The sequence below is a fragment of the Panthera onca genome, chromosome B1, assembly GCF_046562875.1.
Source record: "Panthera onca isolate mPanOnc1 chromosome B1, mPanOnc1 haplotype 2, whole genome shotgun sequence".
In the NCBI taxonomy this organism is placed as follows: domain Eukaryota; kingdom Metazoa; phylum Chordata; class Mammalia; order Carnivora; family Felidae; genus Panthera; species Panthera onca.
In genome coordinates, this window is record NC_138342.1 from 13,245,707 (window position 1) to 13,317,795 (window position 72,089).

At 41.7% G+C, this 72,089-nt stretch overlaps 1 long non-coding RNA gene across 2 annotated transcripts; it reads right to left on the reverse strand.

Annotated features, from left to right (window-relative positions):
* Positions 1-1,041: 1,041 nt before the first annotated feature.
* LOC132693352 (uncharacterized) lies at positions 1,042-48,621 on the reverse strand. 2 transcript variants are annotated; one of them, XR_009616753.3, is made up of 3 exons: positions 47,742-48,621; positions 25,563-25,739; positions 1,042-1,133 (listed from the first exon to the last, which is right to left on the reverse strand). It is a non-coding gene; the product is annotated as an uncharacterized LOC132693352 (long non-coding RNA). The 2 variants fall into 2 exon arrangements; XR_009616752.3 differs by lacking the exon at positions 1,042-1,133 and adding an exon at positions 24,288-25,149.
* Between the last annotated feature and the right edge of the window lie 23,468 nt (positions 48,622-72,089).

Below are 72,089 nucleotides of genomic sequence, written 5' to 3' on the forward strand. Positions count from 1 at the left end.
ACGGGCTCCAGAACCAGTGTCTTACACAGCCATCCTGGGGATGGGCTGGTGTCAGATTGGAGACAATCGAGAGTTATAATGTCAGAGTCCAGGCCAGTGCTGACTCAGAGAATCCTTGGCTGATGCAACTCTGAGGTGGCTGAAAGGTCCTTTCCCACTCACTGCTGGAGCATCTTGTCCACATTCTGTTACACTGCTGGGACGGGAGCCCAGAGACAGCATTTTGGGGAGAGATTCCCCTTTCCTCCTGGAGATGCCCTATCACCGGATGAAATGGCCTGGTGCCCAGAGCGGCACAGGAGATTCAGGAAGAAAAGTATGACCCCTAGAGGGCACATAACAGGGCATAGTCTTCTGTTTTCAAGATCAAGGCTACATGACAGCTACAAAAGCAATGAGAAGAGAAAACAGGGGCTGAGGATGGGTTTATGAGATTGCCAAGTTTCCCCTTCAAGAACAATTTTGGGGCAGGATGGGATCTTTTGAACTATGTAAACCCTAAAATTCTTGGATAATTCAGGGTAGTAAAGGAGGAGGTATTGGCTGTTCTATTAATCTGGATATGTGGGTGCTGTAGAGAGCTTTAATCTTAAAAACCAAAGTGATAGAAGCCTTATGCCAGCTCCCGCACCCCGTAGGGGAAAGACATTGTATTATTGTTCTGAGGAAGCTACAAGGACATAGGCCTGGAAGAAATGATACTATGGGCTTTGTACACAGCTCCCCAGGGATTGAAAGTCCACTCAGGGACTTTCACTGTATCAGGCCCACTGAGGTCTTCATTTGGGGCGGGGTTTTGATACCCTCGTGTGGACTAACCCAGATGTCTTTGTACTGTCAAAGAATCTAGACACTGCATGGAGCCATGCGGTCTCTAGCTCCATGGCTGCCTGTTGGAACTTGAAGTTCACATGCAGCTTTGCCAATAACAGGATACAACAGAGCATGCTCAGAGCAGTGGGGCTGAGCGGGCTGTGAAGGAAAGATGGTCTCCATTCGATCTGGAAGCTGATAACGTTCTCCCACCTATGCTAATCTTACCTTGGCACCTACTGCACCACTTGCTGTATATCTGAAGGTTCATCTTCCTCAAATCCTTTGCTCAAATGTAAAATATGTGTGACAATATTCATCTGCAAGAAGGAAAATCATAAAGAACTTAACGCTCAGATTCTGCTCTACACACAGCTGTGCTATTAATTTTGGCATTTCGGCTTTATTCATGAACCACTTGACACCCCACACAGCAGGATGTTTAGGGTGACTATGATGAAATTCATACAAAGGAAACTATTTAAATATCTGTCTAATTCATATAGATTAATTTAGTTCAAGTATAATTTAGGGCCTTTTTGAATTTGCATTACCAAGTTATTATTTTCTTGGTAAAATAAATTTTCCTTCTCACTCTTCTCTAACTGTACACAGAAATAGACAAGAGATGGTCATCTGGAACTTCCATTGCCATCCATGGAAAATTCTAGAAGCTATTATTTAATCAACTAGTTCCATGTGAGTGGCTTATTGAATAAAGGAGGAATTACTTTGGGGGGAGATATTTTGGAACGTAAAGAGCTTAAATCTGAATGGGGAGCATGAGTGAGGAAAAACATGACCCTAGCGTGTTGAGCATATCGGTGTTAGACTGAGGTCAGCATGTCATTTGTGACTCTACTGAGCAAAGGATATGAGCAAAAAAGAACTGGCTTTCATTTTATCTATTATGTGCCAGCTATTGCACATATTTTAAATACATTATTTTTTTGAGGTTATGTTTCAAGCTAATATGTATATTGCCTCACTTATCTTATTAAACATAATAATAGTATTGGCATCATAGAATCGTAAGGTAATGTATGTGGCCAACCTTTGGTCAGATTCATCTTTGGTCTAATAGACTGTGGATCAGAATGGGTATATATGGTGGAGACGCATTGCTAGAGACACCTCTGTGTGCACAGGGAGTGAAGAGAGGGCATTTCTAGAGGAAAGAGAATATGGTGAACTCTACAAAGACTCCAAAAAGTGCCTTCTAGAGTAAATCTGTACATGGCTCTCTAGTCCTTAGTTTCCTCCTCTGTAAAATTGGGGTAATAGTAGGACCTTCTTCTTAGGATCGCCGTGAGGATGAAGTGAGAAATATAAAATATTTTAGATAATGATTATGCATAATCAGCTCTTTCCAGGCACATGTCGACCAGCTCACTCTTTTTTTCAGTGAAGGTTCTGAGACACCACTTCTTTTAAAAAGCTCTCTATAACTCCCAAACTCTAGATTAGTTTCCTCAATAGGTGTTCCCATTTGAATCTTGTTCTTACCCAACAGGGTGCTTATCACACTCTAATATAATTATATATTATATTATATTATATTATATTATATTATATTATAATTATAATATAATATAATATAATTATAGTTGGTGCAATATGTATATTGCAATTATCTGCCCCCAGAGTGAGTATCTGAGTACCTTAAGGTCAAGGAATAAGTTGTACACACTATTTTATCCCCAGAGCCCAGAACAGTACTTAGTTGACACTATGAACTTAACATTTCTTTAATAAATAAAGTTGAACCCTTAGCATCATTATGTCATCAACTTGCTATCATTATTTTATAGATGAGGAAACTGAGTCCAGAAAAATATTAAGTAACTTACTCTGGTTTACCCCTTGAGTAAATGAGAGGGAGCAGGATTTGCATCCAAGACTCTTGAGTCCAAAGACCATGCTTTCCCACTAGGTATGAGGCCTCATTAGGCCAAGATCTGTTGAGAATTTCTTTCTATGTGCTGGGTATATCACTATATAGTTCCATTTCATCTGGTTTAGACTTTGGAACAATCTTTGATGCAAGTGTGTACGTTTGCCACGTGAAGAAACTGTGGCTTACATGCCCAAGGTCATGTGGCAGCACTAAGATCCAGTCTTCCACATCCAGAGAAACCATTTGTGATCATAAGTCAGGCATCCAGCGAGCCCCAACAGCCACACCAGCAAACCCCAACAGTCAGATCCAACATGAAAGACCACAAGGCCTAAATGGATCAAACTTCTCCCCCTGAAACATTCTGACAGGCTTTGTTGATTTCTGGATTTTGCCTTCCTGTCCTGTCCCCCAGCAGCAGCACCATGCTGCTCCAGTGGGCTATTTATAGACCACCTGAAATATACTTCAGAATAGCTCATATGTATCCGTTGCAAAGTATTGTGGGAGTAATTCCTTTCTCAATGCCCAGGGAAAATTGAGGGGGTAAAAGAGAATAAAATAGTTGGGGAGGTGGGGGGAAAGAAGTATACTGCTTAGGGTGTTTGAAATCTGTTTATAGATTGGCATTTTTCTCTTTCCTCTTTTTAACATCTCCATCAAGTCTCTGAATGTTTATTAAAACGTTTGGCAAAAGGGAATATCTTATTTAAATAATGCTCTTTAGGTAATATGCTGTTTTGTAAGCATCACACAAGCTTTCTTCCTACTGTCTTCTTCACATGGTTAAAGGAAAGGAAGATTCAGGATCATAGTTTGAAAAATAATAAAGAGCTAGGTTGCATTTCCTCGGCGGTCAGTTCCTATTATGCCAGCCATCTTCTCTTTGGCTGGTAAAATGCAATTGGAAGTTGTAAAATAATTAACCCAAAACGACAATAACCATACTATTGTCTATCAAAAACCTCCTTGGTTAAGAATAAAATAGTGACTCTAGCTCTTAAATACTGATCCAGTATAAAAGGCTAACCTAGAATCTAAATCATCATTTCTTCAGCATCTTGTCAAGCATTGGAAAGAATAATATAAAAAAGAAACCACCAAATTCTGCCTTCAAATTGTCCCTCAAAAAGAAAAGACAGCCAAGATACACACCAAACTCTTACAATGCCATAGCCCACCAACAGCAGGGCAGGGGAAAGGATTCCAAAGGAGGGTCCAGGAGACCTGGTGTTTTGGTCAGTTCAGGCTGCTACGATAAATACTGCAGACCACAGGACTTAAACAACAAACATGGATTTATAACAGTTCTAGAAGCTGGAAGTCTGAGATCGGTGTGCCAGCATGGGCAGGTTCTGGTAAGAACTCTTCCTGGTTTGCAAATAGTCATCTTCCTCACAAGGCATAGAGAGTAACCATGTCTCTTCTGACTTTTCTTTTAAGGGCGCTAATCTCTTTCATGAGGGCTCCACCCGCATGACCTAATTAGTTCCCAAAGGCCCTGCTTCCAAATAATGTCACACTGGGGACTAGGCTTCAATGTGTGGATTGTGGAGGAACACAAGAATTCAATCCATAGCAGCTGGGTTCTAGAACCATCTTGGATGCCAACTTGCTCTTTCACACCCCTCTCTGGGCCATCATTTCCTCACCTGCAGACGACCTCTTCTCTCTCTTAGAGAAAACTAAAGCTCTGAATGCCACAGGCAGATGGCCGGCAGTATGAACGAGAAGTGTGGACACTGAGGAAGAAAGGCAGGGGCTTCTCAATGCACGCAGGGGAAGTCTCTGGGGCAAATGGGACTTAAGATGAATGGAAACTCACTCCCCTGGGAAGGAGGACCAGTGTGCCTACAAAGAGAGCAAGGTACAGATCAGGAAGGAGAGCTCCAGATGGTGATAAAAAGAGTAAAAACTGTCAAAAGGAGGTTCAAAGACAGCAATAGGGTCAGAAGGAGGGTTCAGGGAAAATCAAAGAAGCTTTTGGCTCCTTCCCCTAATTCACCCTCTACAAAGGTGGCACAAATTTTTTTCTACCACCCGGTAAGATGGTATCACTTCCTCGAACAGAATCTCTCAATGACTACCTATTGCCTTCACTATTAAAACAAAACGAAACAAAAAAACTGACTACCCTTCTTACACACAATTTCTTACCCTTGATTTCAAAATTCAATCATCTCTAAAACCCAGTTTCCTCCTATATATTTGGCAGAATAAGTTGATCTAAACTAACATAAGGCTCTTTGTGTTCTTTCTTTCTTGGGTGTGACTATTAATTGTCAGCAAAGATTGTCCATAGTGATGGTAAGAAAAGAGGGTTATAGTACAATGCATAGAAGGATCTAGAGCTTTGAGTCTAAGAAAGAAAAAATGATATAACTGCATTAGAACTGGCATTCACAAAAAAAAAAAAAAAAGCTGGTTGAGGGTTCCATGGCATCACAGAGCTGAAGTTGATGAGACTATGACTTCCTTTAGAGTAAAGGCAATATATGACGATGTTCTATAAAATGTAGGGGCACCTGGGTGGCTCAGTCAGTTAAGTGTCTGACTTCAGCTCAGGTCATGATCTCACAGTTCATGGGTTTGAGCCCCACATGGGGCTCTGTGCTGACAGCTCAGAGCCTGGAGCCTGCTTCGGATTCTGTGTCTCCCTCTGTCTCTGCCCTTCCCCCACTCATGCTCTCTCCCACACTCTCTCTCTCTCTCTCTCAAAAAATAAATAAATATTAAAAAAAGTTTAAAGTAGGAAAAAAATTGAAAAGCAGACATTTTTTAAACCACTCTGAAGTCTCATCACGTAAAGTCAGCCCACCAATTATTTGCAATATAAATTTTTATTTTAAGGGATTTTTTTTAAAGCTGGATGTTATCTGTTAACTTTCTCTTAATCAATGAATGAAAGTGATTATTTTACTACACCTTATCAACATTAGGGACCATTATTTTGTTTTAAACACCAACTGTTTGGATGGGGAATTTTTGAAAGGGGAAAATAAGCCCTCACTATTGTTTTCATTTGCATTTATTTGGTTACTCAGGGAAGTTTTAAAAAAAAATGTGTGCCGTCATTTACCAACATACTTGATATTTGTGTTTTGCCTATTTATATCCTTTCTCCGTGTATTTCCTGGGGTCCTGGTATTTGTGTTATTGAATTCATATGAGTTTTACATTTATTACGAGAAGTTACCCTTTGTCAAACTTCCTACAGCATCATCTCTAGTTTTGTTGATTGCTTTTTAATCTTGGTGATTTTTTTTTTGATGTATAAAAGTTTTAAATTTTTATGTAGTCACATCTATCAATCACATCCTTAGTGATTTATTCCATCAATTCTAAGCTTAGAGAACTCTCCCCCTCAGGAGGCTTGATAAATATTCACATCTATTTTCTTCCAGATTTTCTAACAGTTAAGGTTTTTAAATATTTAACTCTTTAATCCATCTGGAATTTATTCTGATGTTCCTAGTGAGGTAAGAAATGTTCAAAATTCTTCTAAAAAATAAAACACTTAACGCCTCACATGTTTAGCTGATATTAGCATAAACCTTGAAGGCCAAGTGGTACCAGCTTCAAAGGCGGCAAATTTCTTAATAGAGTTTAGGATTTCCCCCCTTAATAGCACAGCGTACAAAATACACACACTTGCCAGTCATTGCTCTAAGTGAGTTTATCAGCAAGCTGCACACCCAGCATATGGTCTCTTTTTCATTATTAAGAAAAGTAAGTAATAAATAGGAACTGGGGCTCCCACCAATCATTAGCAAATCCTCCAAAGAAAATTAAGCACATATTGGAATCTTGTCCCCAGTGGACTCCTGCAATCTCTCTGACTGAATCATTTCACCAAAGAAAACTTTTCCCTCCTTCCAATCTCGTTAAAAGTACGCGGTGACTCATTCCAAAGAGCACATGCAGAAGAAACCAGAATACACGCGTTTGATTTCTCTCCACGCTGGGGAAACATTCCTGCCTCTCCCTGCCTTCCAGCCCAAAGGCAGCCACGTCTGGAGCTGCACTGAAAAAGATTTGTGGCTTATTGTCCTGATGGATGCCAGAGTAATGGAATCGCTCCGTACTTTGTCCTGGAAAGGCAGGCCAACAAGGCATTGTGCTATTGACGGCTCGCATTATAATGGAGAAATATTAGGGGGATATTTCAATAGCCACCCAGAGGAGAGGCAGTGGCTATAAGCATGCCACAGACTGCTTCCAAGGAGAGTAAAAGGGACATAAAAAAAGGGTGGGGGGGGCAGGGAAGGGGTGGAAATGTTCAGGGAGGGGAAAAAAAAAGTCCGCTCAGAGAATACATGTGAATGCAAAGCCTGTTTGCTAGCCTGGCTCTCTAGAGAGGGCAGTAAGGATTCCTGGTATGTGAACTCCACAATTACAGCGTTATTAATTTATGCAGCTCTGCAGACCACACGTGGGACTTCATGGTAATTAAGTTACAGATAAAGTCAGGTTAGTTTCCCTCTGAAGATAAACAGTTACGTTCTGTTTTTACACACGCACAAGGAAAAATTGGCAGATTTTTAGCCAAAGAAGAGTATCTGGTAAACATATATTTCATGCAGAACCTGTCAGTAACATAATATCTTAAAAAAAAAAAAAAAAAAGACCACCTAGCACCTAGAAATAGATTTAACAGAGCAGTAGAATGATGGAGACTTAGCCGGTAAACCACTCCATGATAGAAGTGAGTAGGGAGGTTGGAGGCAAGAGGCTTAATGAGTCCCTCCTATGTGGCCCACATTAGCAATGTGCAAACGTTCAAGTAGACACTGGAGACAAGGATAAAACCCGTTAGCATGGTCACCTGGAATGATCAGAAACGGATTGAACCAAAACACAAGCCTTAAAAAGTGGCATACACTGAATCTAGCAATTTTACTCCTAATGATTCATTCTAGGTAAATAACCACTGTGATGGCTACATTTGGGGGTGTCAACCTGACTGAACCACAGGGTGCCCAGATATTAGTTGAAACTTTATTTCGGAGTGTGTCTGTGAGGGTGCTTCTGGATGAGATTAACTTTTGAATTCTTAGACTAAGTAGAGTAGGTTGTTCTCCCCAGTTGGGTGAGCCTTATTCAATCAGTTGAAGACCTGAATAGAATAAAAGGCGGAATAAGAAAGAATTCATTCTTTGGGCGGCTCAGTCGGTTAAACGTCCAACTCTTGATTTCAGCTCAGGTCATGATCTCATGGTTCGGGGGTTTGAGCCCCACATCGGGCTCTCCACTCACAACACAGGGCCTGCTTCAGATCCTCTGTCTCCCTCTCTCTGTCCCTCCCCCACTCGTGCTAGGTCTCTCTCTCTCTCTCAAATAAACGTTAAAAATTAAAAAAAAAAAAAAAGAATTCTTTCTCTCTGTCTGTCTGTCTCTGAGCTGGGACATCAGTCTCCACCTGCCTTCAGACTCAGACTCTAGAACACCTTTGGCTGTCCTGGTTCTCAGGCCTTTGGACCTAGACTGGAACTGTATCAGTCTCCTAGTCCTCAGTTTACTACCTGCAGATCTTGGACTTCCCAGCCCCCATAACCACATGAGAGAATTGCTTACAATAAATATATGTGTATTTCCTGTTGGTTCCGTTTCTCTAGAGAACCAAGACTAATAAAATCGTGGATGTGTGCAGAGATTTTCCTACAGAGATGTTCATCACAGTATTGTTTATTAATTTTTTTAATGTTTATTTATTTATTTTCAAGTGAGAGAGAGGGACAGAGCATCAGTGGGGGAGGGACAAAGAGATAGGGAGACACAGAATCCGAAGCAGGATCCAGGCTCTGAGCTGTTAGCACAGAGCCTGGTGAGGGGCTCAAACCCACGAGCCATGAGATCATGACCTGAGCTGAAGTCGGACACTTAACCAACTGAACCACCCAGGCACCCCCACAGTATTGTTTATAATAGCAAACATTTGCAAGCAACCCACCTTTTTACCTGATGTTTTACTGTGAACAAATCTCCATCCTATTGATATATCTCTGGACCCTTATCTTGAAGGACTAGAGTCTTCCATTGATGAATGCACCATAATTAGTTTAATCAATATACACAGGATTTAAAAATTATGTTACATAAGCTCTGTATTATGTTCACTAAAATGAAAAGAGCAAACTAAACAGACACCATAAATACTGTCTGTTTTACTTTTATTTTCTGCTTACTGAATCTCTCAGGAGTACCCTCTCCAGCAGTTCCAACAAAACGCATAGCTTTATTTGTTTTATTACCAATAAAATGCCTCCTCACAAGGCATTTTTATTGTATCTAGACTGTCATTTAAATGACCTATTTTTATGCCAGATTCTCTAATTGTGTCCCTGAGTAACCCACCTACCAGATGTATGTGCAAGGTACATTTCTCAAGGTTGTAAAAATATATATAGGAAAGTAAAGTCATGTAGACTATCTTGGTAAACCTTAAGAAAATGTTAAGACACTGTGTCAGTTAGTTACCTACTGCCACATAACAAATTATCTTAAAATTTAGTGGCTTAATGCAACAAACATTTACTATCGCATAATTTCTGCGGGTCAGGACTCAGCCTTGGCTCAGCAAGTTCCTCTGGCTCGGATCTCTTACGAGGCTGTAGTCAAGGTGTGGGCCAGGTTTGAAGTAATCTCAAAACTCAACTGAGAGGCCGATCCGTCTTTGTTTTTTTTTTTAATTTACACCCAAATTAGTTAGTGTATATTACAGCAATGATTTCAGGAGTAGATTCCTTAATGCCTTTTACCCATTTAGCCCATCCCCCCTCCCACACCCCCTCCAGGAACCCTCTATTTGTTCTCCATATTTAAGGGTCTGTTATGTTTTGTCCCCCTCCCTGTTTTTATATTATTTTTGCTTCCCTTACCTTATGTTCATCTGTTTTGTCTCTTAAAGTCCTCATATGAGTGAAGTCATATGATATTTGTCTTTCTCTGACTGACTAATTTCGCTTAGCTTAATACCCTCCAGTTCCATCCATGTAGTTGCAAATGGCAAGATTTCATTCTTTTTGATTGCCAAGTAATACTCCATTGTGTATATATATACCACATCTTCTTTATCCATTCATCCATCGATGGACATTTGGGCTCTTTCCATACTTTGACTATAAACATTGGGTGAAGAAATGGGCAAAAGACATGAATAGACACTTCTCCAATGAAAACATCCAGATGGCCAACTGACACATGTAAAAAATGCTCAACATCACTCATCATCAGGGAAATACAAATCAAAACCATATTGAGATACCACCTTACACCTGTCAGAATGGCTAACATTAACAACTCAGGCAACAACAGATGTTGGTGAGGATGCAGAGAAAGAGGATCTCTTTTGCATTGTTGGTGGGAATGCAAGCTGGTGCAGCCACTCTGGAAAACAGTTTGGAGGTTCCTCAAAAAACCAAAAATCGAACTACCCTATGACCCAGCAATTGCACTACTAGGCATTTATCCAAGGGATACAAGTGTGCTGTTTTGAAGGGACATATGCACCCTGATCTGTTTTTAAGCTCATTCAGGTAGTTGTTGACAAGAGTTGGTTTCTCATTAGTTGTTGCACTGGGACCTCCCTTAGTCCTTGTGTGACTTCTAGAGTGCAGCTCACAGCCAGGCAGCTGGTTTTACCAGAGTGAGGAAGTGGGTGTAAGAGGGAGTACACATAAGACAGAAGCCACAGTTCTTTATAGGTAGAGTTGCCATATTTAGCAAATAAAAATACATGACACCCAAAGCAGTGCTAAGAGGGAAATTTATAGCTGTATATGTGTGTGCATTAAAATAGAGGAATGATCTCAGAACTAGGAAAAGAAGAACTAAACCCAAAACTAGCAGAAGGAAGAAAATAATAAGGGTTAGAGCAGAAATCAGTGGAAAAAGGGAATAGAAAAACAAAAGGAAAAGACAACAGAATGAATAGTGGATTCTTCAAAATGATTAACAAAATTACAAAACTTTAGCTAGTTTAAGAAAAATAGAAGACTCAAATCAGAAATGAAGGACAGGACCTTTCAACCAATTTTATAGAAATAAAAAATTATCAGAGAATACCATGAACAATTGTATACCAACAGTTTTGATAACCTAGATGAAATGGACAATGTCCTAGAAACACACAACTTACCAGACTAAATCATGAAGAAATAGAAAATCTGAACAGACTTATAATGAGTAAGGAAATTGAACTAGTAACCAAATACCTTCCAACAAAGAAAAGCTCAGGACCAGATGGCTTCACTGATGAATTCTAGCCAAACATCTAAAGAAAAATTAACACCAATCCTCTTCAAACTCTCCCAAAAAATTAAAGAGGAAGGAATGCTTCCAAACTCTCTTATAAGGCCAGCATTACCCTGTACCAGAGCCAAAGATACTCCCAGAAAGAAAAAAAAAAAACTATAAACCAATATCCCTGATGAATATTAATGCAAAATTCCTCAACAAAATACTAGCAAATAGAAGTTAACAGACATTTAAAAGACTATAGACCATAACCAAATGGGACTTATTCCTGGAATGCAAGAATGGTTCAATGTATTAAAACTAATAAATGTAATACACCACATTAACAGAAAAGGGGGGAGGAAAAAGCATTTGACAAAATTCAACACCTTTTCATGATAAAAAAGAAAAAAAACACTCAGTAAACTAGGCACAGAAAGAAACTACTTCAAAATTATAAAAGCCATGTATGAAAACCCATAGCTAACATCACACTCAGTCGTAAAATCTTTTCCTCCAAGATCAGGAGTAAGATACAGAAGAATATTTTGTCCCTGCTATTCAACATACTACGGGAAGTCTCAGCCAGCACCGTTAAGCAAAAAAAAAGGAATAAAAGATATGCAAACTGGAAAGGAAGAAGTAAAATAGCCTCTGTTTTCAGATGACATGATCTTATAATTAGAAAACCCCAAAGGTTCCACAAAAAAATTGCTGGATGCAAAGTAAACATACAAAAATCAGTTATGTTTCTATCTACTAACAATGGATAACCTGGAAAGGAAATTAAGAAAACAATTCCATTTATAATAGCATCAAAAAGAATAAAATTCCTAGGAATAAAATTAACCAAGAGATCTTCCAGTTAAAATTAAATTTCAGATAAATACAGAATAGTTTTTAGTTTAAGTGTGTCCCAAATATTGCATGGGACATACTGACACTAAAAAATTATTCCATGTTTATTTGAAATTCAGATTTCTTCTCTAAGAGGCAAAATTGTTTAAAACTCCATGTTCATGTATAATTAAGAATTAATTATTAGTAACTATGAGTTATTTAAGGATTACAAAAACTTGTTTTTTATAAACCAGAAATGGCAACATTTTTGCACCGAAAACTTGAATTTATTACTCTCTCATGCCATCTGGGTACAAAACTTATAAGTTCTTTCAGAGAAAGAAAGTTCTCTGAAAGAACTTATGTAAATAATTGAAATTCCTGTAATTTGAAAGGACCAACTGTTTTCATCCGTGGCGTATCAGCATTGTCTTCAATTGGTTATGGCTTTCAGTTTCTACTATCTCTGACAGTTAAAATGATAAATTACTGTAAGTTTAGGAATTCTAATAGACTTTGTTAAGGACTCTGGTAAACCTCAGATTGTGTAGCAACATACATATCTTAAATATATTCTAGAACAGATAGGGCTGGGAGAATTAAATGAAGGTGATCAAAAGACACAAACTTCAGTTACAAGGTAAGTAAGCACTGGAAATGTAATGTCCAGCATGACGACTATAGTTAACCCTGCCGTATGGCATATTTCGTGAAGGTTGCTAAGAGAGGAAATCCTAGAAGCTCTCATCACAAGACAAAAAAAACAATGTTTTCCTTTTTTTTTTTTTTCCTAACTCCCAAGTCTATGATGCTAAAGACCCAGCTGGTCCTCACCATACACTGTATGTCCTTGTATTCATGAGAGCAAATGCTAAAGCCAATACCTCTGTAATCCAACACTCACCCTTCTCTCGGTATTTATTCCTAGAGTGTAATCTCTGTTGTCATAGATTTATTTTTTAACTAAAAAGTAGGATTAAGGGCCCCTGGGTGGCTCAGTCAGTTGAACGTCCAACTTCGGCTCAGGTCATGATCTCATGGTTTGTGGGTTCGAGCCCCACTTTGGGCTCTGAGCTGACAGCTCTGAGCCCGGAGCTGCTTTGAATTCTCTGCGTCTCCCTCTCTCTGCCTCTCCCCTGCTCACACTCTGTCTCTCTCTCTCTCTCTCTCAAATAAATAAATAAATAAATACACATTAAAATAAATATATAAATAAATAAATAACATTAAAAAAAAAAGATAAAAAATAAAGTTAGATTAAATAGGTTAGGAGGGTTTCTTAGCCTCCCTAATAAGACTGGCACGTAAGAACCGTACATTTAGTGGCCCTAGTGCCCTTGTGTATCTTGGAATCATTTTGCCATTCCATAAGCAGGAATGTGCTAAATATTTGTTATGTGTTGGTATTATGCTAATGGCTAAGAAAGAGGCCCAGAAATGTGACCTTCAACTGGGGGGACTGTACATCTGCAGTTCTGGGGACAGTCTATACTGACTATCCCAGTGTGGTTGTTTACAGCACTGTGCATTCCATTATCTCAAAAGATTTCTGGCTTGGATGATAACTTATATGGTCACCTCAGCTGTAGTAGAACTTTAAGAAACTTTCAAGCTCACTGGTAAGAATGGAAATATAAACTTGAAAAACAAATCCACTAATCCCTTTCTGTCTACAGTAGGCAGCTTCTAGAATGACTCCCAATGATCCCTGTCTCTTGGTACTCAGGTGGTTGGTCATTTCCTCCCTTAGAGTGTAGCTGGACCTAGTTCCTTTCTTCCAAAAAAATTGAATTTAGCAAAAGTTATAAAAATTGAATAAAATATGGTTTTTTGGGCTCAGTTTGCAGCCAATTAGGCGAATCATTCCAACTCACCATAGAGACATCAATACAAACAATATATTCATGAATATAAACAATTTCCAAGCTTATCTGGGAGCATGTTAAACATGCAGTTTACGACATCAGCAAAATTGCATTAAATTTCTATTGCTGCTATAACAGATTACCACACTCTTAGTGGCTTGAAAGAACACAAATTTATTACCTAATAGTTCTGGAGGTCAGAAGTCTGGCATAGTTCGGCTACAGACTTGGCTACAATGATGATAGCCACTACGCAGCAGCACTACATTTTCATTCTCAAGATTCTAAGGGATAATCCATTCCATGCTTTCCAGCTTCTAAAGGCCACCTGCATTCCTTGGCTCCTGGTCCCTTCCTGAAACTTCAAAGCCAGCAATGGCTCAGTGACTACTTCCCACAATGCATCACTCTGACCTCCTCTTCTGTCTCCCTCTTCCACTTTTAAGGATCTGATTATGTTGGATCCACCCCAATAGCCCAGGATAATCTCCCTGGCTGAAGATCAGCTGATTTGTAAATTTAATTCCATCCAATACCTTAAATTCCCCTTTGTTTTGTAACGTAACGTGCCTACAGGTTCTATAACCTTGTAACCTAACATATATATAGGTTCTATAACTTGAACATTTGGGAGGGGGCATTATTCTGCCTACCACAACTGTGTTTTCCAAAGTGCATTTTGGGGAACATCAGTTCAGTGAGACGGTACATGAGGAAAGGGTTCATGAGGAAATATGTTTATGAAGCGCTATAAACCATAGCTCAGTCTAGAAACATCACAAGGAAGTTTTACAATGAATAAAGCTGGCCAACTAACTGGAATATACAGCCCATTTGTTTTCTCAAAGTAACTGATAACATCCAAATGCTCCACAGAACATTATGTCCGTGAACTGATACGGGACTTCTGAATTCTGGCTTCCGCTTGCCTCTAGCTCACTGTGCGATCCTGATCCAGTCCCACGCCTCCCTCTGCTAAATGAGGGGAGGGCATGGCTCGGATGTTATCTGCTCCACTATTCTGTTTCCTAAAATGACCAAAAGGTTTCCTTCCAAACCCAAGACTCTATGAACCCCTCCAGCAAATATTCATTGAACATTACGCTGCAGGTAGGAACTGAGTTCATTTCTGGGGGCAAAATAATAGAAAAATGAGGCCCTCTCCTCAAGGAAATAACTCTTTTTTTAATGTTTCTTTATTTTTTAGAGGGAGAGAGAGACAGAGTGCAAGTGAGGGAGGGGCAGGGAGAGGGAGACACAGAATCTGAAACAAGGCTCCAGGCTCTGAGCTGTCAGCACAGAGTCTGACATGGGGCTTGAACCCACAAACCACGAGATCGTGATCTGAGCCTGAGTCGGACTCCTAACCAACTGAGCCACCCAGATGTCCCTCAAGGAAGTAACTCTTTAGTGAGAGACACAGTCATAAAAACAAAAATCCATGCAGCTCTTCTTTGACTTATGATGGGGTTATATCCTGATAAACCTACTGTAAGTTGAAAATATCATAAGTCGACAATGCGTTTACTACATCTAACCTACTGAACATCATAGCTTAGCCTAGCCTACCTCAAACATGCTCAGAGCACTTACATTAGCCCATAGTTAGGCAAAATCATCTAACACAAAGCCTATCTGATAACACCGTGTTGAACAGTTCATATCATTTATTGAATACTGTATGAAAGTGAAAAACAGAATGGTTGCATGGGCACAGAATGGTTGTCAGTGTAGGATCCAGCTGACCCTCGTGATCGTGTGGCTGCCTCTGCCCAGCATCACAAGAGAGCATGCACTGCATGTCACTAGCCCAGGAAAAGATCAGATTCAAAATCTGAAGTATGGTTTCCACTGGGCATAGCTTTCACACCATGATAAAGTCAAAAAATTATAAGTCAAGGGGCACCTGGGTGGCTCAGTCATCTGAGCGTCTGACTTTGGCTCAGGTCCTGATCTCTCAGTTCATGAGTTCAAGCCCCACGTGGGGCTTGCTGCTGACAGCCTGTCAGCGCACAGCCCACTTTGGATCCTCTGTCCCCCTCTGTCTGCCCCTCCCCTGCTTGCACCTGCCTGAAAACAAAAAAATATTTTTAAAAATTACAAGTCGAATCACGGTAAGTTGGGGTGCATCTGTAACATGCCTGACAGATGCCCCAACAGAAGTAAATACAGAGTGCAGAAGCATCATGGAAAATGGGTGGTAAAGTCCACTGGAGATGGTGGGAGGTGATGGAATCTGCCTCTAAAGGACAGCAGGGGATGGGAAGAAGACATGAGAGATTCTAAATAAGAGAGAACTTACTAAAATTCTGAAACTATATTTGTAATGTGTTTTCAGGAGATTCAGTTGTATCATTCAAGCCAAATGACTGGACTCAGATCCATAAGAAATGATCCTTTTCCATAATTAATATTACTGGCCAGTTTCTGCCTGACCATATCACAGAGGGTACTACTTCCTGACATCATCAAGGCCCTTTGGGAAACATATGTAGAAGGAATCGCCCTGTTCCAGGAACAGCCTAGCCTTTCTTTGGCACTAAGGAAATAACAGATGTGATTTATTCAGGCTAAAAAATTTGCTCTAAATTATAGACCTTCCTTTGCATGTCTTAAGGGCTTTTTCATGTTTATTTTCAACAAGGGTGTATTATGTTTTCTCTGAGCCTTTTTGTCAATAGCGTGACAAAGAGAGCATGAGTGTTTCTAAATTATCTTTGCCTCTTGCATGACTAGAAGAAAAAGTTATGCAGGTTGGATATCTGTGCATTAACAAGAATACGGGAATACATTTATCGCTTTAATTTGGACCTATCCTTTTTTTTTTCTTTTTTTACCAGTTCCATTTACAGTTGTGGGATTTTAATGGAAGGCCACCCATGTTTGGTTGTTATTGCCATTGTTTCTAAGAACAGTGGAAAGGAATCAAAAGGGCAATGAGAAAATGTGTTCTTGTATAGAAAACTCAGCAAAATAAATAAACCAATGAACATAACAATGACAATACTTACCCAGAAGTTAGACCTCAAAAGAAGACCTTATGTATCTCCATGGAGATGGGGATAAAAATAAAACATGAGGGAGCTAACAGTTCTGAAACTGCTGCTTTGTGCCAAGTATTGTGTTACACACTTTCTTTATTTCAGCCCGAAGGCAATTCTTTGCAGTAGGGCTAACTCCTCTAAATCTAGCCCTAGCAAGATTATCACACAAGTCTGTAAATGCAGTAGGTTCAAACCAACATTAACACTTGAAATATAAATCTTGCAGGCTCCCTGCATCCTTTCTACAGGATCTCTAAGATGTAGGAGTGCTTCACCTGACTCACAGCCACCCTTCTCAAGCTCTGGGCACTTACTCCATGAGGCCTGTTGCCCATGAAAACCCTTGAAGTTGGGAACTCACCTCAGTTCCCGTCTACTGGCTCTCTCCACAAGAAAACTGGTAATCCTAACAAGCATCTCACCCTATGAGGCTCCCAAAGTCATCAGACCTTAAATTGCAAAAAAAAAAAAAAAAAAAAAAAAGAAAGAAAGAAAAGAAAAGAAAAGAAAAGAAAGGAAAAGAAAGGGAAAGGAAAAGAAGAAAAGAAAAGAAAAGAAAAGAAAAGAAAAGAAAAGAAAAGAAAAGGACTTGTTTTCTGTTGTCCTCACTATATTGTGAGCATGCTGAGCTCCATGCAGAGTGTGGGTAAGGACCACGGAGGTCCACCCCGTGTGTCTCACTTTGACTCCTGGGCACCAAAATTAACCTTCAGAGCCACAGTGCAAGCAGCCCCTTCAATTTGTGACCACTGCCACCTTGAGATTAGACACAGCCTTGAGGCTAAGCTTAAAGACTCATCTGACCCAGACTCCTTATAAACCTCACTTTCCCTTCTCCGTACTCAAGCATCTGTAAAACCCTCTGCTCTCATTTTCCTTGGGCCAAAATGCCTCATGCCAAGTGATTCCTAGCATGACAGGCCCATGATTTCATCAGATACACAAAGACATCTCTGAGTTCCAACTTTCGCTCACATGGGGATCCAGCTACAGACAAATGAAGCAACTCACCTTTTAAAGGCTAATAAATTGACCCAGCTGGTAAAGGTTGGAAATTGGAACCTCAGATCTGCCTAACTTCAAGCCACACCATCTCAGAGAATGCACTGAACAGTTTATGTGGCACCCCTTCAAAGATTCTTTGGTTGTATCAAAGTTCTATTTTCCTTCTGACCTTCAGAGTATATCTCAGAGTTCAATCTAGGCTCTCCATTCAAGATATGGAGGTCTGAAGCCCAGATAATTCAGAAATACATGTTCTCACTGATTTCTTGCTTGCACATCATCAATCAAGCGGAGGCATCCACTGAATTGATGTCCTACATATGCACCACTTTACAGAAGTTTTTGTCTTTCCCACTGGTTGTTTCATGGAAGCTCCGAAAGGTTGGAATTCATATCATCATGGGCCACAGACTCAAGCCCTGGTTGCCTATAAATTTTCACATCTTTTGGAGCTTTGGGGCAGAGTGAGGCAAGACGCCTATAACTCACAAGGAAAAGACAAGAAGACAGCCTCCAGCTAACATCAAAGATGGCAGAGACAAGCTGATTTAGTCTGTGTCTCCTAAGAATATGGCTAACACATCTGCATGTGGTATGTCAGAAGTTAACAGTTCAACTTGAAGAAGAAAGTTGTTCTGGGGAAGACAATTTTTTACAATTCTATGTGAGCTTCGTTGACAATGTATACTTTCAAAATATTCTGCAGGCACTGCATTGCCTGTTTCCTAGTGTTTCTTTGGTTTTCAAGAGAAAAAGGAAATTCTTCCAATTATACGAGCCAGGCTTGCCTTTGTTTCCTTGGAAGCCAAGCTTACGGAAACAGGGATCCTGAATCCAGCAATCCTGAGAAACATTCTTCTCAAATCCAAATTAAGGCCAATTAAGTTAAACCCCAGTTTAAGACTTAATGCAAGAAGCCAAGGAGCCCAGCCTTGGGGTTCTAGACCATGCTTTTGTCAAGATGAGTTTCCAGAAAACACTTTTGCATGGAACAATGTCAGCTAATAAATCAAAAGGAAATACAGAATTGGATAATCACCATCGGTCAGCTGATAAGGGCAAGGATTATCAATGATGCTAAGACGTGTAGCCGAAAGATTGATGGGGAATTCGATAGTGACCTGATGGCAAAGTATCACTCACAGGCTACAAGCTGGTGACAAAGGGAATGTAACTTTCCAGAGGTGGGGCCAAGCTACCACTGCCTCACTTGTCTCCTGAAGTGATTAAATATGCAGGACACAGCATCGTCCATGACATGTTCTCGACAAAATGTTGATCTTGGATCCACTCAGTGTTTAGTTCTAATTTTCAGCTTAGGCAGGACTTAGAGCAGAACAAGAAAGCTAACACCATGAGGAAGCAATCAGACAATTCAGAAAGAGAAACTTTCAAGCGGACAATGAGCCCCAGTTTCCTGAAACTCCTCCACAAGTCAATGTCCTGGGGAAAAAAAAAATAGAGGGAGACTATACGAGATTAAAAACGACTTAAGAAACACAAGAAACAATGTAATGTAGGGGCATTGATGGGATCCTCCTTGAAACAAACCAGCTGTAATATCTGGGGGCAATTAGAGAAATCTGAGAGTGAACTGGCTATTTGATGATCTGAAGAAATTATTATTAATTATATTAGGTGTGAAAATTCTGTGACTATTATGTAGAAAAATGACCTTTGCTTTTTAGAGATGTATGCTGAAGTATTTGTGGTTGAAATGATACTGTGTCTGTAATTTCCTTTAGATTTCAGCACAACGTTATACTTACAACCAATGTGGTGGGTATATGTGGGAAATGTAAACAGTTGTTAAATCCACATTAATGGGTATATGAGGGTTCATTAAACTTCCTCCTCTCTACTGCTTCACACTTTCATAAATATTTTTTTTTAAGTAAGCTCTATGCCCAAAGTGAGGCTTGAACTCAGGACCCTGAGATCAGGAACTGCATGCTCTACAGACTGAGCCAGCCTATTTTTAGAAATAGGAGCACTCCGCAGGGCTTTGGGCTCTGGAGGAGAGGCACTCGAGTTTCAGCAAGATTCTGCCTGCGGTTGCTTTGAAAGTTCAACGGACACATATTAGAAGGTGGAGGAGGGACCATAAAGTATCTTCCAAACTGAGAAGTCACTTTGAGACCTGAAAACGAAGCAGGCAACTCCATTCCATTTACAGAGTTTTACTTAAGATAACTTACTGGGGCGCCTGGGTGGCTCAGTCGGTTGAGTGTCCGACTTCGGCTCAGGTCACGATCTCAAGGTTCGTGAATTTGAGCCCCGCGTCCGGCTTGCTGCTGTCGGCACAGAGCCCACTTCAGATCTTCCGTCCCTCTCTCTCTACTCTCTTCCTCCCCCACTTGCACCCCACTTGCACCCTTTCTCTTAAAAATAAATAAAACATTCAAAAAGTTTTTCAAGTTAACTTACGGACCGAGGGGGTGGGGCAGGTGACAATCCAGCTATTCTCCACAAAGTCAGGAACTTAGTCCACAGATTTTGTAGAACAAGGGGAGGTGCAGAAGTCACTGTAGTGAAGTCAAAGAGTTTAATATGTAACAGACTTCATGGTGCCATCCGTGTGCCAGAGCGGGGGAGGGGCAGAAACTATGTCATCTCTACTAGATATCTGAATAACTGTAGGAAAGATGAGAACAAGCCTCCCTGCATTCCGGTCAAGGCACACATTTACCTCCAAGGGGTCTGGAACGTGTAGCCCCAAGGGAGGTCACTGCTCTGGCACGAACAATATGGAAGGCCAAAGATGGAGTCAGTGTTGCCAACACTCCTACATCAGGGAATCCTGGAATCTTGCTGCCCTGAGGGCCTCCCATACCAAGCAAGCATTTTACAGAGGACAAATGGAACTCCAGACAGACAAAGTGACTTTCCCAAATCACGTGGGCAATCTTCCCGCTGCCTCCTCCACCCCATTTCCACTCTACCCAGCACAGTCCTGCAGCCTCTGAGGTTTGGGCCACAGTGAGGAGTGGGGCTGGGCCTGTAGAAGTGCTGCCCTCAGCCTCACCCGGACTCACGGCTCAAAGCAGGGCTGGCGTGCAAGCACTTGCTAAGATAGCGTGTGACTGCGGGAAGGGTAACACAGGGTGTGAGAGCGGGCACCGGATGAGGAAGAGAAATGCTGAAATGCAGCTCCCCTTCTAGGACACTCACTTCACCTCCCCTTCACCAGTTTCTCCATCTGTGAAATGGAACAATGACCCAAAGGGGGGACCTGGGAAAAGAAACTGCCGGTCACAGAGGATGGCACATAGTAAATGTCAAATAAATGCTATTTCTGTCTCCTTGCCTTTCCCTTCACCAAATGACGAGGATCGAGGCGTATAATGAAAAAAAGATGCAGGGTGTAGGGTTGCGTATCTTATTTAGCCGGGGACCATGTTGGAATTTCTCCTGTCCTGCTGTGGAAATTTTCTCACATTTTCTTTGCCTAGAGAAACATTTGGATATCAAAATATGGACCTCATATTAGCTCAGGAAACCAAAAAAAAAAAAAAAGTGTGGGGGGGGAAGGTCTTCATTCTGTGGCTGCAATAAAGGTTTCCTTCTCTAGCGATAATCAACTCTGCATAATTAAAATCGCTCAGACTGCTGAACTAATTTTCAGACGGAGGTTTCTTCCTGTAGCAACACTTACAAGCAAAGTTTCTACTGTGAATGAATTTAATTGTGAGTCTAATTACAATTTTAATGAATATCTCCAGCCCTGCATGTAAACTTGCTCTCCAAGGCTTTGCTATCTGTTAGGGTATTTTAAGGTCTTTTCATTTTTAATATAAAGGAATGTGTTGGCAAAACGAACGTGTAGTAAAGAAATATTCTTTCTGGTTTAGTTTGGTTTTGTTTTGATGATCAAGTGAGAAAATGTAGAATGTCTGCTATTTTAAAGAGCCTTTTCAGTTTGGGTATTTCATCTTTAGTTTCTGTGTTAAGTGTTCTCTTTTCTTAAGGATGGAGAGAGCACCTTGCAACACTTATGCTCCGTTTGCAATTTGGCATGTATTATCTCGTTTCATGAATGTCCAGAAAATTAGAGTTCTAGTTTACCTTGGAGCTTCATCTATTCTGGAAATTCAAGGACATTTTATAAAGAAGCAGGAGAGAGGGAATGTAAAAAAAAAAAAAAAAAAAAAAAAAAAAAAAAAAAAAAAAAAAATTCCTTCCTTCAAAATATATTGAAAAAGATATAGAACAGCCAAACCAAGTCACTTAAGTAATCAAAGATACCTTTCTTTTATTTTGTTGTTTATTTATTTTTGAGAGAGAGAGTGAGAGACAGAGTGTGAGTGGGGAGAGGCAGAGAGAGAAAGGGAGACCCAGAATCTGAAGCAGGCTCCAGGCGCTGAGCTGTCAGCACAGAGCCCAATTCAGGGCTCAAACCCACGAACCGTGAGATCATGACCTGAGCCAAAGCCGGACACTTAAGTGACTGAGACATCCAGGGTCCCCTCAAAGATACCTCCAAAAAAAAAAAAAAAAGAGAATAAACCAACAAAATGCCACTTGATTAAAGCCAGCATTTTTTATAATAGGGAAACCTGAACACCACCCAATATCCAACAACAGACCTCAGTGAAATAAAGTGTCATGTGTTTGAGGACAACTTAGGAACATGATATTTTTCTCTCTTTTAACTTTTATTTTTATTACACAAATAATCTAGATTCATTTAAGGCAAATCATCAACTCTAGGTAATTAAAAAGATTCTTTTTAAATGTCGTCTGTGATATAACAACCTAATATTAAGTATTTTTATGTGTGTATATACCATAACTATCCATACATACACATAATACACACATTTATGCATGCATGTGTATGTACATCTATACTACACAAAAACCATTTCATATTGCATTTACTGCTCTGTAACCTGCTTTTATCATTTAAGAACATACTGTAAACAACTTTCCATGTCAGTAATTATGCAACACCAAAACAGACCGCAAGAGAACAGCCCGAAGCCCATGCGAAGCCCTCTAGGCCACCAGCTTGCATTCCTGGTTCTCACCTTTCTCCTGGCCAGATGGTTTGGAGCTTACTCTTCACTCTTGTTGCTGCCCGCCCCCCCCCCCACCCCCACCGCCTCCACCTAGAAGCCTCTTTCCCTGCCCTTTTGTCTTTACCCCTTTGGCTGCTAGAATGCCCCTCCTTTGTGTTACCATAGAACTGGGGACTTACATCTGGCAGAATCTTGTCTGATCAGCTCAGGACTTAAATTCATGGGACAACTAGCTCCTGATTCTAGGAGTTTCCATGAGCAGCTCTGTTCTTATCACTGTGGAAACCAAGTAAAGGTGACACCCCCAGGAATAAACTCAAATCACTTTGCAACCCCACTGCAGCTGGAAACCCGCAGAAAGAGCACTATAATTTGCAATACTGGCCCCCAGCCTCTAACACCACCAGGAACTCTGCCCCTGCAGCCCCTGCGGTCCCTGGATCCTGGATACATCTGTGCCATCCTCACAGCACGGATTCTTTGGGACCCCACATTTTGGGTATCACTGGCTTCTAATTGACAGGCCGTCTGCAGATAGATTTTATTAATTTTTTTTTTGAAGTTTATTTATTTATTTTGAGAGACAGAGAGAGCAAGCAGGGGAGGGACAGAGAAAGAAGGAGAGGGAGAACCCCAAGCAGGCTCTGCCCCGATGTGGGGCTTGAACTCACGAACCATGAAATCATGATCTGAGCCAAAACCAAGAGTCAGAAACTTAACTGACAGAGCCATCCAGGCACCCCTGCAGAGAGATTTTTGCTAACGTGAATGTACCAAAGCTATAAGGGAGTCTGGGGAAGAGACTTCTGGTTTCTACCTTAGGAGGAATAAACTGTACAGAGTGGAATCTTCCAAATAGATGAAGGGTGTTCAAAGGCTCTATATATACAAAAAGAGTCACTAATGTCTACCACTGCAGAAAAATTCCTAAACATCTCATCCTCCAGAAAAGGCTGCGTTGTGCATTTTCAAGACAAATGTTAATTCTAAGTTACAAGTGAAGATAGGTGGACCCCAAATGGTTTGGGTCCTTAAGATCTGGGGGAGTCTTTATTCTGGAAAACCAAGGCTTTTAACTTTAAGCTCTCACCACCTCTCTTGTGGACTTGAGGCGCACCCAAATCCTCCCCACTTGCCTCTGTGTTTAACCTGATTGTGTGCTGTTGAGGGAAACAGTCTTTCCTAAATGCTCCTACTCCTTCCTCCTTGTGTTTATCTTGACCATGACTTTCCCTCACCACTCCCTAAATGGCCATATGCAAGGGATCATTCTAGAACATGAGTGAAGAGAGCAGGCCACCCTAAACAATGGAGAGGACATGGGAAATTCCTTCCTAGAAACATTCCTTCCAGGCCCCTAAAAACACACAAGAATGGAAAAGGAGCTGGGGACTCAAGCCCGGGTCTAGCTGGGTTCATGCTGTAGTGTGACGGGGTGAAAACACCAGAACAGAAATGAACACAGACAATGGCAAAAACACTTTCATAAAAGAACTTCCGTTTTATTAAATCAGTTTGCTGCTCTCCTAAAACCATATAAATTCTAGGAGGGAGCCAGCAAGTTGTTTCTGGATGAGATTTTGATTCTTTTAAGGGTGAAAGTGAGCATAATAAAAACAGAGAAAAGAATAAATTAAGCTTTCCAAATCTAGGAAGGCCTGGGAAAGCAAACAAAGCAGCAAAAATGCAGGATGATTTGACCCCAGCCAACAATGTAGAAAATTTAGATGGGATTAAAAAATATATATCAAGATAAAAAGTAGCAAACATCACTAACGTCACAAATTTCCAAGCAACCGAAATCCGAAATAATAAACCAAAATAATAATAATAAAAAAAAAAAAAGTCAGCAACTGTTGTATATGTGGACAATAAGAGAAGCCCAGCTGTGGGCTTTATTTCCGCTATGGCTAAAAAGAGTAAGGGGCTTCATGGAGAAACTGAACAGAGACCAATCAAGGGGTCCAGATGGCACAAATCCTTAGGTCTTAAAAACAAAAAATTAGATAATAAACTTACTGAATCATTGTCATTCTCTTTGTAGGTCAAATAGCAGTACAGTCCCTAAATGCCTTTTATTCAAAGGGGTTTTGTTTTGTTTTTCTTTTCCAGTCTTTTAATATAGGTTGAGGGAAATTTTTCCCAAATGAGACACAGTACGTGCCAATCACCAGCGTCCCAACCGAAATCCAAATCCAGAAAAATTATACAACTTAACATGCCGTCAGGGTAAAGCTTCAAAAAGTGATAATGAGATTTCTCCAAGTTGGACCAGTTTCCAGGTTCTCAGGGAAGGCTGCTTTTTCCATGCGGCACATCGTTGGCTCACACACGGGACTATACACAGGACAACATTGGTTGGAAGGAACCAGCCTTGGTGTCAGGGGATCTGGGGTCAGTCCTCTCTCCCCATCCACGAGCTGGGTGACCTTGGGTGAGTAAATTAACCTCTCTGAGTCTTGTCATCCTGAACTATGAAACCTGGAAAATCAGGCCTATTGTGTCACTCATGTGGAATTTAAAAGTTATAAAATGCCATGAAAACATAAGCTAATGTTATCATTTTTGACTGTTACTATTCTGAGAAAAATCCTGAGATTCTGGGAGCAATGAGAATGATGTTTAGCCCATGCCAGGCACTCTAAAACTTATGCTGGAAAAAATGTTTTGAAATTATAAAAGATAATACTGATTACATTTATGGTAAATTTAAGACATCATAGTGGGGAAAACTATCATTGATTGAGTATCTACTGTGTACCTGACCTACTGTGTACTGTGTACCTGAGTATCTACTGTGTACCTGTGTACCTATGCTTAGAGCTTTACATACATACATTACCTGGGCTTTAATCCAATGAAGTTGAATGATATCCCAGCCCCATCCTTCCAAAAGGAGAACTCGGGCTCAGAGAGACTGAGTTACGTGTCCAAGGTCTCATCAGTGGGTGGTTTGGGGAGATAGGGTCCCACCAGGAGGTCTGAATCCAGAATCTGCCCATTTCAGTGACATCAGGCCCTAGCATGAAAGGCAGAAAGATCAACAAGGCCAATGGAAAACCTTGTATTGATCATATCAATGGAAAGTCAATTAAAATGGAGAATCATCAAAATGATACATGTAAACTGTACATATTTTTACTTTCACTTAATATACATAATATTAATTCATTTAATAAAATCAATGTTTGAAAGTTGATTAGAAAAAGAAACACAGGTTTTGGAGCATATTTTTGAAGCATGTACATTTTTTGTATGTCATAACATAGTTGACTAGCAATTCAATATAACAAACTCCACCCAGGGCCGCTTTGGCTTCTGAATGATGAGATTTGGCCTCTAGATTTGATATCACACGTCCTTTTCCCTGTATTCTTCGTTTTTTGACTTGTCTGTTTCTGTCATAGCCTGAAGGACTTCTTCCCTGATGCTAAGTTTATACTGCAATAAATAGGAATCATTAGTTCATTGTTATATATCATCTGTCTGTAAATCATTGGAACCGCCAATTTGTCTGGGATAGGTTACTAAACCATGTTCTTAATTATTGTCTTGTAGTTCAGAGTTTTTCCAATACTGTCAACCTCAGGCAACATTTTTCCCTTCTCTGAGATTTAGTAAATGTCAAACTGGGAGTTTCACTCCCCACTAACTGCTACTTTGGGGAAAAAAAGAAAAAAATCTCCTTTAACGTTAACAATTTTTAATGATTGTATGTAATCTCTATTCTTGTCTTTTGTTTCTCCTAAAATGAAACTCCAATATTATTTTTAAAAACATTTCATAGCCCTTGATCCCTACCTTGGAACAAAGAAATGCATTCTGTTATAAAAACCTGGCGCTTATTTAAATCACTTTCTTTATTCATAACTAAAACATTCTATAACACAGGCTTTCAAAGTTTTTGCCAGTAATACAAGGCAAGAGAAATTTTACAACAGTTAGAAATTTCCTATCACGTATAACATACATGCCACACTCACACATACATACATATAAGAACAATTCTCATGAAATGCCTTCACAGCACACAATGCACACTGATATTTTCCATTATGCTTTATTCTATTTCATTTTTTAAAATCTTTCTCCCAGTAAATTTTACGATCCTCCCCCACTAGAATCAAGACCCACAAGTTGAAAAACATTGATAAAGAATTAGGTTTCCAGATGTCTATTGTCTTTTTTTTTTAACTCTTTTTAATGTTTATTTATTTTTGAAAGAGAGAGAGAGAGCACAAGCAGGGGAGGGGCATAGACAGAGGGAGACACAGAATCCGAAGTGGGCCTTATACTGACAGCCTGGTACAGGGCACGAACTCACAAACCGTGAGATTATGACCTGAGCTGACGTCGGACGCCACCCAGGCACCCCCAGATGTCTATTTTCTTCAAGTGTTTCCTCACAGAATGAATAAATTCATGGGGCAAAAAATATCAATTTATAGAATAATTCAGGGTCTGTCAACACTGATTTTTGTGAAGAGTTCCTATCTCGAAAAAAACAATTTATATCTCTTAAATCTTGGAGACTTTTACTTTTGCCACTAATAAAAAGTCAGAATTTGGAATTCCAGAAGCATTGCCATGGGCAGCTGCTGAGAATCTTTGCTGGGACTTCATACATACTGGCACTCGCTTCACCTTTTCTACCATGGTTTCTGGAAAACACCTTATAATTTAGAACTGTTTCAACTCTATTGGAGAGTTTTTCCCTAAGAAAATTTTCCCTATTGATAAGTGACTTCAACTCCTCTGTAAATTTTCAAGCAGCAGATTGATCCACAGGTAATTTGTGCACTCCAGGGCCCAATGCCTGGGTAGCACGGCTTTTTTCTACGTAGAAGTCATCCATCAACTGCTGTAAAGCTTTCAGAGAGGCCAATCTTTTGGTGCAGGGCCAAGGCCTTTTCTGTAACTATTGGTCCACAAATCGGCATTCTGTGTATTTTTTCTTGCATGAGAAAACACCAATAATATATCAGCTCTGATAATTAGTTTTAGGATATGTCTTTAAAGTAGAATAAGAATTTAAACATACTTGGAAAGCCATATGATTAGAGTCCTTCTAGATGCTACAGAGTTCCCCTAAACTTTTACAATTATCTTACCACATGTCATTTGATTCTAGTTCCTTCTTAAGCAGCATTCCCTAAAATCTAAATTATTCAACTGGATTTTCATAGAAACAACCCTTTTTATTATTTTCACACCCATAATGTATTGGCTTATGTAACATTTAATTACATCATTCAATGATAATAATAAGTGGACATCGTGTACACAAAATTAGAGAAAGTATAACTGACTCCTTTTTTCAATGTTTACTTATTTATTTTTGAGACAGAGGGTGTGAGGTGGGGGAGGGGTAGAAGGAGAGGGTGACAGAGAATCCCAAGCAGGCTCCCCGCTGTCAGCGCAGAGCTCAATGCAGGGTTCAAACTCAGGAGTCATGAGATCATGACCTGAGCCAAAACTAAGAGTTGGATACGTAACCAACTGAGCCACCCAAGTGCTCCCAACTGACTCTTGATAAGCATACAACTCAGGTGGGAGAATTAGTGCATCTAGACTCCAGCAAGAGGTCTACTGGCAATGAGCATTCAGAGCGTGGTTTGCTGAAGAAATGGAAAGCATTGGGCAATCCAAGAGTAGGTTAAGAAGATATGGGTTAAGAGAGCTTCTCTGTCCCACAGTAAAGGAACAAAGCCATGTGGGAAGAGGTCAAGAAGATCCTAAGACAAGGGGCACCTGTGTGGTTCAGTCGGTTGAGCGACCAACTTCGGCTCAGGTACTGATCTCACAACTCGTGAGTTCAAGCCCTGTAATGAGCTCACTGCTGTCAGCACGGAACCTGCTTTGGATCCTCATCGTCCTCTCTCTGCCCCTTCCCTTCTCTCTCTCTCTCTTTCTCTCTCTCTCAAATAAATAAACATGAAAAAAAATCCTTAAGATTCTTTCTAAAAAAAAAAAAAGAAGAAGAAGAAGGATGTCCCAAAAGAATTAAAGTCTTGCGACTTAGGAGGTGCAAGCCCAGGGTATTAAGGGTTAGGGGAGAAAGGGGGTGTGAAATAAAGAAAGATACTGAACATCACAGTACAGTGCAGCACATAGCTGGCAACTCAAGAGGCAGGTTTACTCACCTTGCAAGATTTCTCTGGAAAGTTCGCAAAGACAAACTACATCTCTGGGCAACCCAAAAAAGGGCAAAAGGGGTTGAAATTTATTGACCTTGCTCCTCTCTCTAATCTGCTGGCTTCCACTAGTGCAGGGTCACCCCACAGTGAGTTGATTCCTCTATACCTCAAGTGCATCTTCCAGCCCCTCAGCATCCAATCAAGAAACCAGATCCCATATCCAAACAGTAGGACTTTTCAGCCTCAGCCTCAGAAGCTTGAAAGGGGAGGGGCTTAGCATGTGATGCATAAAGGTGATGCAAGTCCGGGGCTTCAGTTCAGACTCCAACCAGCTCAGGGATCTCATAGGGATGCCAGCGAAGGAGGGGATGACATTATCCAGAAAGTGTGCAACCACATGGGAAAGAAGGAGGTGCTCGAGAGAATCTGAGAAGGCACAGAAGGTTTATGCCCAACACAGGAAGCTTGACAGAGAAAGCTTGGCATTTTAAAGGACAGAGAATCGAAGTAAGGATGTTCCAGGTAGAAGGAATGGTGCATTTTAAAAGACCCAATGGGAGGAGGAGGGAGATAAACATGATAAACTGGGTGGCTCAGTCAGTTAAGCAACCAACTTTGGCTCAGGTCGTGCTCTCACAGTTCCTGAGTTGGAGCTCCACATGGGGCTCTCTGCTGTCAGCGTGGAGCCTGCTTGGAATTCTCTGTCCCCCTCTCTCTCTGATTCTCTCTCTCTCTCTCTCTTTTTCTCTTCTCTCTCTCTCAAAAATACATAATTAAAAAAAATTTTAAGACCCAATGGGAGGAAATAGTATGACCTTTTAATGGAGTGCAAACAGTAACATGCGGCTGGCATATGGGGAAGTATCAGAGAATGAGAGCAGGGGAAAAACTCAGCAGGTCAGATGATGGCAGCCCCATCACACTACTGATTTCCAGAGAGCACACTGTCAGCTGAAACCCCTGTCTCGTTATCTTTTCCCCACATCCAGACCCAACTAGCACCCAGCCATCCTGATTCCTAGTTCTCATCCACTACTCTACGTGCCCACTAGTGAATACCCTCCCCAAGACAGGGGTGCTTGGGGAAAAAATGGAATACAGATAAGGCTTAGAGAAAATAAAAACTGTTCATTTCTCCCAAATAGTGCAGCCTACATATTTCACAGAATTAATGTTGACAGAATCCACAGAGTTTAGGGAAAAGCAAGAGCCAGAGCTCATATGATTTCTTCCAGCCATTTCAGAGCTCGCAATTTCTCTGCCATTGGTAACCTACCGTGGAGAATTCATTTCATGCCTGTCTACTCTGGTAAAACCTTGGAATGAATTGAATTGTTACAAAAAGGTGAAAATTAGGAATGCCAAGAGTCATTTGATGCAGCTAATTAGCAGTCATCATATCTGCAGTTTTGCACGTGCTCCTGACTTTCTTTACCTGTAAACTTAGTTTCTGAAGTTGTGTCTGATCAAAGAATTGTGAGAAACCCCTTTGCCTGTTGTCAAGGAAAAGGTCTTATCTCTTTACACGGGAGCATTAGAGAAAAATATTCACTTTCAAGTGATCTTTCTGTTATTGGAATTATTTTGATCAAACTAAAAACCTGTAAGCTAGAATTTAGTTCAACTACGTGCTGGGTGCAGAGGATAGAGAAATGAAAGAAATGGAACTGCCCTTCCAGTGGCTTCCACTGCATGTAGATTAATGCTCCTCTATTTTACTACAATAAGAAAAGTTTGGGGGGAGAGGGGGAAGACCAAGCTCCTTGTGTGGGTGGGCGATGTCCTACCTCTCTGACCTTATTTCCACATATGTTCCCATCACTCAACATACCGCCTTAGTGGTCAGCTCTCATTGTTTCGAACCCATCATGCCTGCTTCCAACTCTAGGACTCTGCATTTGCTGTTCCCACTGCCTAGGATGCTCTCTTCCCCCCTCCCCTACCCCAAGGACTTCACAAAACTTCATTCCTTCATGAAGTCATATATCAGATTGAAATTCACCTTCTCAACAAGTCCTTCCTTGACCTACATGTATCATTTAAGATATTTTCAGCAAGAAGTAACAAAGAAGACCCAGCCAGAAATAGTGAAAACAAAGCTTCACACAACATATAGCACAAGGGAAGGATAGTTCTGTGGTTGGATAAGTCATTGGCATTGGGACTTCATCAAAGACCTAGGTCCTTTCCAACTTTCCACTCTGAGACTTCAAGATGCCAAAAACGCTCCCTTTGGGGTCACAAGTTCTATACATCATGAGGACACAATTGTGTTCACTGAAGAAGATAGACATTTTTCTCTATGCAGTTCTGATGAGCAAGAAAAATCTATATTGGAGGCCTCCCAACTGCCAACTCTCTGACCATACTGGCCAGGACTTAGTTTTACTCAAACTAATCACTGGCAAGAAGGAAGAGACAACCATGACGGACATTGGGAGGGCTCTGGGGCAAGGTCATATTCTTATGATGACCAGAGGGTAAGCACCCAGAGAAAATCAAAGTTGTGCCAGCAAGAACAAGGAGGAAGGCTAGGGTTGGAGCAGGAATGGCTATTAAAAGACAATCAGAGGGGATGAATCACTGGAATCTACTCCTGAAATCATTGTTGCACTATGTACTAACTTGGATCTAGATTTAAAAATTAATTAATTAATTAATTTAAAAAGATAGATAAATAAATAAATAAATAAATAAGTAAAGGACATTCAGTAGTGACTACAACATCCAATGTTACATAGCCCCAGGCACTCACTCTTTAGCACAAGGAAGCTTTTCATTTCTATATGGAACTGAGTTCAATCTCATATTTCTCTTGTCCACTTATTCATTTATTATCTGATACACCCATGCAAATGTAAGCTTCAGGAGGACAAAGGTGTTGACCATTGCCTCACAAGGCTATTCCTGGCACCAGAAAAATGCCTGACACATAGTGGCACACAAAGAATATTATTGAATGAGCGCATGCATGAATGTACCCATGTACGTACCTGTTCTGCCTTTGTACCCTTTGTGGTAGTTTGGTATTCAACTTGACAATCAGAAAAACCCACCAAAACTAAAGCACTTTGATAACCATGACCTTGGGAGACGGTCACTGAGCTCATAGAACCCGTCTTTCCTGATTTCAACAAACCTTCACAGGAACTCAAAACAGAGTGCAACATATTTCTCCTACATTTCTCCAAGCCCTGAAGAACTTGAAAATCCATCCCTCCTCTCAATTCTCACTGTCACTCTCTCAGTTAGGTCATGTGAAATAAACTCTAATATCCTTGCCAACTCAACTTTATATGATGCTTTGACTCCTATTTCCTTATTTTCCAGGACTCAGCATTAAAACACAGCTATCAGAAAGGGATTGAGTTCATTATCATTTTGAATTACCATAATATCAAGAACATACTTCATTTCTGCTTTTTCTATCCTCACTAAGGTTACATTTGAGAGGACAAGGAGGAAGAAAAGACAGTTTAAGCTGTTACTTTAATTGGCCATTTCTTAGCAGTGGAAGAAAAGGTAGAACATAGCTCAGGGTTTTTTAGCTTGATACTCAGCCAATTGTGCAGAGTCCAATCCTGTAAAAAATCCATCAATATATAAAATAAATGAAACAAAGAGAGTCCAACATCTTTTATGATATGGGGATGTTAGCCATGGAGAACTTTTTGCTTTCAAACATATATCATAATTATTGAGATGATGTTAAAAGAAAATTTATGGACAACATGTGATACCTCCTTTGGTCTCCCAATCAGAAAATTCCATCTATCCTCTGAATTCCCGGAACACTTGATATGGTACATTCATTCTCATCCTCTCTAGTACGTGTTAAATTATTTCTAACTTTATTAAATCTCCCCTACTCACCTGTGAGCTCACTGAAGGCAAAGCCTAAGTGTATTAGGGAGTCTTAACTCATTGGGGTCACATACATGAAATGATCATTCTCTTTTCCAATCACTGCTTTCAGCCATACTCTGTTGAAGCCCTGTCTTCCATCCCTTGATGATGATTGGGTAGAATACATCACTTCGTGGTTACTTTCAGTAATTAAAAGTCCTTTCTACTTTAAAATTTCAATTTCATCTCGAATGCAAAACTACCCTCCTCCGTCCTATGGGATGGACACACGGTTTGAAAGAAATTGAGGGAGAGGGTGTTTGATCTAATTTTTCACTTCCTCCCTCTTCTCCCTCAAGACAGACCCTTAGCTCTTCAATAGTTGGGACTAGAGAAGACATGGGAGGAACAGGAAAGGGGTAAAGGTTTCCTTACTCAACTAACATGGTTGAATCCTCTCATTTGATTTGCTGCTTTTAACCAGAAAACCACCCTTTATGTGGAGGGTGTTTATGTGCTGACTCTCCTAAGTGGCTCCCTCCAGGGCCCTGTGAAGTCTCCCCTTCTGTGAAGCACAGATCTCTTCCATGGGAAACATGGATTGCCTCTCTGGCCCCCCACTCAGCTCCCACTGGTGTTGCAGTCTCCCTATCAGTAAACAGCCTGAGTTGATCCATCCCAGCTTGCTGTGCAGCATCTTCTCAATCTCCAGGAAAACTACAACATGGGGCATGCCAATGATGAGAGTGCTGATTGCCTGGTTGTCAGCCTTTCCTAAGCCTTGCCAACTCATTCCCATTCCTTTTTCTTCTACTCAAGAGGCAGACCCACTACCAAAGAACAGATCTAACTAAGGACCAAGATGACCATTACCACTTCTTATGGCTAGCCCCAATCCTACAAGGGACTCTGGTGATTCCTATCATTTGACTTTGAGGGGGAAGGTGGGGATAGTCACTTCTCACCTGAACACTCTCCATCAGCACAACCCATGGGCTCTCTCCCTTCTACCTCCCCATTCTCTCCTTTATAGTCTGGGTGAGGAACCAGGGAGGGGTTTTGGTGAGGTCTGTCTTGTCCCCTGTGAGGAGTGCTAGCAGCTCTTTTTAGGTTGATGGAACCGCTGCCTCTTTGCCCTCTACTCTGGACTTGAGGTAGTTCTTCTACAGCCACAGGATGAAGTCCTGCTCAATATCCTCTCCCACAGTATAAATCTTCTACTACTGCGTAACAGATTGTTACAAATCCTAGGCTTGAAATAACATACATCCACCATCTCACAGTTTCCATGGGTCAGGAGTCTGGGCACAGTTTATCTTGGACCTCCACTCAGGCTTTCAGAAGGCTACAATAAAGCCATCAGCTCAGCTCTATTTGTATCTGGAGGCTTGACTGGGGAAGAATCTCCTTGCAAACCTACTCAAGTTTTCACAAAAATTCATTTCCTTGCAGGTGTATGATTCAGGTCCATGTTTTCTTGCTTTCTGTCATCCAGGGGCCGGGACTGGTCCTCAGCCACCCTCAGTTCCTTGCCACATGGGTCCTCTATAGGCCCTCCCACAAACTGCAGATCGCTTCTTCAAAACCAGACAAAGTATCTCTCACTCCAATCTGCTCAGAGTTTTATATAACTTAACACAATGGTGGAAATGATTACCATATTCTGCATATACCAGCCTTACCATATTCTGTTGTCTGAAGAAGTCACAGGTGCCACCCACACTCCAGGGGAGGGGATATACAAAGGTGTATTCATTGGGGGCCCCCTTTGGGCATGTCCACTGTATGTAGGCTTCCCTCCTTCCTTCAATATGTAGATGGCCTGATATGTATAAATCACACCATGATGAGTGAAACAAACATGATTAAGGCAAGCCCCTATCCTCAAGAAGGTCATATACAAGTGGAAAACACAGTCCTGGGAATGGCTAAATTGTAGCTTGTAATAAATGCCTGCATGTAGTTATATACAAAGCACCATCCAGAGCCAGGAACACTAATTTTACAGACTGAAGATGGGAAAAGTTCACAGAGGAGGTGCTGTCTGCATAGGCTTTTGAAAGAGGAAGGGGACCCACAACGTTTAGCACAGTGCTTTACCTATATCGGGCACTAGCAAATGTGTGTTGAATAAAAAGCTAACACACGTGAACAAAGAACTAATTTTCCAAATGAGCAGAGTGAAGACTTAAGGAAACACCTGACATCACAGCAATTCCAACACAAAAAATTGTGTAGGGTTGGTGTCGAAGGTCAAACTGGCCACATACTGCACAGGCCTTAAGAACTTCAAAGCCTTGAAAAGTCAGCCTCCTCATTCTATACCTGTGAAGCAGCATGGGTGCCCAGAGAGTACAGAGCAGAGGGACATGGTCTTGGGTTGAAGGACAGGTGAGTACAAGGATGGAGCCCAGGGCAAGGGCTCACCCATCAGAGGAGAGAAGAGGGCAGAGCTGTCCAGGACTACAGCTAGACAGGTGGTTCTAGACCAGTGAAATGCAGACAGTCGTCCACTTCTAAAAGTTGTATTTTCAGACAACCTTCCTGTTCATACAGCACACACCAACACCATAACTGCCTTTGATCTACCCAGGAAAGACTTTCCTCCATGAGCTGACAAATGAACACTTTGAACTATTTAATACCAGCACTTGCCAAGGTCCATTCTAACAATGTCACCACCTTGGGCTGTACAGTAGTGTTTAATGCATAAATATGAGTGCAATATTGCAAAGATCTTCAAACGGGTTCTGGAGAGCCCCCAGGGGGGCCTCTGAGATCCTGTGTTCCTCTCCCCTTTCCAATCGAGATCACTCTATTTCTGTATGTTTTACAGACTGGGATCCTGGGAAGACTTTATTTGAAGAGAATTCCATTGTTTGCTTGTGTTTTTCCACCAAACCACTGTGTTATTACATTTTGTCCTTTTCTTAATAAAAATGGGAAATTGGAAAACGGTCTTGACACAAGTGAGAGAAAACATAAGCCTCATAAACATATTACAATCAAAATTAAGATGGAAATCTTTAAGATCACCCAGAGCAGCCGAGCTTCATTTCAATTCAATGTTTAATGAACGTATCATGGGCCAACCAGACATGTGATTAATTGTGAAGGGAAAGAAGTGAAAGATTAACGTACAAAATATCATCAATAATGTATTGTTGAAGATTATGACTAAAACTAAAGATGTAATTAGGGATTTTATGATATTTCAAGCTCTCTGGAATGGGGCTCTCACCACGACACGAATGTCTGTATCTTTCACACATTTAAGGTTAACACATACATGTTTTTTAGCAATGCGTATGTGTGTACAAACCAGAAGACTATTTGCAAAACCAAAAGTGTTTTCATTAAACTCATGAGTTAATGGCTGCGTCCAGCAATGCATCTTGAATATTTTCATCATCTACAATATACAACATATCTTTTCTTTTGGTTGTAGTTTTACTTTCAATATCCATCTCATAAGGTTGGTTTCGATCCAAATTTATTTTCTTTAATTCTTAATTCTGGCCTTTGTTTTAGCTAAGAATTTTAATCACTCTAACAAATCAAGAAAAAAAGCTTCAGAAATTCATGGCAAATATCTCTAACACTGGTCCTATTCTCCTTTCCTTCTTGTTTCATTTCAAATTATTCAAGTATAGAGAATTTCTGATCACCACAATAAGAAGCCAATAACAGTGTAGGAGCTTGTTATGAGGAAATACATCTAATGGAGATCTACTTTGCCTTGGCAGTGAGAAAAACAAATATTAAGACAAATAGAATCATTGTGCAGAAGCATGATCTCCCCTTCAAACATTACGAGAATGAGAAATCTAAGAAGCCTTAATGGGCAAATATTTGGATGGGAAGCATCATAAAACCTACTTTTCCAGAATTCCACTGCCTTCCTATGTCTTGCATTTCTTTGCTTCCTGAGTCCTTTCAACAAATAGCCTGTCTCTCTGGAAATAGTCAGCAATACAACAAACAAGCATAAAACACCTATCATGGACATTACACTGTCCTAGGTGCTATGTAAGATCCAGAGCTGAGCTTATCTGAGAGTTTATAGTGTATCAGGGGAGCTAATTCATGTAATCTAACAAAATGTAAAAATATACAAGTACTTAAAGAGAGAAAAAGATGAGTTTTTTTTTTTTTTGAGAAGGTAACATTTGAGCTGGTTTTGAAATATTGGTAAGATTTAGACTTGCAAAGATGAAGGCATCCCTAGAAAGGGAACTCATGAATAAACATGCCAAAATGATAAAGCACAAAATAGTTCAGAAAATGAAACCCAGAACTTGGGCTTTGCAAACTGAAAGACTCAGTTTCAAACCCTAGCTGATTAAGCCAATTCAAACATCTTCTTAGAAGGCACAAAGGACTCTTTCCTCCGGGATGTTGAAACATGACGTTGGGATGCAGACATGACTTCTGCATGTTGAGGCAGCATGTTTTATCCCACACTGCCTCATTCTTTCCCTCCCACCCTGTGCTATGTTTATGCTTAGTTACTGACACATACAAAGCCACCTGCCCAAGGGCATCCATGTTTCAGAGCCTGGATTCAAACTGAAATCTCTATCATTTCAAAGCCTCCGCTCAGCCAAGATCAAGCTGCCCACATCCCCTTGCCTCCCCCACTAGAATCTGTCTCCTTGACTTTTAACTATCCTGGGAGCCCAGCATCCACGCATCCCACCCACACCTTGCTAGGCAACCAGCAGCTCTGGGAAAAAAGAAGCTCAAGCTTCATTCTGCCAATTGGCCTTTGTTCTTTCTACTTCTTGGTGCAATTTTAAGTCACAAACAAATCAGTAGCCACCCCATGCATTGCCTCCACCTAAACTTCTCATCTGTGTCAATTTATAATAACATATGGAAAATGCCAACTGAACCGAACATTCAACATCTTGAACCCAGTAAAACAAGAAAAAAAATGTAATATCACAATGACCTACGTTACTATGATACATCAAGATATATTCAACCACCATTTGGGAAATATTTCCTCCCATGGCAGGGAAGAGAAAGTGAACATCCCCCTTGCCAATGAGTGATGGACTACTGCATAGTGAGAGAAGTCACCTTCTGTGACTATGTGTGAAGCCATGAAGTCAGCCCCTTCCAGGTTTCATTAACATGGTATCTTAGCTCAGGCTGCTGTAACAAATTACCACAGAGTGGCTGGCTTAAACAACAACGTTTATTTCTCACAGTTGTGGAGATTGGTAAGTCCAAGATCAGGGTGCTGGCAGGTCCCGTGTCTGATGACAGCCCTCTCCCTGGTTTGCAGATAGTCATGTTCTGGGGTAGCCTCACAGAGCAAAGAGCAGAGAGAAAGAGACCAAATTCTCATCCATGAGGACACCACTCACAGATCTAGCACCTCCCAAAGACCCCGCTTCTTAATACTATCCCATCCAGTTAGGATTTTAACATGTGAATCTGGAGCAGACACATATACTCAGTCCATAACATGTGGTCTTTGCAATCACTCTATAAGGAAGGTTGTTTTCATCTTGTTTGCGTGTGAGGACTCTTCAGCTCAAAGCAGTTAAGTGATATGCCTAGAGTCATATCACAAATTAGTTACCAAGCAAGAAGCAGAAATTCAAACTTGGCTTTGTTAAAGCCTAACTCCTAACCTCTTGTTCCTGTATAGAGATATGTCCCAGTGCGGGTCCTTCAGAATCCACTCCACAGTGTCTCCCCATCTGACCTCTCCTTTCCAAACTCGGCTCTTTCTACCCTAAGCTCTCTAACTTGCCAAGATTTGAGTGCTCACAATGTGCTAAGTACTGTTCCCAATGATTTAAAATCACTTAATTTTCACAACAGCCTGATGAAGTGGGCGGAGCTGGTGCTCATATATGAATTGTATCCATCCTGATGGGTCAGCGCCATTCATGCCAACCAGTTCCTATATACTTCTAGTATCACTCCTGGAATGCACACTATAATTATGCCTGCCTACGAGATGGGAAAGGTGAGGCTGAGAGAGGTAAGGTGACACAGCCAAGGCCACATGGTTGGGAAGTGGCATCAGCAAGATTCAAACCCAGGTCACTTTGGTGGCAAAGCCCATCCCCACACCTCACTCCACATTTCTCTGAGGCCTCTGCCTATTCCAACGGGGCCTGCATTCAAATAGCTCATCTGCTTGTCATGAACTCAGACGAACAGGGAGCTTCTGTGAGCTTATATTTCCTCATCTGTACAATGGGGCTACAACGTCCAACGCAAGTATTTGCCATGAGGTATACATCTAAATACAGTCACGAGCATGGCTGCCTTTGGCAGTCACTGAATTATTATTGGTGGTGGTGGTGGTGGTGTTACTTGTTATTGTCATTTCAAAACAAAACTTCAAAAGGCATTTCAGATTCCTTATGACCTATTTACCTCATTGTTCCTCAAACCTAATGTCTTCCTGGGCCCCTATCAACAATCACATAAATAAGAAATGTGTTTCCATTTTCATGCTCCTGATCACATTGGTCTCAGTCTGCCTTTCCCATCTCTCTACCTATGGAAAAAGTTCCTAATAAATGTCCAACTCAGTGTCAATGCCACCTTTCAAAAGAAGCTTTCTCCAATCCCACCACCAGAATTAATCATCTTAAATTACCAGTGCACATCACTTTTATCTCCAATGAACAATTTTTTTCATTTACTTTTCATTCATTCATCTCCCAAAGGGCTACAACCTCATTCGTTCATGTCTGCATCTCCCACAATATCTAACTGAATACATAGAAGAGAGAAAAGGAAGAGAGGGAGTGAGCAGAGAAGAGATGGTTCAGAGATGAGCCCAATGGGGGATAAGATAGACAGACGCTGGGCAGAGCCCAGAGAGGATGTCTGGCTGGCCAGAGCTGTTGTGTCACCAATATCCTGGGTGTCATGCATTAAAATAAACCTTGTGGGCTCTAGTCAGCCATGTGGATACTAATTAGCTGGGTGATTTTAATCAAGTCAGTTTACCTCTCTGGGCCTTGGTATCTTTAATTGTAAAATGAAAGAAATGCACTAAGTCTCAAGGGACTCTTCCAAGACTGAATTCCATGCATCCATGCCCCACCTCCAGACACACTGCCATCACACATGAGCTTGCAATGATCATAGTGTGGTGTCACTGCCTGGCTCCTCCACGAAACTCTGAGCTCCTGCAAGAGATGTATCGTGCAGTGGATCTTGTTGGCTACTGCCTCCTTTTCACTCAGCATTGTTTTGCTGAATGTATGAATGAATGATCTGAAGGAATGAAGAGTTCCAGCAACCCCAGAGCAGAAATCTGGACCCAGGAAGAATTGGTATAGCAGTGATTTTATGGCTCCTGGTGACAGAGTTGGATGTGAACAGGCTGCCCATATTTCCCAGTTTGCTGGGACAGTTCCAGTTTTTGTCTATTGTCCTAGTGAAATTATTATAGCATCTCCTTTTTTCCTCACAAGGGTCCCCATTGGATGATAAGTTAAACGGTCACCCAGGAATGAGGGAACTTAGTGTTTTCAGTACTGACCATGCACCAGATGCCTCGATCAGCCATTCTCCATGCATGTTCTTTTTCAATCTACCTCAGAACCCTTAATATGAATGTTATTATCCCCATTGTCCAGATAAAGAAATTGAGGCTCAGTAAGTTGATACAAATGGCTGAAAACCTCAGAGCCACTAATAAGTAAAACTAGACTCATGTCCCAGACTGCCTGAATCCAAAGCCCTGCACTTTCTATGCTGCCATGTGGTTGGATCATGGGGAAGATTAGGAAATGAGAAAGGTCGTGGTTCTCTAGACTCAGGGTGAGATTTCTCCCACTCTTAGCTCTTTTGTTACATTCCCTCTATTTCTAATTTCTTTCTCCACTCCCAAACCCCAGGATGGCCACAGTTTCAATTTTGGTGAAGTGGTCACATCTCTCCTCTTTCCATCACTCTTTTTCTGCTACCTTAGGAGACTAAAGCTGTAAGAGAGTACTGTGCTCTATAACTCAGAGAAGGAGCCACAATGTTGTTGAGTATAACACATGGCAGGAGTTAATATTCATGGTGCAAGAGAGGATGTGTGCAGAGAAAGCAGACTCAGAGGCAGAGCAGCACTGGGGTTTCTCCCCAGACGCAGCTACAATGGAGAAGGACGTGGGCTTTGTGAGTCCACCTGTGTGAGTTTGAGTCCCGATCAACCACTTCTGCCTATTTGACGTTAGGCTAATTAGGTAGCCGTTCACAGCCTCGGTTTCCTCATCAATAACCACCCATTGCCACTTGGTCAGAAGACTTGTTCTCACCAGCAACTGGTTGACAGGGACAGTGCAGTTAAAGCTTAGGGTCTTAGGGCTCCCCTGCCCATGAACGAGATTCCCTGGGGCAAATCCTCTGTCCTCTCCCTGGTTTCCAATGCATCCTCTGGCTAGAACCCAAAGACTCTTGAACCTCCCTCCCTCCAATCTCTCCACCATCTTTCCTGGTCACCCTCTCATTCTGAGTTCGTGGCAATGGCCTTCTGCTTTGCCCTTCTCCCTTCCCTCCACCAATTTATTCTCCACTCGGATTCCAGATGGATTTCTTTTAAAGTGCAAATCTATTCATATCACTTGCCTACTTAAAATTCTCCAGTCGTTTCCTCTTGCCCTCAGAATCAGTTCAAACTCCTTGGAGAGAATTACACAGCCAGGGTGCCCTCACCCCATCATTTCCTGCTCTCCAGCCAGAGTGAACGTCTCTTGGTTCCATTAAGGGGCCACACTCACCCTTGCCTCAGGGTTCTCATGATATTTTTCTCTGTTCCTGGAATGTTCTTCTTTCCTGCCCATCCTCCACCACGCTCACTCACTCACTCATTCCTCATCTGGTTAACTCTTTCAGGCCATTTAAATCCTAGTCTGAATCTCGCCTTGAGGATGAGTCTGTCCTTACCTTATATGCCAACCAAGGTCACCCAATTATGGGTGTCAAATCCCCTTGTAAAATTCAGGACACTCCGAATGACTCATTCAGGGCTCTCTTCACCTCCAGACTGAACCCCCATGGGAGAGGGGACCACCTCTCACTTGCATCCTGCTATATCCCTACACAATGAGGAATCAGAGGCAAGGAAGGAATCCCATTTATTCATCCACTCACTCACTCATTCATTCATCAGCTCTTTCCATTGTGGTAGAGTGGGCATTTCTCTCCTCTCTCCATCACCTGCTCTCTGCTACTGCCTACAAGAAAAGACTGTGCCTTGAACTCAGAGAGGAGAAAGACTCACAGACTCTTTGAGAGTATCACCTACCAGAAGTCGACCCTTAAAGTGTAAGAGGTTAAATGTCTTTAAGGTCTTGAAGCCAGACCTTGGTGAGGACTTCTCTACCTTTTCCCTTCCTTTTAATGGCAACATGTGAAATCCTCAGTCTGCCCCATGCCCCTTCCCAGCAGTGGGACCACGTGGAGCAAGGAATGACACAAGTTTAAGGTAAGACGCTGGAAGCAGGCAGATTTAACAAAAGAGTAATGGATGAAAATGGGCAAAGGCTCATGTGGGAAGAGAGGGAAAGGAAGAAGTTCTGGGTGTGTCCTAAGAGACTCCAACTAAATCCCCCATCTAGAATTGGACTAGAGAAGCCATCAGAACATCTACCCCCCTGTGGATTCTGGATGGTTTAGAATATTTGTATTGCTTAGGCCTGCAATAAAAGACTGATCTAAATGTTTGCCCAAGTTCCCTGTATATGCTCATAAAGGGCTGATCATTTTGTTTGTAGTCCTCCTTTGGCAAACACTAGTGGCTATCCACCAGAATCCATGTATTCCTTCTTCCATAGGAATAAAATTTAAGCATGGGCATTTCTAGGTTATGCCCACATTTCCCAGACCTCCTTACAGCTAGCTATGCATGCTAAGTGCACGACTAAGTTTAGACCAATGGGATGTGAATGGCAGTGACATGTGGACCTTCTGCACAATCGCCAAGTCACTGGTCCTAGAGAGTTTCTAATTCCTTTACCATGAACAGCATCACAGAGGGACCATGCAAATGAGGACAAAGCCTTAAGGAATGCACACCAATAACATGAAAGAAAGGAAACTGGGTCCATGAATGGCCACATGAAGTAGAGCAGCACATCAACCCTTTTATTCACCTCAGGGATGTTTCATGAGAGTACAATAAACTCCTCTTCCTTAAGTCATGGTATTGAGGGTATCTTTGTTACAGCAGGTTAGCCATTATCCCAATTAACAGATTTCAGGCTTGTTTCTTTGTAGAGATGGGTTTTCAAATGTGTAGAGCTGGGTTTTCAAATCATTGGATGTGTAAAGCAACAAGGAACTTCCAGAATGTGTGTTTTCTCTTAATACCATATAGTAATCCTAACAGTGCTCCCTTGGGACTCACTTAACCAGGCAAAGGCACACATGTTGAATTTCATGCACATTGAATTTAGATGCATTTTGAGGCTCTTATGAAAATATATACAAATTATATCTATATATCTATCTGTTATAGCACAGTTGATATGCAAATGACATTCATGTTTTAGCCCAAAATCTGCCTTCCCCAAGAAGTCTTCCCTGAACTCTTCCTCCAACACTAACCAGTCTCTCTTTGTGCAGCCCTGTTATGCAATCGGTCTCCCTAAGTGTCCTCCACTTTCCTGGATAGGCATCTGTGTACAACTTCTTTCTTCTGCCAGTTTATACACTGATGTCTCTTCACTCATTGGCTTATTTTTTTTTAAAGAGAGAGAGAGAGAGAGAGAGAGAGAGAGAGGGTGAGAGCAGGGGAGAGGAGCAGAAGGAGAGAGAGAGAGAATCTTAAGCAGATTCCACACTCAGTGTGGGGTCCGATGTGGGGCTCAAACCCATGACTCTGGGATCATGACCTGAGCTGAAATCAAGAGTCAGATGCTCAACTGACTGAGCCACCAGGTGCCATACTCATGGACTTATTGAGGACCTTTATGTGCCAGGTACTGTGCTAGGTGCTAAGGTCAGAATAATAAATGACACAGATGTCTGTCCTCAGAGTCTGGTGGAGGGAGAGAAAGACACGGATCAGATATGACAATACAGTGGCAAGTACTACTACAGTGACATGAACAAAGTAGTTTGAGGACAAAGACAAGGAACAACTAACCACTGGGGGGATTTGAAAGTCTTCATGGAAAGGGGAGTTATTTGAATAGTCTGTAATATCTCATCCAAATACCGTCACATTTTTTTGGTATATCAACCAGGAATAGTCATAAAATAACACCAACACATTACTAGTATGTATACTATTCCATTTGATCCACACAACCAGCTCTGAAATATGGGTGTTAACATTGCTCTATTTTTACAGATGGAAAAATTGAGCTCATAATCTTTGGCTCTCTCAGGGTCACTATGTGAGTGAATGGATTTAAGCGAAAGTCTTTGGGTTCAAAAGTATGTGAATTTTCCACCCCTACCCCCTCTTGGCCTAGCTTCTTGGGGACTGGCCTTTCATGCCAGCAGTTTATCTGGTTTTGATTTGCCATCTCCCTCAAATGCTGTCTTCCACCTCTATCCCTAAGCTCTGTATAGTGCAGCTTCAGGAGGGAGATGCCTCATATCCCCCCAATGGCTGATATAAATTCCCACAATATCAGAACCCTGGAGCCTGGTTATCTGAGAGAAGGCATCAGATGGCATATTTAAAAAACTATTGACTCCACCAATTAAACTGTTAGGGATTTAAATTTCCCACTATAATTCTCCCAAAGTCTATCTTATTAGAATGATGAAGACATTACTAAAAGTGGTGTTAAATATGCAAGATCCAAAAATACATATAAACCAAGAATAGATTGATCCAAAGGAGGCCAAATACATTCCGAGGACAGCATACCTACCTACTTTCAAAAAGCAAAGAAGAGTCATCTATAACTCAGAAAAAATAAGCAACAGTATAATCCTTAACCTTGTTAACAGGGCAAGGGTGTAGGGGGCAAGCACAAACTAAAATGACACAGGGTATTTCACTAGTTTTTTTTAAAAAATAGATGAAGCATATTGCAAAATTGGGATTAACCATTTAATTACAAATACGTTAAAAAAATAAATATTTCTCAGAATTTACCAAGATGTTGACAGTGAATATAGTTAGGTAATGGTCATTTTTCTCTATTCCCTGAAACTTTAAAGTGCATGTATCATTTCTACCAAGAAAGAGAAGGTGGGGGTAATCAGGAAAAAGAAGGAGGTATTTAAGTATCCTAAGCAACATTAAAGAGGAAGGGATGGAACAAGAAACATATAAGCCATATAAAGACCAGGAGAATATCATAAGAAAACAAGTCCTTGATCTTTGTGCCAAGATTAAGGCCATCTGGTGAGTCCTATGGAGCCCTTCTCAGAATAAAGTTCTGAGTATACAAAATAAATGCATATGCTTACAAAAGAAACAAATTATATTGAAATAAAACTAACAAAATGTTAAAGCACACAAATTCGAGACTAAGTGATATGTGTGCTTCCTTACTGATGCCTGAAATAGTAAGTGGTGGGCCTAATAATAAATAAGTCATAATAAATAGTATAATAATAATAAATAAGCACAAATGATATGTCATCATATCTTCCACAACTGTAGTAGAATATGAAAGCTGATACTACTATGGTTTGTTATTCACATTCATCACCAAAAGACATCCCGAATTTCAGTTAGCAATAAGGGAAAATAATAGTGCTGTTCTTTTTCATCCACACTCACGAACAAAGGTTGGAACCTCAGTTTCAGAAACTCTATAGAAAGACCGTATTTCAGGATAATGCCATTTTAGCTAGACAAGAGAACTAACATTTGTTAAGTGCCTACTGTGTACCATGAACTGTAATATAAAACATCATGTTCATTATAAACCCACTTTTCCGTTTACCCTCCCTAGAGGACATTGAGAGTGATAATAAGATAAGGTTGGGAAAAGAGGCTCCTCTGTTGAATTGGGGCCATATTAATAACATTAAATAACAGCCCAAACAGCTATCCGCTGTCAAGGTTAAATTCTACTAAACAATTCACTCCTAAATTCCTATGGTTGACTACCATCAGAATCCAAAAGTCGCAATCAAGAATTCCAAGTTTATGATCTTTCCTCAAGCCCTAATTTCTATGTTTTAAAAGCTAGAGACATTGAACAGGTGCTTGGCACACAAAACAGAGGGCCAATAACCAGGGCAGTTGCCCCACCAAACCCACAGTGGGAAGGACAGCAAGGCTGCTGTATAGGATGGGGAGGGAGGGAGGGAGGAACCTGGTGCTCTGAGAAGTGATGTGGGGGAACACCTCACCCCTCAGTGTTATATTCTCCAAGAGATGCTCTGGGTGGAAAAGAAAGACCCTAAGTTCAACAGACTTTACAGAGCATTGACCTTCTGCCCAGCAATGATCCACCAAAGACTACAGGATCTCCTTTCTTCCCCAGGGAGCCCTACTGTGCTGCAGAAAGTCCTGCATACAACTGGCTTTACAATGGACTTGAGCTGAGGCTCTGCGGGTAGAGTCTGGATTTTCTGTTATTTGGGCCTCTTCCCTAGGTCATATCAAGATACTTAAATAAGAGACCATCTTGTGAAATGTCTTCAATCTAAAAGCAAATGTTTAAATTGCGAGGAAACCGAAGGCTCAAGAAACTAAATCAAACATGCAAATTCAATTTAAATACAGCAAAGAAAGCAACTGGTTACAGATGGTCACGTGGACAAATGGAGTCTAGTTGTCTATCTGGTCGCTTTACTTATTTACTTATTTACAGGGCCATCTGGATGCAAGACAGGCCTTCCTGAAGACTCTGTGTATCTGCAGGTAAATCTAGCACAGGAAATGGCATAAGAGTAGGAAGCTCAACAAATATTTGCTGAATCCAAATTGATTTTCCTAAGAGCTGACTCCTCTCCCTCTTACCCAGCAGTAATGTATCCTGAGGTTTTTTCAGCTCTCTTGCAGGCAGGCTTAGCCTGAGGCTACAGAGAGAACAAGGTCAAGGTTAATTAGGAACAGCCAAAATTCCCATAATGACAGGATTCAGGACTTCTAAGGACAAATCCTCAGAGTTCATGTACTCTAAAGTTCTTATTCCATGGAAGAGGGAGCAGGAGCCTCAGGGGACACCCAAGGACTTGTCCACTGGCTTACAGTGGGGGTGGGGGATTTAATCAGTGACCACATGCAGGCTTCTTCGGAAATTTGAATTCCATTCGAAAGTGTGGAATATTTACCTGAATATTCAGATAAGAGCAAGTCAGGAAACAATTCTGCAACTGCAGTTTCTTTGAATGCACCGTGAGTTCTTTCTCACAGTTCTGCACTCCTTTCTCCTACTGGTTTGGCAGGAAAAAAAGCACACAGACAGTGACAGTAATAATTACTTGGGCAACTAGCAGGAAGTGTCCCCCTAGAAGGCACCGGGACACAAGCTGCAGGGACGAGAGACACAGATCCTGTCTAGCCAAGATTACTGTTGGATCAACAGCATTGTTAGTGGGAGTCCATGAAAAAAGCTGCCCAGTACGACACTGGTGTTTCATGTCTCAGATGGCCCCATGCACTTCTAAAGAAGCTAGATCCAGAGGGAAAGAGAGAGGCTGGCCCAGCCTGGGCAAGAGGGAGGGTGAGACCAAGGAGCAAGCTCTGTTTGTGGGAGGGACTCACAGCAGCCAGGCCCTGCACAGGCTCTCGAGGCTGTAACCTAAAGAAAAGTCAGACCTTGCCCCCAAGAGGACCCCTGCAGACATCAGTGCTGACCCTACAATAACAATGCTACCACATACAGCTGTCCCCCGCTACTCTGAAGGGGACACGTTCCAGGATCCCCAGGGATGCTTGAAATCGTGAATAGTACCAAATTCTATGCATACTATGTTTTTTCCTATGCATACACACCTATGGTAATGCTTAATTTATAATAAGGAACAGTAAGAGATGAATAACAATAACCAATAATAAATAGAACAATTATAACAATATACTGTAACATAACTTAGATGAATGAGGTCTCTGTCTCCCTCAAAATACTACATTGTACCTTACTCACCATTCCGATGATGCTGATGCTGATGATTTGAGATAACAAATGCCCATGTGATGAGATGAAGTGAGGTAAATGACGCAGGCACTGTGACGTGGCATTAGGCACGTTCCCAGGCCCTGCTCCAGGCCCAGTGAGTCAGAATCTGGGCAGGGGCCCAGCAGTCTGTGTTTTATCCAGCGTGGGTTAGATACTGCTCTAGTTGATGGAGACACCCAAAGGACACTGCCTCAGTGGGCCCAGAAAGTGAGGAAGGGACCAGAAATTTGGGCAGTGATCGTCCCTGCTGGAGGAGGACGTGAACAGCATTAAGAAGACAGAGGAGCAGGGTGCCTGGGTGGCTCAGTCAGTTGAGCATCCGACTCTTGATTTCGGCTGAGGTCATGATCTCAGGGTGGTGAGTTCAAGCCCCGCGTTGGGCTCCATGCTGAGTGTGGAGCCTAATTGAGATTGAGGAGCAAGTCATGGTAACAGAGGAAGTGAGCACACAGGAGACAGAAGCACAAGGAAATTCATAGGGTCCTTGGGTCCCAGGTTGTTTGGAATGAAGTGCTGTTGGGGGAGGTGGGAAGGAGAAGAAATAGGCTCATGTGTGGGGCCTCCCCATTCCTTCTTTCCCTCCTGCGGGCTCACCAGACCCTTCTTCAGTTTCCTCCCTGGGCGGTTCTAGATGACCATGGGGAGCACAAAGGTAGGACCAAGTGTCCAGGTCTGCAGTCATCCCAGGAAGGCTGCAGTCAGTGGACCCTCAGGAGACAAGCCGGTCCTGGAGATAAACACTTGGGAATCACTAGAGGTTTGATGGTTACCAAGACTGAGCTCTGGAGCACCTGCCCAGACTCACGATTTCCATCCTACATGCGCCAACCATGTGACCGCAGGCAAACTTCTCGGCCTCTGTTGCCTCGTGTACAGTGGAGATGGCAAGAACAGAACACACATTTTAGGATTGTGATGAGGACAAAAATAAGTAAATGTAAAGCCTTTAGAACAGGCCCTGCATGGTGGTATTAGCATCAATTATGAACTACTATTAACAGTATTATTTCCTTTTCATTATCCCCGAATGTGGTGAGATTTGAAGGAATGGATCAGGTCCTCTGAGATGAGAGGACCAATGGGCTCTTGTACTCTTTCTGCTTCAGCAGCGTTAACTCAGGCCCTGACCTCTGGGGCCCTGCATTGCTCTCCTCCTTCTAGCCTGCACCTCTTCTTCCCTCCCTGCCCCCCCCCCCATCATTGTCTTCTCAGCTGGACTCAGTTGCAACCACCCAGGATATCAGGACATATTCGATGGGTGGCTGGGCTTGAAGACAAATCTCCAGGAGGAGAAAAATTTCTTTAATCCATATTGGGGCTGATCACCTCCTGGGCACAAAAGCCTGGGAGACAGAGTCCCTGGCCTCCAGGACCCCCCTGGCTGGAGGTAGAAGGTGGTGTATACAAGCACCATATGAGTACTAAGTGAAAAAAGCCAGGAACGGGATTCAGAGCACAGGAAGAGGCCCAAAGGAGAACTTTATCTCTGACTAGAACCCTCCCCCCACAGCCCACTTACCAATTTGTGTTCTCACTCTGGAATTATCAAAGCACAAGAAATCTGCTATTGAAAAAGGAAATGCCAAGATCGGGCAGAATCCTTTTTTTTTTTTTTAATGTCCCATCTTTTCTAATCTGGGTTTCAGAGGCAGGGCCCACTGGCAGGAGGAGAAAAAAGCACAACCCCGCTCTGACAGGCAGTTCTCCTAGAGCATGACGGGAAACAGAAAATAGCCCACAAACAAGGCAACATGGGGCAGAACCGCAGCCAGTGCCTCCAGCGGCTTGGACTGATTGCACTTCTGGTTTCAACCCTGATCAGCTGGATGGATGGATGGACTAAAATAGAATCCCAGAATGGGCTCTGAGAACTAAATAGAAAGAGAAAGGCCCAGAGGCACAGACAGGACTCCCCCCCAGAGATACAGAGGTTGTGGGGAGAGGAGGAGAAACAGTGAGAAGAAGAGAAAAAAGACCCCAAATGGGAAAACCGCCAAGGAGGAAGGGCCTAGGAGAGTGGCAAATGATGGAGAGGGCTCATAACTTCCTTCTCAGCCTGTCTGAGGGAGCAGAGAAATTGGATCACGAAAACTGGTGCAAGAAGCTGGAAGACGGGCCGGGAGAAGACAGTGTGTCTGATGACCCAGCCTTAGGCTTGGAATTAGATGATGATTCTCCCCAACACAGCACCGAGGTGAGTGCCCCTCTGACTAGGAAAGAGTGTGTTCTAACATCTCTGCAGGGCAAAGGCTGTATTTTTTTGTTCTCTTTTCCAACCCTGAGAAAGGATCCTGTCTCCCCAGAGGTCCCACTCACTGAGACGCGTCTGGGCAAACCAGAGGCTTCAACAGCATCTCATAACAGCACAGGCTTTTGGGTAGGAGGAATAATGAAACACCTTATTGGCAAAACAAATATCAAAGTGCAAAAGGACTGCTCAGGCAGAAAATGGAGGGAAATCTCTTCCTTCTGTATCCGACCCACACGCAAAGTCTTTTCCAAATTGGGTGCTCTTTTGGTGTTGAGCTTTTTGGGTGTTTTGTTTTGTTTCGTTTTTGTCTTTTTGTTTCTGTTTAGAGTTTAATATAAGTTGGTTGTTGCATTTTAAGTGAAACATATGGTCCTATTATTAATATAGAGTAGCTAGTGATTGTGTCCTCAGACCATCAAAAGGGACTCCCCTTCTTCATTCCATTTATCTTCAAAAATAAAGTTTCTTTTTTATTTAAAAAGTAATCAGGGGTGCCTGGGTGGCTCAGTCAGTTAAGCGACTGACTTTTGATTTCAGCTCAGGTCACGATTTCACACTTTGTGAGTTTAAGCCCCACGTCAGGCTCCACACTATGACAGCGTGGAGTCTGCCTGGGATTTTCCCTCTCTCTCCCTCTCCCTCTGCCCCTCCTGTGTGCCTTCCTCTCTCAAAATAAATAAATAAACCTTAAAAAAATTAAGTAATAAATACACACTGTACTGGAACAAAAAACAAAAGAAAAGAGGAACTAACCCTAGTCCCACAACTCACAGAAAATTATTTATATCTTTTTATAATTCTTCCCAGTCCTTTTGTCCTTACATACGTACTCTTCCATTTTTAAATTTCTTTCCTGAAAAACTATCAGAGTACAGCTACTTGCAATTCTTTTTAAAAGGATATAGTAGATGGATGCTATTTTTGGCTGCCGAACATCTGTTTTGCCTTCCTTTGATAACTGTGCCCGTATCTTTTGGGTATTACTTTTCCATTGACTATACCTGGTGGGAATGTCACTTGGAATGTCCTGTGTGCCCCTAACCATGAGGAGGGAATCTGACCCAAGTTAGACCAATCAGATGCTGCCTTGCTGAAATTTGAACCTTGACTAAAGTGGGGAAAAAAAAAATGAAAAATGTTGAAACTCACGCATCACAGTGCAATTTCCAAATAAGACTTTTTCTGTTGTTCTTGCCACTTCTATACCTCAACCCCCTTCTCCAAACTTCTAGTCAATGCTAGGACTAGAAGGGCATGACCCCGTGCCCTTTCAGCAAATTTACTTTTTGCTTCAAGCAAGAAGAATCCATTTCTGCTGTTTGCAACCAAAGAACCCCCTGTGAAAATGTGGCCAAAAAGAGCATAGGAACCAGGATACAAGGAAAAATCTGCCAACTTCCCTGCTATCACTTAGCGAGCATTGCTGTCCTCCCAGGATACCACATCCTTGTTCACCAAGTTCCTTTAATTTAGTCACAGAACCAGTCTCTTATGCCAGGATGCTGATACAGTAAATTGGTTGTCCTAAAGGCCCTGATTTTTCACACCTCCATGTAAGCATGCCGCTGGCAATGTGACATTTTAGCACCTCCTCTAAGGAGAGAAAGTCTATTTCTCCATGCTTGAATTAGGCTGGCCTTGAGACTTGCTTTGGCCAATAAAATGCAGCAGAAATGAAGATGGGGACACCTGGGTGGCTCAGTCAGTTAAGTGCCCAACTCCTGATTTTGGCTCAGGTCATGACCTCATGTTGGTGAGTCTGAACCCCGTGTCAGGCTCTACGCTGACAATGTGGAGCCTGCTTGGGTTTCTCTCTCTCTCTCTCTCTCTCTCTCTCTCTCTGTCCCTCCACCCACTCATGCTCTATCTGTCTCTCAAAATAAATAAATACACATTTAAAAAAAGAAATTCATATGTGCCCATTCTGAGCCTGGGCCCCAAGGCCTTGGGTGCTTCTACTCAACTCTCTTGAATCCCAGTCTGCTCTACAAGAACACATCTAGGATTGTCTGTTCGATTGGAGAACTACATGAATCAGACAAGACATATCCTGACGCCATGCTAGACCAAACAACCCCTGGCTAAACTTCCTGTGACTGCAGATCCAAGGAGTGAGTCCAGCCAAGATCAACTAGGTCCCTCCCATAGCAGCAGGATGACCCAGGTGGCCTGTAGACTTGTGAGAAAAATACATGCAATATTACTGTGTTTAAAAAAAAAAATAGAGATGGTGAGAGGTGTCATATTATCTGAACAAAATAATAAGGGAATATGTTATGAAAAATACCATTTAATTACTTATGGGACAAAATACCATCAGTTGAAACTCTCCCAGAAATGCCATAAAATACAGGATAGTCCTGACTAACATCTCAATTGATTTAGCAGCGTTGATAAGAACATGAGTCCAGAGAGCCTGATTTAAATCCTCATTCTGCCACATACTGGCCATGTGACACTGAGCAAATGTGCCACGGTTTCCTCTACTATAAAAAGATGAAAATAATAGAACCAACCCCAAGGGTTAGATGACATGTAAAGCATTTAAACAGAAATTACTCCGTATGATGTTAGCCATTATAAATATTATTCTTCCATGACAATTTGCTGTTCAGAGTCAGGAAGCTTGAAAAACATCACAGTCTTTTATTTCCTTCACTCCGTTTGATTATCTTTACATTCTACTGGGAATAGTAGATATTACTTAACATACTACTGATACAGTTGGGCTTGATCCTACCTATTGTTACTTTTTTTCTATTTCTTTTGAATTCCTGCCTCTTTTTTGGATATTGTAAGTACTCAATTTCCTTATTTTTTAAATGTATTTTTACATACATGATTTATAATGTATCTTTTAAATATATCTAATTTGTATACATAATTTATAATCTATATCATACACATAAAATTTCTAGCATACATAGCACCGTTCTTTCAGGGGTTACTCTAAAGACTACCGCACACATCCCTAACTTGTTGAAGTCTAACTAAATGAACATGTCACCAGTGGACAATACCAGGAACGTAAACCCCTTTTACCTTGGCTCCTGTCCCCCCCAACCCCCACACACACCTTATGTTCAGTTATTGGTGTGTATTTGAAGCTCTGGGTAGTGTTGTCCTCCTCCAGGGAGGATTCATATTGGCTTCCATCAGGAACCTAGGTGAAAATCCAACCAGAGATTCTCAGAGGTCCAGCTGTGCTCAGTCTTCAGTCTTTATGAGGACTGGTTTGTTTCTAGTTCTTCTTTACTTCTAGCAAGGGCTTCCTCCTGGGGCTTCCCCACCTCAGCACTATTTTAGACCAGATCTTTCTTTGTTGTGGGATTCTACCCACTAGAAGCAAGTAGCATTCTTTCAGTCGTGACAACCAAAAACGTCTCCAAACATAGTCTAATGCCCCCTGAAGGAGCAAAAGTGCCCCCAATGAGAGCCATTGTCCTAGGATGTAACCCTACAGGATCCCCACCAAAAGTCCCAGCCCCTGAGACTGTCAAAGTCCACTCACTTCTCTGCCTGTTTGTTGCCTCTCTGGGATGAGGAAGAAAGCTGCTCTCAACAGGTCTCTTACCTCTCCTGGCCCTCCTCTCACAAACCCTGGACCCACACTTTCTCTCTCCCTGAGAGCTCCTCCAGGACCTTTTTACAAGTATTTGTTTGCTTTTCTAGTTCTCAGCCCGAACAGCGTGTCTAAAATGACTTATTTCATCACTGTAGATCTGAAGAATTATAATCAGTTGGAAGCAAAATCTTAAATAATTTCAGTTGAATATAGATACATAGAACTGAATGTTCTCTTCGAAGTTCTTTAGTACAGGCTCACAAAGAAGGAACATGATACAAATGATAAGAGACCTGTTCTTCGAGGAGTTTGGGGCTGGATAATTCTTTGCTTTGGGGCCCAGCCCTGTGCATTCTGGGATGGTCAGCAGCACCCCCAGCCTCTGGTACGAACAGTAGAAATACCTGTCCTTAGACAAATTTACTCTCCAATTGGTTTAACAGCACATGCACATTTCAAAAGCTAAAATAAAAAGATTTCAGTTGAGCTGCAAAGTACATGCATATCTTCTCCCTCAAAAAAGCAGGTAGTAGAAAACTGGGGAAGAACATGTTTATTACAAACTCAGTTCAATCCCCTCCTTTTTACCAGCTGTGTGACCTTAGCCAAGTCGAAGTTCAGGGCATTCTACAAAATGAGACTGTGGGATTAGACAATCCATCATTGCACTCACTTCCAGCCCTGACAGATGAGAAGTCTATTAGATATCAGGTTTGTGATCATTTAGAACACCAAATACAGCCAAAGGGATGTAACATGTTGATGAGAAATCGGTCATATCTGATTGATCTATTTCATTTCAAATGAGGTTCCTAATTGAGAAAGTAGAGGAAACTCATCAGACCTGGACTTTCTGGCTTCCAGATACATCTGAAAAAAGACATCAAAATGTCCCTCTGGGGAAACTGGACAAGTGTGGCCTGGTGAAGGCACAGCTCGGGCAGTTTGTAGCTAGATGATTTCCAAGACCCTAAGAGTTCTGATTGGCACATGGCTGGAGGTCTCCCAAGGCTGCCTCTGATGTCGTAACCCCAGGCAACACCAGCCTCTTCAGGCCTGTTGCTGCTCTGTATCAATGATTTGGATGACAATCAAGAAAACATCTCATCAAGTGTATGGGTGTTTTGAAGATGGACTTCACAGGTAAGGTGAACTCAAAATCAGGTTCGTCTTACTCCTTTGAATGCCACCTTCCTCCTAAAGATGAAGCATCACTGTGGTTTTCTTCTCCATTTGCATCTGCCTCTGAGTCTCTTCACCCTAAAGCCTGAATTGTCGCCTGCACCCCCTGGACCCTGTGGCTCACAGAACTCTGCTCTGCATTTTATAGAGCAGAAAACAACTTCAAATTATAAATCAGGCACTAAACCCTAGAAATATATTTTCCTTTCCCTGCCACAGAGAATGCCTCCTGACTTTGGGGCTCCTCCCTGTGGTTCGGCAGTCTACAGAGTCACTCAGGCTTCTCCCCGCCCCCGCACGAGGTTCTTGGGTCCCTGACAACTTCCTGTCTTGTCTGCAATTGGATAATCAAAATGCTGTCTTAGTTTACTATACAAGTATGTTCCCAGGTCTACTGACCTCATCCTTAGCCATCCAGTGCCTGCCTAGGGTGGGGATGGGGTGGGGTGGGGGTAGGAGGGGGCTTGCCTTCTTCAACTGAAAGTCCTACAAAGGCATCATCCTTTCTACCCAAGAGATAAATTTTGCCTTTAACATGTGGTAGACTTTAAAGGTTCTTTGCAGCCAGGATTCTATAATTCTGTGGCTTTACTTGATTTCTTTTCAAATGGCTAAATGCTTAAGAAACAAGGAGCACTAGCCACCCCCACAGTCAAGGACAGGAGGGCTAGAGTTCATAGGTTGTGTGAATCAAAGTTTCCTAGAACACAATGATGACTGTCACGCATTTGCAAATCTCCTTTCTTTGTGCATTTGTACAAACCCAAATATATGCTCATCCCCATTCAATAAACACAAGCTTAAAATCCAGTAGAAGCATGAAGCAGTGACAGAGGATGAAAGAGAGTAAAAATGATTTAGAGGGGGAAAAAAATATACAAGCACTGATCTACAGCCCAAGGAAATGAAATGTCCACGCCAGAAAAAGGAGTGGACTAAATGAGATTCAGGATTTAGGTCCCGAAATACCACCCTCCCGCTTCCCTCCCTGTTTGGTGCTGGTGGGGAGCAGTGTGCTGCCAGCAGATATTTGCATGCTCTAAGTGTTCCGCTGGGGAAGTGGGAGATATCGAGACAGATGGCTCTAGTAAGTGTGGGCGAGTCTGACGTCAAGTTTATGAGCCAAATGGCGTTTTCCGAGTTCCCCCTCTCCAAATCCCATCCATAACAGACCCAGTAACTCAAGCCATGTCCCACCTTTGAAGCCCCCCCCCCGGACCCCCATCACTGCCATCTTCCTTTCCTCTAATAATAATCAATGACTCTTGGAGGTTAAGAATGGGCTGCCCGGTGAGGCACTGTGACTTTGACAGGTGTCACTCCCAGAAGGCCACCAGGGGTCTTCTCTCTGTAGGCCACAGACCCTTCATTCCTCCACTTACTCATCCGGCACTTATCAATACCTACCGTGTGCCAGGCACTGTGTTTTGCACTAGGGAAACCAGCATCGTTCTAGAGAAAAAAGATAATAACTATATAAATAAAATTGAGGAGTCTGGCTCCTGGCTAAAAAAGTGTCTGTGATTTTTCAGAACCAACCACAGGCAATTACAACAGCCCTACCTGGCAGGCCTCATGGAGGAAAGCTGTCCTCCTCACACCTGCCTGGGTACAGCCAACACCACCGGGCAGCCTCTGAAAGGAGACATAGTCAAGGACTCTGGCTGCTCTGGCCATACTCTGTATATTTGCTTTCCTAGCTACGCATCTTCATTCCTAGGTCTCTTTATCCAAGGTCTTCAGGTACTTCTGCCACGCCTTCCTCATGGAGGGGAGAAAAGGGAAAAGCCTGAAGACAAGTTTTTCTACTCTGACACAGTACCCAGGAGTTTTCTACTCCTCCTCCTCCCCCTCAGCATCCCTCTTCTTCCACCAGCATTCATAAAACTGCAAGAACCTTTTGTTAAGGGCTCCCTCCAGGACCAGACCACCTCCCCATCAGTGCCGATTCAGCCGACCCTCCACCAGGACGCCATTCCATGGGGGGAGTGGATTAAGGGGGGGCAGCGCCTGCTCTGGCTTAGCCTCTTGCAGATGTCATCTCTAAGGCTTCACTGTTGCTTTCATTTTGGTTCTTTGATGCTTTAATCAGCTGTTCCTATATGTGGCAGTTTAGCACTCCCTCCTTAGGCTGAGCCCCTGACAAAAATAAATAAATAAAATAATTACATAGAATATAATAAAATATCAGATAGAATTTTTGGTGTTTTCTCAGGATTTCGGCCAAAGTGCCAAACTGTGAACAATGGATGATAAAGAAAACCCACTCCACTCCCCCAGCAAATTCTAATGAATGGTATAAAGGTATAGACCAGCCATTCAGGATTTTCTAAGAGGAAGCTAAAACCAGTCTTTGGTCCTGTGACCCACAGTCCACTTGTTTTCCCCAAACTGGGTGTATGAGGGGAACCTAGAGATTAATGAATAGAGCTGCAGGTAGGTAGTGAGGGAGCTCTCTGGTCCCCAGAGCTGCCGTGGCACCAGAACAGAGCATGATAACAGAGTGTGGGGGGAGCTCTCAAGTATCCCAGTGCCCAGGGAAAAAGTGCAAAAGAGAGGCTGGCTGCCTTGGGGGTGGCCTGGACTTCTGGAGTGCCACAGGGCAAGGTGCCTAATGCTTCTGGTGGGCAGAGTGGACACCATGGAAAGCCTTCTGGTCCAAGTTGTCTTGAGAGCACGGCCCAGAGGAGTGCCCACCCCAGCAGACAGAGGTGGTGTGAGGTAAATCGCTGAGAAGGGACTGAAGGGATGGGAATTCCTGAGAGGGGAACGGGAGAACATCCTCTGGGGTAAGAATGGCAGGAGGGAGGCCACCAGTGGAGTCTTGTCCCAAGAAAGAAACAACAGCTGCTTATCCACCTTGACATCAGACCCTTGACCATCAAGGAAGAACTACAAATGGTACCAGCTACCTAAAAAGATCTTCTTGTGCCTGTCATTCCTCTCTCGGTCTGACTCTGAAAATGGTAGTGGGAGTCCAGTGTGGAGTAGAAAAAGGTGAAAAATGGAAGATTAAGACCCTGACCACTTTTTCTTCTGGCCTCTGTACACTGGGACACTGGTCAACAGGGCCTTAAGTCAAACTTCAGCCTCAAAGAATGGAAGACACCTTAAACTGGACAAGGAACTGAAGTTTTGACATTAAATTGGACTGGACTATTTCATATCTAAAAACAAGATGATCTTAATACTCAAAATTCACCATAAAAGCCATGGGATTTGCTTGTAATATCATCCTTGGCAAATCCTTCCCAAGCAGGTTTGAAGCTGTGGTAGGTGAAAAATAAAGTTATTTCCTCATCTTATCTTACCAAATATAGCTTGTTCCAATGCCAGTTAGAGAAGCAAAAAAAGAAACTGAGAGAGAGACAAACAGGGATGAAATCTGCTTTAGAAATTGCCACCTGGGAAGGCTGAGGAAGCAACGGGTAGTGAGAGAAGGAGCCATCTCTGGAAAGAGGGGGAGAGATCAACCCAGGCCAAGGGAAGGTCATGTGCAAAAGGCAGAAAAGAGGAAGCAGGTGAACTAAGACAGCAGAAGCAGGGCGGAGCCTGAAGTTGATGTTGGAATCAGACTGTTCGAGGTAGTCCACCATAGAGTTTGGTTCAACTCCCAAAGCGTTCCAATGTACATGTTAAGATCACTTGTGCTGCTGTTTGGAGAAAGAATGAGAGCAGAAGTCAAAGTCCAGTCCTGTTAGAAGGGCATGATGCACTTCTTAGAAAAGGCACAATACATTCCCAGTGGTTGATTTTCTCAAGTTTACAGACTTTGGAAAATCAGAAAGACTGACGGCCATGGGTACTTCATGTGGCAATCTACTGGAATTTAGCAACAAAAACAGCAACAACAGCAGAACAGAGAGGACAGCATTCTCATAAGGAACTGGCATGTGCGGTGAGGGCTATGTAACACGTTCCATCCATTTATGTCCACATATTTCCTTCTTACCCACTGGGAAGCATGTGTTCCAGGAACAATAATTCTCTCACCTCTTCTGCCTCTCTATACATAGAGCTCCCGATCTCTTCTTTGACAGGATTCCAATGTGAGAATGCACTCTTGGGTTCTTTGTGAGCCAAAATTCAATGTAAGGATTTTTTGTACAACCTGCCACAAAGAGAAGAATGAGATTTTTCTTTCAACGGTTTAGAAAACAGGCACAAAAAAATAAATTAATTAAAACACACACACACACACACACACACACCACCAATTATCAAAGAGGCTTTTGGGGAGTGTGGATGGCTCAGTCAGACTTTGGCTCCAACTCTATCCAACTTCAGCTCAGGTCATGATCTCACAGTTTGTGAGCTCAGTCTCTGCATTGGGCTTTGTGCTGACAGCTCAGAGCCTCGAGCTTTCTTCAAATTCTGTGTCTCCCTTTCTCTCTGCCCTTCCCCCACTTGTGTTCTGTCTCTCTCGCTCTCAAAAATAAACAGTAAAAAAAAATTTTCAAGAGGGTTTTGATTCTTTGTCTCACCAACAGTTAGGCTGAGCAACCCACCTCCGGCCTGACCCTATAGGACAGCTAACCCACGCAGACCTACCGCCAGCCCATGAAGATAAGCAGCAAACACCTCCTCGTGTTTAAGGTTCCTTAAAGGTTCCTCCTCATGTTCCATTTCTCTGGAAGCCCCACCTGCTCACATGCATGCCCACCTACCTGTAGTAGCGACTATGAGTTGAGCCCTTGTTCTGCACCAGGCACCATGCTAAGCACTTTACATCTATTATAATAATCCGTCATCCAGCAAAAACTCTTTAAGATGAGAACTATTATTATATATCCCTATTTTATAGCTAAAGAAACTGAAGCGTGGAGACTTTCAGCAACATAATCAAGGTCAACCAGATGTCATTGATGTCATCGATGTTTCCACTCTAAATCTATCAGCCTCTGGTGCTAAACTTTTGGGTTCGATACCCTCACCTTGACTCTCTCTACACCTTCACCCCTGCCCACCAGATGGGATGTTTGCCTGTGTCCTCTCTAGCTCATGGGCCTTGTCTGTCAGCTTCAAGCACCAGCTTGGCCCTTTGCCTCACCACCCATCATCGTCTCCCATGGTGGGCTCAGGTCCTAAACCACCATTCTGTTTCCAAGTAGGAGCTAATGGGATTAAGACAGACAGGGGTGTGCTAGATCTACTTAGAGCACTATATGCGAACAGGTCATGTACAGTACCTCTCTATTATACATTTAATGACATCATGTTACTAGTTTGAAATAGCCACAAAGGAGAGAGCCAAAGCATAGGAGACTGTTAAAAACTGAGAACAAACTGAGGGTTGATGGGGGGTGGGAGGGAGGGGAGGGTGGGTGATGGGTATTGAGGAGGGAACCTTTTGGGATGAGCACTGGGTGTTGTATGGAAACCAATTTGACAATAAATTTCATATATTGAAATAAATAAATAAATAAATAAATAACCATATTTCACTTTAAAAAAAAAAAAAGAAATAGCCACAAAGGGACTATTTACACTATAGAAATTGGCAAACACCACACGTCAGGGCTTTGCTGAAGGGAAAGCCACGTTTACCAGTACACCATTTAGGACACACAATAGGGATAATAACAAAACCATCTTTCAGACAGTCATTTCTTCATAACCCTTGATGAACAAATCATTCGTGATTCCCAGGACCCCATCAAAAGATGTTCAGCTGAAATTGTACATGTTGGAGCCAGTTCTCCTTGTCCAGAATGCAAATATCCTTCCTCAACCTGTACTGCTTTCCTTGCTACATTAAGAGAAACAGGCTAGGAAACTTTTTCATGCTTTCCTACATTCTGTTGAGCTTGCAGTCTTGCTTAAAAGAGGGAGCCAATCTCAGGTGCCGAACCTCAAATTGCTTATTGGAACAGCTGCTGCTTTCAGCTGAGCAAGCAAGACATTCAAGGGTGGCGCTTTCTGGCTCTGATGCTTCAGCCAGTTAAAAATTAGTGTTAGGGATAGCAATAAGAAACAAAAGAAGAATCGGCTGGTGGTTTGATAGGACCCGCAGCCAGAAGCCTCCTTTCCACTTTTAAATGTGGTATAAGGTGAAGGAAATAAAAAAGACCCACATCTGGGCCTTGGCTGCTCCACTTGCTACATATTCTGATGAGACAAAAAGGTAAAAGAGAAGGAAAAGGTGTAACAAATATAAGGGAGCAATCTCAGGTCCGAAGGAGAAAAGACTCCGCTGTGATGATTTTAGTACAACACTCACTCACTTGTATTTTCAATATTCTCTGGGCACCCATCATGTGCCATGAGATATGCTAGATATAGTTGTGACCAACAGAGACTCGGTTCCTGCCCTCATGGAGCTTACAATCTAGTGGCGAATAGAAACATTAAATGTGTAGTAGAAAAAGCTGTGATGTTTCTTTGTTATGATAAAGAAAATAAGTGGGCCATGGGAACATAACAGGGAAGAACCATGGCTGACCTAGTCCGGGGACCAGAAAATAAAGTCCTGCTCAGAGAGCAAAAAGGCAAACTAGCAGGAACCCAGAACAGATAGGTTGAGAGCATGACCAGAACTCATCATTCCTGCAAGCATCTCATAAGTGCACTAGAGAGGGCCAGCCAGACACTATGGGTTTGGAAGTCAGATTCCTGGGTTCAAATCTGGTTCTATTAACTGACAAGCTGAGCAAGTTACTTAACCTTGGGGAGCTCAGCGCCTTAGACGTGTATAGGGACAGTAATGCTTACCTTCCAGGCCTGCTATTTGAATTAAATTAGTGTGGGGAATAGGACTCAGCATGGTACATGGCCTATGGCAGGTGCTCAAGAAATGATAGCTATATAAAGATTAATCAATGAGAATTGTATTTAAAAAAATAAGGATCTCTTAAACTGCACACACACAGGCCACTTGGTGAGTAAGTGCCAAAATATCTATCAGCAAAAAGATTTAATGAGGCTTAGCAGTCCTGTCCTGTGCAGTAACTTGAGAGTTTGCACAGCAAGAGCCTTCAAAAGTGCTTGCATTAAACACACCCAGAGTAGTCAGCATCTGTTTGCACCAGCAGCGGGAACAGGTACTATCCTCTCCAACCTACCTTGTCTTGTTTTACCCAAAATGTAGTTTCCACCTGCAGTGACTCTATTCCCAGATTTTCCCAGATGAGTTTCCATTTCATTCTTTTCAATAAATAGCATTCGGATAAATGGGATTGCATGCATTTACCTTTGCAAACCTTCCTTTTAAACAAATTCATGAATCAGAAAAATAAAATCCATTGTCTAATGATATGTTGCCAACTTTATATTAGCGAAAATATGGTCATTACAGAGACTGCTATAAACCTGAAAGTTTGGGTTGCAACAGATCAATTTGATCACTACCAGTAGCTTCCTTGATATATGCTGTCTTGTTTTTCATTTCTCTGGTGATGTATGTACATTTTTAAAGTCTGCAATACTTTTATTTGCTGTATATGTGATGGGGACGATAGGCTGCAATGTGTTGTCTCCTTTGAACCTTCGCTTACCTTTAACATAAATTATCAAAGAAAGCAAAGCAACAAAATGCAAGTTGATTGGTCTCCCCACTTTAATTTAGTAAGACAGGTCATAATGGCTTTGTTCCTTGGCCAGACATGCCAGGGAGCTGTTTTCACATATTAATGTGACATGACTTGGAAGATCATAATAATTATGACAAGATAAAGGAAATTAGTTAAAACTTAATTAAAACCACATGGATAACAAAAAAGAGCACTGTATGTTTAGTAATGTGAATTCTTTGTTGCTGGATTGGCAAAAAAAGGAAGACGATGCTTTGCAGTGGACACAAGGGCTCCGAGTCAATAAAGAACGTTTCACTCTGGTCTGAAATGATCAGATCAAAATCAGAATCAAAAGGAAATGAAATGGGTGATTCTGCTACCTGTCATCACCCTTCAAGCCACCAGGATGGAGTAAGAGGAAAAGAGTAGAATTTCCATCAACGTAGAGATTGGAAGTCCTTAGTCAGTGGTGACAACATTTAAATGGGCTTATTAAAAAGCTGGTTCTCTAGGGTGCCTGGGTGGTTCAGTTAGTTACATGTCCAACTCTTGATCTCAGCGCAGGTCCTGATCTCAGGGTCCTGAGTTCAGGCCCCAGGCTGGGCTCTGTGTTGTGTGTGAAGCCCACTTAAAAAAAAAAAAAAAAAAAAAAAAAAAACTGATTCTCAGGATCTAATCCCAGCAGACATTCTGATTTGATGAGTCTGAGTCTGGCATGGCAGTCTTGAAATATTCATTTTTAGCTAGCACATTTTAGTCTTAAAGTCATTTTTAATAAAAAACATATTTGGTTACAATAAACAATGTGGGGAGATACTTTGAGATTATGTAAATACCTGTTCCTCATTAAACTTTTTATCATCCATGTGGATGATTTCGCATCCATGTGGATGAGCCTTGTCTGAAACAGTGATCATACTCATGGTTGCAAAATGGTGGTTTTCTAACTTCTACATTTTTATTAGTTGGCATTTATTTCCTTCTTCTATATCTAAAAGTTGGGATATGTAATTTCTTCCTTGTTCCTTTCTCTATATATTTATGGGGATTTTACTGTAAGTGTTCTCCCATTGATAATTGATATTGATGTCATTCAACAGATGACCAGTTGATCACTATCCTTGACTTTTAATGATCACCTTGTCCCATGTTTGACCAGAGGTAGCTTTCAGAGCTGGATCCTGAAACCTTGTAAGCATTTCCTTGTTTTCTGGGCAACAACATGCTCCAGGATCATCTGAGTCTTCCTTAGAATCAGACTTTCTCTAAGGAGGCCTCACTCCTCTTCATGAAGGTCAGTATTTGAAAAGAAACTGCTGCATTGAGAAGGACCCAGAATCACTGCTATGGCGTTCCTGCCAAAAATGCATATCCTAAATCAAATCATGAGGTAACATCAGACAAACCAAAATTGATGTGTGTTCCACCAAATAAGGAACCTGTGCTCTTCAAACATATCAATGCCCAGAGAAGCAGAAAAAGGCTGAGGAAATGTTGCACATGAATGCAGATAAAGAGTCACAGAAACCTAATGTAATGCATGAATTGTATAGATCTTGATTGGAATCTTTAAAAATTCCACATGAATAATTTGGGGGACAATAGGTGAAATTAGAATTAAGACTTTAGATTAATAATAAATAATATTGTCATAATACTAAATTTTCCCTTCTCTCCATCACAATTCTCTCGAGTGCACTCACCAGCTGGCCAGCCAGCATGGGAATGTCTCTCTTCCTGGCCTCCTCCCCCTTCCCATTCAGGCCTTTCCATCCTCCTTATCACCTCCCACAACTGGAAGGACAGAACATGAAGTTCAAAGCTCTAAACAGAGCTGTTTTGACAATCACGGTCATAATTAGGTCTTGTCCACCTAACTGACATGCTTCATCCCGGTCCAGTTTCTGGAATAATCCTGAGCCCTCTGGACCTTTGAGCACATGAGATATGGTGCTTGAAGGCAATCATCAGGATATAAATGCTTATCTTTACTATTTGAGTTTAATAAGTTCTTTGTTATGTCTGGGGGTGTACAAAACTTATAAAAAGGTAAAGATAATAATATATCATTTGCTGTTCATCGACACTAGGGGACACAGAAGAATCAGTGTAGAAAGACATAATGTGGGTCCGAAAAAAACTAGAATATGAATCCTGCCTCCTCTACTTTTCAACCTTGTATGTTAAATAAGTCACTTAACCTTTCCAAGCATCTGTTTCCTCAGCCCAAAACTGGAATAGCAAAATCTCCATCATCAGGTAGCTCTTCAAATTAAACATAATAATGATGTAGGGTTGTGATTTTCAAACTTAAATGTGTATGTGAATTTCCTTGGGATTCTTGTTCCAATGCAGCTTCTGACTCGGTAAGTCCAGGGCAGGGCCTGAGATGCAGCATTTCGACAAAGCTCCCAGGCAATGCTGAAGCCGCTGGTCCCTGGACCACACTTGAGAGTAGCAAGAATTTAGGACACTGAGGAGAATGGCTAATGCAAAGCACATTCCATGCAAGTTTGTTTTTCTCTCTCTCCTCTACCCTACCACTTATGCATTTTTGAAAGAAGTTGCTAAGAAAAACCAATCAAAAGAGGACCAAAAAATAGTCTAAGAAATTCACAGCTCTCCACTAGAGGTTGATTAGGGTCAAAAGAAGATATATTTAAACCTAATTAAGATAAAGGATTCCTCGTTAGGCTGAGAGAAACTCTAAGACTAAAAGCTCTGAGGACACATTGACTTCTGTCAGATTCCTGTCAGAAAAATGTTCCTTCAAGGAAGCGCACTGACAGCCTTCAAGAGTGATAGTCCTGACTGTAATTCTGAAGACATTTTCAATATTATAAAACTCAGGAAATCATAATAATACCTTATACCGATCAATTGTTTTAGACTTCACAAACCCTTTTGGTTGTATGAATGCATCCCAGCCCTCACTTCTTAAACTTTCATCAAATTGGAGGTTATGCTCTCCTTCGGCATAGGAGCTATGCCTTCTTCATGTATGTATCCCCAACATTTGGCAAAAGCCTGGCATCTAGCAGGTATTTGACAAATACTTATTAGAAAAGAGATTTTTCCCCTGGTCTCCTAATACATAATATTGCATTTCATTGAATCTAAGTGTCCATCAATTATACAATACTAGTTTATGTATCTCTAAGGGGGAAAATGCTACCATTTAAAGCTTGTGTGCCATTGATTGGAAGATACCACTCAATTTCAGAGATATTAAAATGGGGGGGGGGGACATGCACTTCAGAATCGAGAAATTGTAGTAGCTTTGCTCTCCTATGGAGTCACCCACACAGTGCAGACAGAAAATGGTTAAGAGCAAAACTTTAGGGTTGCTGAAGATAACTTGAGGGAGGAAAAGAAACAAATAAGGACAGGGAGATGTTTCTTTATAACAGAGAATATCATAGATTCAGCAACTTGGGGGCAGGTGGCAATCTTTCTCAGATTGTAATCAAGTTGGCAGCCATCTTCCCTCAGAAAAAGCATGGGTGGACTCCTGGCTTCACAGCAAAAAGCATGGACCAAGTGAAGGGCAAAATCCATAAGACACTGCTCAGAGGTTGCGACATTGTGATTTAAAAGAAAAATATACATGTGGTCATTCAGATGACCAAAACACATTTGTCATATATATTTAGTCTTTGTCTACAGTTTCATAGACTCACAGTTCCAAAACCCTTGGAATTTCCTCAGTGTGGAGAGTGATAAAGGTGTCTCTTGTTGTGTTAATAAGATGACTCTTGGACCCCACCCTGGTTGCCAAGGGAGCCAACCATGTGACTAGAGGGTTAACTTTCAGTCCCACCTCCCCATCCCTCACACCTCACCTCTGTTGGAGAAGACCCAGACTTTGAATCAATCGCCAATGGCCATTGATTTAATCACCCATGAGTATGTAGTAGAGCCTCCATAAAAACCCAAGAGGACAGATTCAGAGAACTTCCAGGTTGGTGAACACATGGAGATGTGCAAAGAGTGGCATACTCAGAGAGGTCATGGGAACTCCTTGCCCCGTACCCTGCCTTATGCATCCTTTCCATCTAGCTATTCCTGCATTACATCCTTCTATAATAAACCAGTGATTTAGTAAGTAAAATGTTTCTTTGAGTTCTGTGAGCCACTCTGGCAAATTAACTGAACCTGAGGAGTGGGTCATAGGAACCTGATTTATAGCCAGTCGGCAGAAGTACAGGTAACAACTTGGGCTTGCAACTAGTGTCTGAAGTCCAAAAAAGGAGGTCATAGGAAACTCCAAATTGTAGCAGTCGGTCAGAAGCACAGGTAAGAACCTGGGCTTGCAATTGGCATCTGAAGTTGGCAGGGGGCTGGGGGCAGTCTTGTAGGACTGAACCCTTAACCTGTGGAATCTGATGCTGTCTCTGGGTAGATAATTGAGTTGCATTGTAGGACACCAGCTGGCATCCAAGAAGTGCTGGTGTTGTATGGAAAGACCCCCTACACATGTACACATGTGGAAATTCGGTCCAAGAACCTAATTCAGAAGTGACTTGTCCTTTAACAGAAAGCATCCTGAAGGAGAAGAAAGGGGAGGAGGAGAAGGGCAGGAGGGGAAGGGGCAGGGAAGGGATCTCATTGCTGTCTCACCACACGGACCTACGTAGTAGCTATCAGAGGAACCCAGAGCTATAGAATTCAGCAAGTAAGGATGTTTGGAGCCATTGCGGAGAAAGAGATGAAGAACTCAACCACTGGTGTGAAAACCTCGATTCAGAGCACACTCCTTTCTGCTCTGGGTCGGGGAACCATTTCTTGTACGGTCAAATGAGGCTCTCTCAACAGGTGATCATGTTGAATGCCAGACTCTAGGGCCCAGTAAGACAAACAAAGAAATCCAAGTGATCCCTGAATGAGGTTATCCCTACCTGGGTGAGCGCCACATCACCACAACTCAAAGTGATGCCAACACCCCATGCCGCTCTGCAGCTGCCTTTGTTTGAGTTGAAAGGACACCTGTTGAGGTTCCCTCTCTAGTAATGACCTTGGGCAAGTGACTCTGGGCTTCCATTTCCTCCTCTATAAAATGGCAAGAGTACCAGTCCTCTCCTCACCCTGAGGTGAGGATGATATAAGTTAATTCATGAGAAGCTTTGGAACAGTGCCTGGCACAAGACGATCACTCAACGAATGGCAGTTATTCTTACTATTATTGTCTGACGTACAATTGCTCATTAACTGACACAATGACATGACTTAGTGCTGGGTTAGTGAACACGCAACAGGTAGCACAGGCCACCAGTGCTCCCAAATTCCTAGCAGAGAAAAAAAAAAAAAAGTTGAACTTGCATAAACAACAGAGAAATGGGAAAAAATCACAACAGTTAGAAAGAATCAACTGCAGGAAACCGGGAGCCTGGCCTTCTGAGAACCATGACCAGGCCACTTCTCACGAAGGAACCTTGCAGCTACAACAGCTCAGGGACCAAAGGGATGGTAGCCCAACCCATGGGCTGCAGCTCTGTATCTCTCTTTGGGATGCAGATCGTGCACTGTGTAATCTGTCTTGTGCACAAAAACATTAACCTCTGGAATCAAATGTGTCTGTTAATAAACCAACATGCCGCTCACACTCGTCAGCCCCCCGCCCAGCGCCCCCACCCCCGACCCCCGGAGCCGCACTGCAGGCACATCTCATTTGTCAGCTGGTTCAACTGCTTAGGCACGACATGATTTGGAAATGTGAAAGATCCCAAATTATCTTATCCTGAGGTGACAAATCAAGTACAGTGCCCACAAGCCCAGACAGTTTACATGCCAAGTAAACAAAACGCCACCGAAGCGAGAGTATCAATCTCCTAACAGTTTAGGAAAAACAAGTTTATTTCTTATCTGAAAGATTAATGAACCAGGTTGGAACCTCACCTCTAATTGTGGCTGAAGAGAAATTAGGTGCTGTTTTTAATCTATTCTGCAGTAACATAATAATGTCATGTCACAAAAGTTCATAAAGAAAGGGTCTACACTTATCTTTGGAATTATTTAAAGTACCCAGAGACTAGCCATTAATGTAAAAATTTTACATTTCCCTCAGCTACACTGCTGGTTGTTTTTTTTAAAATTAGGTCTAGAGAAACTGATAAAATATCTTCTTACTAAATAAGACTTTGTTTTCCTACTATAGACATAACTATAAAGAATATATATTTATATAGCATATTACTGGTATATTTTTAACAGCTATTGATACTGTATTTCTTGCTGACACTTTGCTGAGTGTGTTTGTCCCTAGGTTTATATCCTCCACTCGATCCACCTTGCTTCTGGAGCTGAGCTGAGACACAGACCCTGGAAAATCTGGACAAGCGAGGAGGAAATGGAAGAGGGGAAGAAGGACAGAGGACTCGGCTGCCTTTAGGAGAGATAACCACCAGAGCCGACTGAATGCTTTTGGAGGCTCAATCGCAAAGGACAACACCTTTTCTATCTTAAAATTCTATCAAAAACAGTTGTATATTTTTTAATGAAACTTCACCTGGTTAGAGCTTTTTTCCACGTGAAATGCATAATATATTTTTCCTCCATGTTCCATCAACAAGATCCTGAGTAAGTACCAGGGAAAGATTCATCCTGAGGAAAAATCAATTTGATTAGAGAAGCAACAGACAGTAATGTATACAGAAGAGGCAACACCAACATTTCCTAGTAAATCCCCAACTGGGGAGGTAGGCTGGAGTCTTGGGCCATGACTACACTTCTGATTTGAGCAATGGAATTTGGATACAAGATCAAATTGGATTGTCTGTCTTATATTCATGTGTAAACTGATTTGAAAGGAAAATCATCATGAACCAACACAGAAGTTCAGCCATTAGTCTAGGTGATGAACTGTTCTCACTTAATAGCCCAAGAAATTCTAAACTAGGCTCATCTAAGTGAAATAATCTTCTAGCCTGTGTGTGTGTGTGTGTGTGTGTGTGTGTGTGTGTGTGTGTTTATTTTTCAATTGAGATATCATTCCACGTCTGAATTATCCAAGCCATGCATAGTCAACACTTGTCAAACGTTGAGATATATTAATATGTAAAATAGACTTTTTTACTAAGGGGTGGATGATCAAATAACTGCAGGAAACCCTAATTTTAGAAGGAATTAAAAAACTATGGAGGAAGGAAGAAGCCCAGAATATATAATTTCCTTTGTGACCACCTTACTTCTTGTACCAAAGAAAGTTACAACAGGTGCATGGAAACTGCACATCAAAGATTTCTGACTGCCGCCTGAAGCTTCTGTCATTCTGGGGGTGTAGCTATCTGGAACACTCTAGTCAAGCCTTTCTCAGTCTTGTGCTTGTTGGTAGGGGACACAAGTCTGATTCTGCTTCTGAGAGCAGAGGAAAGCATTGAAGAACTGAACTGTCTTTGTCCATGGCTCTGAAATATGCCCAGCAACTAGAAAGCCTTAAGAGAAATCCACAAGAGTGAGCATCTTTCTTTCTTCTCACCAATAATATCAAACCAAAAGAATGTATTCACCCCTCACCAATAAGGACAATAAAGAATTGTATGTAAGATCTATATAAAGGCACTAGAATAAGTGCCTCCCTAAAAGAATAAGAAGACAGCACACAGCTTAATGGGGAAGGAAGATCTGGAAGCAAGTAATTAGGTATACTGAGTGTTCCTCTCAGATAAATGAAAAGTGCTATGTGACATGAAAAAGGGATCCAAACCTCTATACAGAAGTCATGGAAGTCTTCATGAAAAGGTGTCATTCAACTTGGGTTGTAAATGACAAGCAGGAACTGGTCATTGGAGAAGCAAGGAAAGAGCATTCTAGCATAAAGAAACAGCACCACAAAGGCACTGAGACATTCAAGTGCAGAATGTGCACTCCATATCTCTGAACAGCAAGCAGTATGGGAGCACAAATAGAAGATGAAACCAGAAAAGTAGAAGACAGGTTCCCAAAATCTTATTTACCATGGTAAAGAGTACGGAGCTATCCTGGGGATGAAGTGGAAAGCCAATGGAAATTTTAAATAAGGGGAGTAATAAAATGAGATTGCATTGCTGGGGGCTATGTAGAGGATGCAAGAAAGGGGAAAACACTTATTGAAGCTTTTGTAATTTTCTAAGTAGGAGATGATGCTGGCCTGATTTGAAGTATTAACAGCAGGAAGAAACAGAAGCAAATCAGAAAGACATTTCTGATTTAGAATTGTAGGACACATTGTCCAATTAAATAGGAGAAATAAAGAAGGAGAGGAGAAATGGATGATGTCAAGATTTTAATCTTGAATGGTTGGATGGAAATTGACATCATTAATCAAGAGGAATCAGGTTTGCACAGACTGCGTTTGAGATGTCAAAGGTAAGTCAAACACCGATGCCCAATAGAGAGTGGTAAATATCAGTCTGGTTAGTAAATATTGTCAGTAGTGGGTCCTTACGACTTACTTAATTCCTGAAATGTTTAGGAAGTTTGACAAGTCTGCAGAGAGAGTGAAAAACATAAACTATGTGCTCTTGGAACTTCTATTTCTAGAACAAGTGTAACAAAGAAAAACCAGTGTCAAACATGGTGGATATCAACCCATCTATATCGATATTCACTTTAAATATGAATGGTCTAAATACACCGATTGAACGGCAGAGATTACACGAGTGGATTTAAAAACCCAGCTACCTGTTGTTTATAAGAAATCCACTTTAAGTATAAAGACATAGACAGGTTAAAAGCAAAGGGGTACAGAAAGATATACCATGCTAACGTTAATCGAAAGAAAACCACCATAGTTAATTTCAGACGAAAATGTCCCCATGCATTGCCAAAAGTATCCTAAGAGGGAAAATCCCCTTTGGCTTAAACCACCATCATCTCCTAGCAGAACACCTTCAATAACTCCTTAATGGGTCCCTTTTTATTTACTCCTGGCCTCTAACAATCCATTCTACACTGCAGTCAGTATCTTTAAAAACCCAAATCTCATGTCATCCTGCTGCTTGAAGTGTTCAATGGCTTCCCCTTATTTTTAAGGCGAAATTCCAAATTTGTTAACACAGCCCCTAAGGTTCTACATGTTCTGACCCCAGCATTCATTCCAGGCGCATTTCACATCATCCTGGCTTTGTTCTCTATACTTCAGCCTCATTAACCCTTCCTGTTCTTCAAACTCAGCCTGTTTCCTTCCACTCCAGGACCTTTACACATGTTGTTCCCTCTGCTTGGAATTCTCCCACCATCACTCCCTCTCCACCTGCCTAGTTAACAGGTCTTCACATATGACCTCCAAAATTTACCTCTTCCAAATCAGTTCTGGTTCCCCTTTTGCAATTTCCCAGGACCCAGTGCCGCTGTTTTATAGCACTTGCCACAAATGTACTTCATTAGTGAATGTGAAAATATTTGTTTCATATCTGTCCCTCCTGTTAGATTGTAACAGAGATTTTGTGTCCTCTGTTTACCTCACTATATCCCCAATGCCTAGTACAGCTCCCAAGTCATAACAGGTCCTCAGTAAATACTTAGTGAATGAATGAATGAATAAATGAATGAATCAGCAATACCTTTGTAAACATAATTTTAGGACAGTATAAAAGTCAGTATAGGTCATGATTATAATTCATCCAGCCATTCTCTTATTTTTTTCATTCAGATTGTTTTCAAATGTTTACTATTACAGTAAAGATAGAGAGGAAGGTGTAAAAATGAAATAAAATATTATTCAAACATCTGAAATTTCTCTTAGGGGGAAGCTTTCTTCAGGGAAAATCCTTGATTAAGAGTTTGGGGGTATGTAACTGTGTATGGTGATGGATGTTAACTAGACTTAC